The sequence below is a fragment of the Scardinius erythrophthalmus genome, assembly GCF_964197995.2.
Source record: "Scardinius erythrophthalmus genome assembly, chromosome: 17".
Taxonomy (NCBI): Eukaryota; Metazoa; Chordata; class Actinopteri; order Cypriniformes; family Leuciscidae; genus Scardinius; species Scardinius erythrophthalmus.
Window position 1 is genome coordinate 27322030 of NC_138237.1, and position 72089 is coordinate 27394118.

Below are 72089 nucleotides of genomic sequence, written 5' to 3' on the forward strand. Positions count from 1 at the left end.
CCCCAATGTCACTTCTCTGTGTTTTACGGCCCTGACGAGAACGTCGGTCTCCTCGGCTGTGAACCGCTCCTGGTGTGCGCCTGGCAAATCCGCCGTTATAATATCAATCCGCCATGGAACAAGCGCGCCTGCTCTTAAAGGGAATGTGAGATGATGCTCTGATTGGTTTATTTCACGTTACTCCCAAACCACACCTATGAGTAATGAAGCTACTCCAACACATTTTAGATTTGCGTCGGGCCCCGAGATCCGCCCAAAAAATTACTTGCGTTTCGCGATTGATACTTGCATTTCCAGCCTGATCTCACGGCAATTCGTACGAATTCTACGAGGTGGCTAATTCGTACGAATTCATATGACCTCACTCGTATGAATTAGTATGATTTTTGCTAAATCGTACATATTTTACGAATTGCCCAATTCGTATGAATTCATACGAATGACCTACTCCTGACCCCGCCCCTAAACCTACCCATCACGTGGGTTTAGACAAATCGTACAAATTCGTACGTGTGAGGTCGTACGAATTCGTACGAATTAGCCACCTTTTTATCACTCGTTCGAATTCGTACGAATTGGTCCCCAGCCAACATTTGTATGTGGGGCCCATATGGGTATGAAATAGGCTGAAAAATGGGCTCTGTATGGGATTGTCTGCGGGTTCCATAATGGCCACATGTTAATTGTCCAGATAGATTTCATGTAGGATTGCACTTGGTACTAGGTGGGGCCCAAGTGGGCAGCATGCACAAGACCCATCTCGGTCCCAGCTTAACCCCGCCGACATTTGTATATGGGGCCCATGTGGGTTTCGAAATAACCCACAAAAAATGGGCTCTGTATGGGATTGTCCGCGGGTTCCATAATGGCCCCATACCAACTGCCCAGATAGATTTCATGTAGGATTGCACTTGGTACTAGGTGGGGCCCAAGTGGGCAGCATGCACAAGACCCATCTCGGTCCCAGCTTGAGATAGTGTTGGCATTTCAGATCGTTAAAAATAGGGCCCATACTGTGAGTGATGCTGCGGAGCGAGCGGGAAAACCTGGAGCGGATTGCTTTTTCACAGTGGTGGGGGTGGGGAAGAGGGGCACCTCAGTCGATGAGGGCAGAGGGGCAGTGGCTTTAGCCACCGGGCCACCCCCCTGTGCACGGCCCTGCTTTTGTTCATGCATTTATGTAATTCTAACTGATTAGAAACTGAAGGAAAAAGATTAGGCTTCTTGTGCCTCTGTCTAGGGGACAACCTTAGTATTGCAGCCTTCATTTTGCAGCCTTTCAATTTTTTATCAATCATTTTGTCATTCTAATGGTTTATAATTTGCTGTTTGGCCACAGAGCATCAGAAATTCATTCAATTAAATTTAGGAGTTTGGACAATGCACTCTACAGGGTTATAACTATTACGGAAGTTCTGAAGTGCAAAACATAAATCACGTGAGCCAACTCACTACACATAATGACATGCAATAGATGTTTTTTAAAATACAAACCATTATTTAATTATACATCACTAGACAGGTAATGAGCATAAGCTAACATTTAATAATTTAGTCAATAAATGAAATTGATAATCCTATAATCCCCCAGCATCATTCGAAGAGAGACAATGGACTGTAAAGATTTTAATATTCTTTATTACGCATTGCCAGTGAGTGATAATATCAGAGACAAACATGAGTCAAAACTAAGTTAAAGTTAGTTATCATCAGCCCTTTTTGATCTAAATGGTTCACTTTATTATTATTATACAGCATGGAGAAAGAATCTGTGGGACAAATGCAAGAGACAAGTGTTTGGGACATGTGTATGACTCCAGTCCTAAGTCTGATTGGTGTCTTGGGGGCTCCATAAAAGGAGAGTGTATTAGGAGTCAAACAGGCTCCTGGGAAGAGAAGAAACGCTACAGTGTCAATACAGAAGAGCTGAACAACACCATCATCGTGAAAGACAGAAGATGAGTGTGGAGAAATGAGAGTTTTGGAAGTATTGCTGTAGATGTAGTTTGGAAAGTTACTGTTTCAATACAGAGACAGGTGAGTTTGCTGGGCCAAACCTCTAACCTCACAGTGTTTGTTGGACTTTGGAACTAACTACAGTAAGTTTTAGATGCATTGGTTACTTTAATATTATGTGAATGTCTTACTTTATTTCTCTTTCCCAGATCGTCTGTATTTCTTGGGCCGGATCAGGTTGGTGAGTGAGATATTCTGTCCTCAGCTAAACTTAGTCTCGACAATAGTCACTGTCATGATGGTGTACAATTACAACACAGTGAGCAGTTGGTGTGATAACTTGAAGGAACTATATATAGATTTGTGTAGTGACCACAGTGCTGACAAGAAGGTTAATATACAAAAACAAACTTGAATCGCAATTGCAAAAGCTATTACGCATAGGGCCTATGCTGATATTTACTGAAGCCCCAATGGGTGCTAAAATGAATCTTAAATGAAATATTGTTATATTGTACATCTAAATTATTATTCGTTTGTGCTTTTGGAGTTTGTTTTTGTCTCAGATCCATGAGCCCCTTCTTTTCATGTTGCCATGGGCAACTACAACGCCGCACTTACAGCTGGTAAGACATCTATTTCTTTGTTCCTTCCTTTATCTTCATTCATCTACCAAATACAAAAGAGTCCTGGTGTATTTAAGATGCATTTTGAATGTAAGATTATGGATTATGGATTTCACCAAATTGTGCTTGGTATATTTTTTGGCATTAATTTGATTTCTCTTAAAATCAGATTGTATACTGTATTTAATGTTTCTCCTTTTTATTTTATTTTCCACATTGCATCTCCTCATCACAGATATTGAAGATTTCAAGTCCATTGTGTCGACTCTAGAGAACCAGCATATTCTGTCTGAACACAACAGACTGGAGAACACACTTTCAGTTAATCATGTCAGTAAGTGATTTATTAGATATTAAATTATTGCATGAACAAGCCATGGCAATTTAGTTATTAAAAATTTTAGATTATAGGGAAACTAATCAGTATTAAGTCAACATTACACAAAGGCGTGTGTTTACCAATGACAACCAAACCTCTTGAGGTCCACATAAGATTATTTCACTCACTGTCACTCCTGGGAATGTGTAGACAGAATGTTTGTCATGTTTTGACAGACAGAGTCTGTCAGGATGTCCTTGAGTTATATTTAACTTTTCAGTGTACAACTCAGTACATTGCAATGACTTAAAGTGTACAACAGTGGTTCTCAAGCTGTTTAGAGTGGCGTACCCCCTGAGGCATTTACTGTAACATTCTTCGGCGGACCCCCTCTCTTCCACTTAGACTACATTCACACCTTTTCCTTAGTGGCATATATTTGCCCCCATAAAGTGAACCCAAAGTTTCTCTGGGGAACGCAAAGGTTTTGGGTGCAAACGCAATGTTTCTGCGAGTGAACCCAAAGTTTCTCGGGGGAATGCAAAGGTTTTGCTAGCAAGCGCAAAGCTTCTGGGGGGAAAGCAAAGATTTTGCGAGCAACGCAAAGTTTCTCTGGGGAACCCAAAGGTTTTGCGAGCGAACGCAAAGTTTCTTGGGGGAGCGCAAGGGTTTGTGAGCGAACGCAAAGTTTCTCTGGGGAACCCAAGGGTTTTGCGAGCGAACGCAAAGTTTCTCGGGGGAATGCAAAGGTTTTGCAAGTGAACGCAAAGCTTCTGGGGGGAAAGCAAAGATTTTGCGAGCAAACACAAATTTTCTCGGGGGGACGCAAAGGTTTTGCGAGCGTACGCAAAGTTTCTCGGGGGAACCCAAAGGTTTTGCGAGCTAACGCAAAGTTTCTCGGGAGAACGCAAGGGTTTTGCAAGCGAACGCAAAGTTTCTCGGAGGAACCCAAAGGTTTTGCAAGCGAACGCAAAGTTTCTCGGGGGAACGCAAGAGTTTGCAAGCGAACACAAAGTTTCTTGGGGGAACCAAAAGGTTTTGCAAGCGAACGCAAAGTTTCTCGGGGGAACCCAAAGGTTTTGCGAGCGAACGCAAAGTTTCTCTTGGGAACGCAAAGGTTTTGCAAGTGAACGCAAAGCTTCTGGGGGGAAAGCAAAGATTTTGCGAGCAAACGCAAAGTTTCTCTGGGGAACCCAAAGGTTTTGCGAGCGAACGCAAAGTTTCTTGGGGGAGCGCAAGGGTTTGTGAGCGAACGCAAAGTTTCTCTGGGGAACCCAAGGGTTTTGCGAGCGAACGCAAAGTTTCTCGGGGGAACGCAAAGGTTTTGCAAGTGAACGCAAAGCTTCTGGGGGGAAAGCAAAGATTTTGCGAGCGAACACAAAGTTTCTTGGGGGAACCCAAAGGTTTTGCGAGCAAACACAAAGTTTCTCGGGGGGACGCAAAGGTTTTGCGAGCGGACGCAAAGTTTCTCGGGGGAACCCAAAGGTTTTGCGAGCTAACGCAAAGTTTCTCGGGGGAACCCAAAGGTTTTGCGAGCTAACGCAAAGTTTCTCTGGGGAACCCAAAGGTTTTGAAAGCTAACGCAAAGTTTCTTGGGGGAACGCAAGGGTTTGCGAGCGAACGCAAAGTTTCTCGGGAGAACGCAAGGGTTTTACAAGCGAACGCAAAGTTTCTCGGGGGAAAGCAAATGTCTTGCGAGTGAACGCAAAGTTTCTCTGGGGAACCCAAAGGTTTTGCGAGCGAACGCAAAGTTTCTCGGGGGAACGCAAAGGTTTTGTGAGCGAACGGCAAGTTTCTCGGGGGAACGCAAAGGTTTTGCGTGTGAACACAAAGTTCCTTGGGGGAACGCAAAGGTTTTGCAAGCGAACGCAAAGTTTCTCGGGGGAAACCCAAAGGTTTTGCGAGCGAACGCAAAGTTTCTCGGGGGAACGCAAAGGTTCTGCAAGCGAACGCAAAGTTTCTCAGGGGAACGCAAAGGTTTTGCGAGCGAACGCAAAGTTTCTTGGGGGAACGCAAAGGTTTTGCGAGCGTACGCAAAGTTTCTCGGGAGAACGCAAGGGTTTTACAAGCGAACGCAAAGTTTCTCGGGGGAACGCAAAGGTTTTGCTAGCGAACGCAAAGTTTCTCTGGGGAACCCAAAGGTTTTGCGAGCGAACGCAAAGTTTCTCGGGGGAACGCAAAGGTTTTGTGAGCGAACGGCAAGTTTCTCGGGGGAACGCAAAGGTTTTGCGTGTGAACACAAAGTTCCTTGGGGGAACGCAAAGGTTTTGCAAGCGAACGCAAAGTTTCTCGGGGGAAACCCAAAGGTTTTGCGAGCGAACGCAAAGTTTCTCGGGGGAACGCAAAGGTTCTGCAAGCGAACGCAAAGTTTCTCAGGGGAACGCAAAGGTTTTGCGAGCGAACGCAAAGTTTCTTGGGGGAACGCAAAGGTTTTGCGAGCGTACGCAAAGTTTCTCGGGGGAACCCAAAGGTTTTGCAAGCGAACGCAAAGTTTCTCGGGGGAACCCAAAGGTTTTGCGAGCTAACGCAAAGTTTCTCGGGGGAACCCAAAGGTTTTGCGAGCTAACGCAAAGTTTCTCTGGGGAACCCAAAGGTTTTGAAAGCTAACGCAAAGTTTCTTGGGGGAACGCAAGGGTTTGCGAGCGAACGCAAATTTTCTCGGGAGAACGCAAGGGTTTTACAAGCGAACGCAAAGTTTCTCGGGGGAAAGCAAATGTCTTGCGAGTGAACGCAAAGTTTCTCGGGGGAACGCAAAGGTTTTGCTAGCAAACGCAAAGTTTCTCTGGGGAACCCAAAGGTTTTGCGAGCGAACGCAAAGTTTCTCGGGGGAACGCAAAGGTTTTGTGAGCGAACGGCAAGTTTCTCGGGGGAACGCAAAGGTTTTGCGTGTGAACACAAAGTTTCTTGGGGGAACGCAAAGGTTTTGCAAGCGAACGCAAAGTTTCTCGGGGGGAACCCAAAGGTTTTGCGAGCGAACGCAAAGTTTCTCGGGGGAACGCAAAGGTTCTGCAAGCGAACGCAAAGTTTCTCAGGGGAACGCAAAGGTTTTGCGAGCGAACGCAAAGTTTCTTGGGGGAACGCAAAGGTTTTGCGAGCGAACGCAAAGTTTCTCGGGGGAACCCAAAGGTTTTGCAAGCGAACGCAAAGTTTCTCGGGGGAACCCAAAGGTTTTGCAAGCGAACGCAAAGTTTCTCGGGGGAACCCAAAGGTTTTGCAAGCGAACGCAAAGTTTCTTGGGGGAACGCAAGAGTTTGCAAGCGAACACAAAGTTTCTTGGGGGAACCCAAAGGTTTTGCAAGCGAACGCAAAGTTTCTCGGGGGAACCCAAAGGTTTTGCGAGCGAACGCAAAGTTTCTCTTGGGAACGCAAAGGTTTTGCAAGTGAACGCAAAGCTTCTGGGGGGAAAGCAAAGATTTTACGAGCAAACGCAAAGTTTCTCGGGGGAACCCAAAGGTTTTGCGAGCGGACGCAAAGTTTCTTGGGGGAACGCAGAGTTTGCAAGCGAACACAAAGTTTCTTGGGTATGAAGGTAAAACAGTAGCAAAACTCGAAAGCTTGCTAATTTGAATGTGAGAACTTGTAAAATTAATATTTGTATTTGTAAGTTGAAATTTATACTTGCAGCTCTGATGTGAAAAGCTGCATCTATCGATTTGCACACACAGACAATACTCAGAACACCTGTGTTTTGAATTCGAAGTTGCAGATTAATAGTTACAAATGTGTAAAGTGTCATTTACATAAACAAAATGACAGGCACAATTGTGTACTACACATTTATCTTTGTGCTTTAGTTCAGTTTCGTTGTACAACCACAAGTCGGCACTCACAACCTCTCATATCTGGCAGTACAGCTTCAAATCCTAGCGCTTTGACTTTTGCTACTCTTTTTGCGATATGCCTGTAGCAAAACTCACTCGTGCACTTGTAAATGCAGACTTGAGAGAGCAGAGTCGGGGGCGGGGCTGGGGTCGGAATGAAGTCATTTTATTGGTCGATGCCTCACCAATGAACAACGCCAGCCACAATGAAAACATTTATGCTTATGTATCAGCTATTTTTTAAAACGCTTGGAAAATATTTTTATGAAATATCATTAGTTTTACTGGAATAGTTTTATAGAATATGAACGCAACGCGTTTAATTGAGACAGTGGTATTAAAAGACCAAACTCAGGAAACACCATAAAGCATACAGAAAAAAAATGAGCACAGAATATGAACGCAACGCGTTTAATTGTACGTTTTCCTCGAACCCAAGAAAACACTTAATGAGGCTTAATGGACCAACAGTTATAAAATAAAAATTAAAAACAATAAAAAAACACATAATTTGTTCCTTTATTAATAAAACACAGGCAGCGAGTTTATTTGCACTGAACACACATTTGCTTATATATATGCCAATTCCAATGAAAATGCACCTAAATTATCTGATAAGAATGTAAAATGTATACCTTGAAATGCAATGCAAGTCGCTTTGGAAAAATGTATTGTAAATGTTTTAAATATTCACCCTAGCCTAACTGTTGGACACACAAAAACAAACAAAACATAAATAAATTATATATATACGTACGTACGTGTGTGTGTCTTTTAGCCTACAGTCTATGGTATATATATATATACCAGATATGGCAAATATATATGGCATACGTCATATGTTTTACGTCATATTCTGTGCTCATCTGCTTTTCTGTAGTATGCATTATAAGCATTGTGTCTACTGAGTTTGATAATATCGTTTATTTATTTTAATATCAGTCTAATGCATTAAGCCATGTTAGTGTTTCAGTGCACGCGGGTTTCGTGACATCATCGAACTCCCATTTCATTGGCTAGGTGCCAACCAATAAAACGTCTCCTTTGACCCCCCCTCCTCCCGCCCCCCTTTCTCTCTCACCGCCTCTGAGTTTCAAGTGCACAAGTTAGTTTTGCACCTGATATATCGCGAAAAGAGTAGCAAAAGTCAAGGCGCGAAATTTGAACTTGCAGTGACAGATTTGAGAAGTTGCAAGTGCCTATTTGAGGTAGTACCGCGAATGTGAACGTAAGATTAAACGCAAAATATATATTACAAGTTTGTGCCTGTCGTTGTATTTCTGTGAATGGCATTTTACACATTTGTGTCTACTTGTCTGCAGCTTCAGATTCAGAATACAGGTTTGTGACTATTATCTGCGAGTGCAAATTTCAAAATTCAACTTCAGATTTTTATTTTACAGGTTTTCACATTGGGGCTGTGAGTGTAAATGTTCATGTACAAGTACGAATATTTATTGTACAAGTTCTCAAATTCACATTTACATGCTCTCGAGTTTTGCTACTGTTTTACCTTCATACTTGGGGGAACCCAAATGTTTTGCAAGCGAACGCAAAGTTTCTCGAGGGAACCCAAAGGTTTTGCGAGCGAACACAAAGTTTCTCTTGGGAACGCAAGAGTTTGCAAGCGAACACAAAGTTTCTCGGGGGAATGCAAAGGTTTTGCGAGCGAACGCAAAGTTTCTCGGGGGAATGCAAAGGTTTTGCGAGCGAACGCAAAGTTTCTCGGGGGAACGCAAAGGTCTTGCGAGTGAACGCAAAGTTTCTATGGGGAACGCAAAGGTTTTGCGAGCGAACGCAAAGTTTCTCTGGGGAACGCAAGGGTTTGCAAGCGAACACAAAGTTTCTCGGGGGAACGCAAAGGTTTTGCGAGCGAACGCAAAGTTTCTCTGGGGAATGCAAAGGTTTTGCGAGCGAACGCAAAGTTTCTCGGGGGGAACCCAAAGGTCTTGCGAGTGAACGCAAAGTTTCTCTGGGGAACGCAAAGGTTTTGCGAGCGAACGCAAAGTTTCTCTGGGGAACGCAAAGGTTTTGCGAGCGAACGCAAAGTTTCTCGGGGGAATGCAAAGGTTTTGCGAGCAAACGCAAAGTTTCTCAGGGGAATGCAAAGGTTTTGCGAGCGAACGCAAAGTTTCTCGGGGAAACGCAAAGGTTTTGCGAGCAAACGCAAATTTTCTCGGGGGAACGCAAAGGTTTTGTGAGCGGACGCAAAGTTTCTCTGGGGAACCCAAAGATTTTGCGAGCGAACGCAAATTTTCTCGGGGGAGCGCAAAGGTTTTGTGAGCGGACGCAAAGTTTCTCTGGGGAACCCAAAGGTTTTGCGAGCGAACGCAAAGTTTCTTGGGGGAACGCAAGGGTTTGCGAGCAAACGCAAAGTTTCTCGGGGGAACGCAAAGGTCTTGCGAGTGAATGCAAAGTTTCTCGGGGGAACGCAAAGGTTTTGCGAGCGAACGCAAAGTTTCTCGGGGGGAACCCAAAGGTCTTGCGAGTGAACGCAAAGTTTCTCTGGGGAACGCAAAGGTTTTGCGAGCGAACGCAAAGTTTCTCTGGGGAACGCAAAGGTTTTGCGAGCGAACGCAAAGTTTCTCGGGGGAATGCAAAGGTTTTGCGAGCAAACGCAAAGTTTCTCAGGGGAATGCAAAGGTTTTGCGAGCGAACGCAAAGTTTCTCGGGGAAACGCAAAGGTTTTGCGAGCAAACGCAAATTTTCTCGGGGGAACGCAAAGGTTTTGTGAGCGGACGCAAAGTTTCTCTGGGGAACCCAAAGATTTTGCGAGCGAACGCAAATTTTCTCGGGGGAGCGCAAAGGTTTTGTGAGCGGACGCAAAGTTTCTCTGGGGAACCCAAAGGTTTTGCGAGCGAACGCAAAGTTTCTTGGGGGAACGCAAGGGTTTGCGAGCAAACGCAAAGTTTCTCGGGGGAACGCAAAGGTCTTGCGAGTGAACGCAAAGTTTCTCGGGGGAACGCAAAGGTTTTGCGAGCGAACGCAAAGTTTCTCTGGGGAACCCAAAGATTTTGCGAGCGAACGCAAATTTTCTCGGGGGAACGCAAAGGTTTTGCGAGCGAACGCAAAGTTTCTCTGGGGAACCCAAAGATTTTGCGAGCGAACGCAAATTTTCTCGGGGGAACGCAAAGGTTTTGTGAGCGGACGCAAAGTTTCTCAGGGGAACGCAAGGGTTTGCGAGCGAACGCAAAGTTTCTCTGGGGAACCCAAAGGTTTTGCGAGCGAACGCAAAGTTTCTTGGGGGAACGCAAGGGTTTGCGAGCAAACGCAAAGTTTCTCGGGGGAACGCAAGGGTTTGCGAGTGAACACAAAGTTTCTCTGGGGAATGCAAAGGTTTTGCGAGCGACCGCAACGTTTCTCGGGGGAACGCAAAGGTTTTGTGAGCGAACGGCAAGTTTCTCGGGGGAACGCAAAGGTTTTGCGTGTGAACACAAAGTTTCTTGGGGGAACGCAAAGGTTTTGCGAGCGAACGCAAAGTTTCTCGGGGGAACGCAAAGGTTCTGCAAGCGAACGCAAAGTTTCTCAGGGGAACGCAAAGGTTTTGCGAGCGAACGCAAAGTTTCTTGGGGGAACGCAAAGGTTTTGCGAGCGAACGCAAAGTTTCTCGGGGGAACCCAAAGGTTTTGCAAGCGAACGCAAAGTTTCTCGGGGGAACCCAAAGGTTTTGCAAGCGAACGCAAAGTTTCTCGGGGGAACCCAAAGGTTTTGCAAGCGAACGCAAAGTTTCTTGGGGGAACGCAAGAGTTTGCAAGCGAACACAAAGTTTCTTGGGGGAACCCAAAGGTTTTGCAAGCGAACGCAAAGTTTCTCGGGGGAACCCAAAGGTTTTGCGAGCGAACGCAAAGTTTCTCTTGGGAACGCAAAGGTTTTGCAAGTGAACGCAAAGCTTCTGGGGGGAAAGCAAAGATTTTACGAGCAAACGCAAAGTTTCTCGGGGGAACCCAAAGGTTTTGCGAGCGGACGCAAAGTTTCTTGGGGGAACGCAAGAGTTTGCAAGCGAACGCAAAGTTTCTTGGGGGAACCCAAATGTTTTGCAAGCGAACGCAAAGTTTCTCGAGGGAACCCAAAGGTTTTGCGAGCGAACACAAAGTTTCTCTTGGGAACGCAAGAGTTTGCAAGCGAACACAAAGTTTCTCGGGGGAATGCAAAGGTTTTGCGAGCGAACGCAAAGTTTCTCGGGGGAATGCAAAGGTTTTGCGAGCGAACGCAAAGTTTCTCGGGGGAACGCAAAGGTCTTGCGAGTGAACGCAAAGTTTCTATGGGGAACGCAAAGGTTTTGCGAGCGAACGCAAAGTTTCTCTGGGGAACGCAAGGGTTTGCAAGCGAACACAAAGTTTCTCGGGGGAACGCAAAGGTTTTGCGAGCGAACGCAAAGTTTCTCTGGGGAATGCAAAGGTTTTGCGAGCGAACGCAAAGTTTCTCGGGGGGAACCCAAAGGTCTTGCGAGTGAACGCAAAGTTTCTCTGGGGAACGCAAAGGTTTTGCGAGCGAACGCAAAGTTTCTCTGGGGAACGCAAAGGTTTTGCGAGCGAACGCAAAGTTTCTCGGGGGAATGCAAAGGTTTTGCGAGCAAACGCAAAGTTTCTCAGGGGAATGCAAAGGTTTTGCGAGCGAACGCAAAGTTTCTCGGGGAAACGCAAAGGTTTTGCGAGCAAACGCAAATTTTCTCGGGGGAACGCAAAGGTTTTGTGAGCGGACGCAAAGTTTCTCTGGGGAACCCAAAGATTTTGCGAGCGAACGCAAATTTTCTCGGGGGAGCGCAAAGGTTTTGTGAGCGGACGCAAAGTTTCTCTGGGGAACCCAAAGGTTTTGCGAGCGAACGCAAAGTTTCTTGGGGGAACGCAAGGGTTTGCGAGCAAACGCAAAGTTTCTCGGGGGAACGCAAAGGTCTTGCGAGTGAACGCAAAGTTTCTCGGGGGAACGCAAAGGTTTTGCGAGCGAACGCAAAGGTTTTGCGAGCGAACGCAAAGTTTCTCTGGGGAACCCAAAGATTTTGCGAGCGAACGCAAATTTTCTCGGGGGAACGCAAAGGTTTTGCGAGCGAACGCAAAGTTTCTCTGGGGAACCCAAAGATTTTGCGAGCGAACGCAAATTTTCTCGGGGGAACGCAAAGGTTTTGTGAGCGGACGCAAAGTTTCTCAGGGGAACGCAAGGGTTTGCGAGCGAACGCAAAGTTTCTCTGGGGAACCCAAAGGTTTTGCGAGCGAACGCAAAGTTTCTTGGGGGAACGCAAGGGTTTGCGAGCAAACGCAAAGTTTTTTGGGGGAACGCAAGGGTTTGCGAGTGAACACAAAGTTTCTCTGGGGAATGCAAAGGTTTTGCGAGCGACCGCAACGTTTCTCGGGGGAACGCAAAGGTTTTGTTAGCGAACGCAAAGTTTCTCGGGGGAACGCAAGGGTTTGCGAGTGAACACAAAGTTTCTCTGGGGAACGCAAGGGTTTGCGAGCGAACGCAAAGTTTCTCTGGGGAATGCAAAGGTTTTGCGAGCAAACGCAAAGTTTCTTGGGGGAATGCAAAGGGTTTCCTAGAACGCAAAGTTTCTCGGGGGAACGCAAAGATCGCAAAGGTTTTGTGAGCGAACACAAAGTTTCTCCAGGGAAAGCAAAGGTTTTGCGAGCGAACACAAAGATAATTTGGGGAATGCAAAGGTTTTTCCTCCTTCCTTCTTCTAACTATTAAACCTTGTTACACTCAGAATTTATTCACATATCCCCAGGGGTACGTCCCAGTTTGGGAAACACTGGTGTACAAATAAGTGTGAATGAACACTGATAATTCCATAATTAATGTTGTGTTTTGTTTGTAGGATGAAACCATGAGATAAGATACATTTTAGAACCTAAAACTGAAGTTTTGAGAATAAAATCTCATCCTTTGTGAAGATATTGAGTGTTTTGTACTTATTAGTGTTCCCTTTGCAGGCTGTCGAGGAACAAGCAGGACAGGAAATGAATGAAGTGAATCAGGAACCAGACTTGCTGGCCCTCAAGTTTCTTTATAACACAGATGAACCCAAAGACACCAAAGTAAGTCTGCCTGAATGCTTTTTTGGGAACCCAGGGGTTCCCAAAGTTTTCTGTCAGCCAAACCCCTTAGAAGTAAAATATTTACTTGAAGTACCCCCTGGGGCCTGTGATTTAAGTTAATATTTAATTAATTTTGCAACATATTGGCATGTTCACGATTCTCTAATGTTAGTTAATGGTCACAAAACATGCAAGTAAACAAATAAAATATCTTATCTTTAGTAAGTGTTTCATTTTGATTGCCACATATGGCTGTATGCCTGTGATATGACATTCATTTCATATGAAAATTTCTCATATTGCTACTGCTGAGACATCCAGACACGGACAAAGGGCCAGATTTACTTACAGCTAAGCAACTTGCACTGGCATATCTGTTTCAAGATGCACACCAGTATTGTTTTTTTCTAAGGCACGTTTATAAAAGCTACTTAAATGTCCTTACTGAACTAAGGCATAATCCTGGTTTAAGTTACAATACAAATATTTATGTCTTAAATTCTTCACTTTCAAACATTCAAACCCTCACCCTCAAGCTTTTAAACTTTTAAAATCCTTAAGCTTTTATTTAGTTTCAAATGTGTTAAACTCTGCAGAGATGCAAAGTTTGTGAGAAGCAGCATTTACTGTGAACCGTGCCGCTCTGAAAACATGATATTATGTGTGTAAATGAACACAGTGCCACTCTTCACTCTGAAACATGTAGTTCAATCTAAATCGCAGCCTTTGATTTGATAATTGTGATGTGATAAGATATACATTTTATTTTACATTTTGATGTATTTATACATTTTTATTAATTGTGTATAGCCTCATTTGTTTATTTTAATGTTACATTCAGTTTAATTAATTAATTAATAACTTTGCGAACCCCCATTTGGGAAGCCCTGCCTTATCCTTTTCTAAAGATTTAGGAAATGTGTAGATTAAAAAAATCTTAAACTTTCAAAACTGGATTTTTTTTAGTGCTCAGTGCTCACCTTTAGGGGCCTTATTGGGTTTTTGGGGCTTCTGGCAGTGTGAGGCCCCTAGAGGACAAACTGCTCACAACTGAAATGAAATGATTAGGGTTGTCCCTTTAATTTTTTTAGGAACCTGTCAGCAACTGTACCTCTGCTCCTGCACCGGCAGTTTCCTCTTCTTCATCTTCTGGCACAACAAGCACAATCCCACTCCCTGCGTATCTCTCTGCATTATTAGCAGCTAAACCCCGACCGGCCCTTCAGGGCCCCGCCACCTTGGAGCAGATGAGAGCAGAGCTCCGAGATCTTCGAGATGAACTGAATACGCTGAGGACTCAGCAGAAGTTAGTGCAATATGATTGTATTTAAACTAACTAAAAATGTTGAGATGCCTATCCTTATATTTGTGTAAAAAAAAAATGGAATGGCATTGTGTTTCAGAAAAGAGATCAAACTGCTCATGAACGAACTTGATGAAGAAAAGAAGATGCGTTTGTCACTGCAAGTAAGCATGAAGATGAGTCAAGAGCCTCTAGATTTTAACTCTTTATTCACAATTTCACTCATTATCATAAAGTAGAACTTATTTAATTGCCTAAAATGGACCTATTATGCTTTTTCACATTTTCAACAATCTTTAGTGTGTAATGTTGCTGTTTGAGCATGAAAAAGGTCTGCAAAGTTATAAAGCACAGTCACTCCAAGGCGAGATTCTCTATATCAGTGCGCACTGTTTCTGAACTCCATGAAACGCCCCGACTGCAGTCTTGAGTTTTCTTCCGGGAAAGAACTTGTCATAATATTCCGCCTTTAAGTAATTCTAACTAAGGCATATGCAAAATAAAGGGACGAGGCCTGGTTGAGTTGTGCAAGTAGTGTGTTGAAACTCACTGTTATGTTAAAGGGTGTGACATTTCCCAAACACGCTCGAAACGATTGACCAATCACAACACACTGGTCCAGCCGACCAACCAGGGGTGCGTTTCCCGAAAGCATCGTTGGCCAACTATGGTCGCAAGTTCATCGCAATGTCCATTGAACTCTATTGGTAACGACGAACTTGCGACCATAGTTGGCCAACGATGTTTTCGGGAAACGCACCCCAGAGCACACTGCATTTTCAGAAGGAGGGACTTCATAAAGACAAGAACTAAACAGAGTGTTACTGACAGACTGGGAAGAGAGGAGCAGCAATAATATAAAATATGTGAAAAATGTTTTTTTGAATATGAAAACCTATTCTAGTAGACCCCAAAGTAAAATCAAAACTTTGGAAAAGGGCATAATAGGTCCTCTAACATGAAGATTTGTGATAATTTGACAGTATATATCACTGACCCTCTCACTTATGCTCGATTTCATTTCAGATTGAAGTAGAACACCTAAAGAAACACATGTCCAAGTGAGCCAACTCTGAGGTATCCATCACCCGATCAAACCACAAATACGCCACCGTGAGTCTCAAGAGTGGAAACGAAAAATTTTCAGAGACTAAGGAGGGACTCTTGGGAATTTGTATTAAGATTCATTGTGAAAATATATTGTGTCGCTACATGGGTAATATAAAATAAATGTTTTGGGTTACAAACTTTGGAAGATGACTGGAAAGAGACATCAGTCTATATAGTTTCAATCAAATACATTTAATGCTGGGATGTCAGATTCTGTCAGATGCAGGAGAATTCCAAAGCTTTAAGAATACTGTTCAAAGGTTTGGAGTCTGTAAGATTTTTTAAAATGTTTTTAAAAGAAGTCTCTTCTGCTCACTGAAGCTACATTTATTTGATAAAAAATACAGTATAAACATTATATCATGAAATATTATTACAATTGAAAAGTTTTTTTTCTATTTATTTTAAAATGCAATTTATTCCTGTGATTGCAAAACTGAATTTTCATCATCGTACTTCAGTGTCACATGATCCTTCATGCTGATTTGCTGCTGAATAATAATTTCTATCAATAATTATTATCAATGTTGAAAAATATTTTTGTGGAAACATGATACTTTTTTCAGGACTCTTTGATGAATAGAAAGTAAAAAAACAGGGCTTTTAGGAACAATGAAAAAAATACATGGATTTGATCAATTAAAAAAAAAAATTCAATCTTACAAAAGAAAAAAAATCTCACTGACCCCGAACATTTGAACGGTAATGTATAATGGAATGTATTAACTTTGCTATTATATTTAATTATATTGTACATTTTGTATATGTGGTGAGCAAGAAAGTCAAGGTCCTGCAAGAAAAAGAATGGGAACCACTGAACTAGATTTTAAGATAAACACAGACAACTAAAGTAATACCATACAAAAACGAGAAAAATATTTATTTACATTACATAAAAACAAACATGTGTAGCTGTACCTTCATGAAGAAAACACAACAATAATCAGTAAATTATAATTCTGAAGGGACAAACCGTGAAAGACAACATGTTGACAAGAAAAACAACTTCAGATCATTTTAGTTAAAGACTACAAATGACAGCTATGCCGAGTAACTGACTAAAAGAGGCAGGGGTCACAGTCTCGAGACAGGAATGTCCTTGCTTGGGAGAGTCTGGATCAAAAGTTCGAGTCTTCACAAGGAATCGGTCTGAACGTCACATCTTTATTTTTCTCCAGCAGAAGATCATAGCGACACAGAGGCCTGTTGAAAAGCAAAGCAACCGTTTAATGTGACATTTATTTGAATGAAACCATAAGACTATCCTTTGCTTTGTGGCTGTCAATTGTATTTCTATTCTGTTTGAGATGTGTATTGTCAAGCATGAATTTAATCTTCACGTCGAAAGATTTCATGTGAAGAAAATGAGAGTACTGCTGATTTAATTCTTATTGGCAGCGAGCGTTTGAATCTAGCCTGTGACATTTCCTAATCCCATGTTTGACGTCAGTGACGAACAATATATATAATATTATTTTATAACCTGATGCTTTTTCCAGGATTCTTTGATGAAAAAAAATTTAAATAATGAACAGCATTTATTTAAAATAGAAATCTTTTGTAACAATATACATCACCGCTCAAATGTTTGGGGTCTGTAATTTGTTTTTCTTTTTTTTGTTGCAAGAAATGAATACTTTTATTCAGCAAGGATGTGTTAAATTGATAAAAAAGTGATAGTAAAGATTTATTGTTAGAAAAGATTTCTATTTTGAATAAATGCTGTTTTTAAAAAACTTTTTATTCATCCATGAATCCTGAAAAAAGTATCACAGTTTCCAAAACAAATATTAAGCAGCACAACTGTTTCCAACATTGATAATAACTGAGTATCAAATCAGCATATTAGAATGATTTCTGAAGGATCATGTGGCACTGAAGACTGGTGTAATGATGCTGAAAATTCAGCTTTGATCACAGAAATAAATGATATTTTAGTGTATTAAAATAGAAAACCATTATTTTAAATTGTAATAATATTTCACAATATTACTGGTTTTTTTTCTGTATTTTGGATCAAATAAATGCAGCCTTGACGAGCATAAGAGACTTCTTTCAAACTTGTCCAAACTTGTCAAACTTGTGTGTATATATATATATATATATATATATATATATATATATATATATATATATATATATATATATATATATATATATATATATATATATATATATATAAAAATACAGGTGCTTCATAAATAAAAAAAAATTATTCTTGAAAATTTCGTTTGAATTATTTTAATGAAGTAAACATTAAAGTCAGTGGGGTAAAAAACCTTAAATGTGAAGAGTGTACAAACGTTTGAGAACACACCTGAGGTTGTTCTGTAGAGGAGTCAGGCGAATGTGCAGCAGCCGTAGTTTGTTACGCGGCCGGAGTCCTTTTGCTGGACAGAACTTCAGTGTGATCTCTTTAACAGGCTGGATGTCTCTGTCAAACTGAGCAAAAAGACTGGTCTCCACATACTTCTCAAACATTATGGATTTACTGGAAAAAAGGAGGAGAAACATTAGCATAAGCCCAAATAATGAATCTGGAACTACTCTTTAATAAAGACTTTCATGGACTTACTGGTTGAGTTCAACTTGTGTCTCTTCCTTTCCGTTGTGTAATTTAATTGTTAAATATCCCCAATGCAATTTCTGGTTCCACGTGACAATTTCAACCTTGTAACCGAACTCTGATGGAGTCAAAGATTAAATAATAAGAGTCTGTTTTTACAGAACAGATGAAATGCAAAACTAGAAACAGCATTTTTGTAATACTTTTAAAAACACTACACTACCAGTCAAAGGTTTCAATTAATAATTAACATTTTTTGTAGCGGCCTGATCAATCATACACACAATTCATTATATGTAATGAATAATCCAGCAAACCCCCAAGTATCGCACCTTAGACTAACTAAACAGGTTTAGTATAAGCTGTAGACCCCTTGTTAACAAGGTGAGTGATGGTTCTGTTCAGATAGTTAACTGACTATTATGTTTGTGTTATGTTTCCATAGCTTCATTACCCGGTTTCTGTTTCGGATTCAGTCACTTTCACTTTCCATTTTACCAATGTATGCATGATGGCGTGTGTTCGTGATTGAGTTAAATAAAACGTTTGTGCACATTCTTGCGAGTTTTGATTCTGGTCCCTCCTTTTAAGACAAAGTCCCTTTAGCGATGCAGAACAGCTACATGCTATGAAAGAGAGATTTTTCTGTGGTCACGAAACATTTCGTTGATAGATGATCAATACTGAGAGTTCGCTGGACAAACAATAATTGATTGTAACATTAATTCAGCTACATCAAGTTAATTCTATTAACCGATACAAATATTTATAATTAATTATTCATATTTCCCCTTGAAGCTAATTTTCTACATATAATTGTTTTTTTTTAAAGAAATCTCTCTTATACTAAGGCTGCATGTATTTAATCAGAATACAGTAAAACACAATTTTTGTTAATATAATTATAATTTAAAAGAGCCGATTACAAGATCCTTTAGGAATCAATCTTTTATGCTGATTTGTTTTTCATGATTCGTTGATGAATAAAGTTCGAAATAACTTTTTGTAACATTATGAATGTCTTTGTCACTTTTGCTCAGATTAATGCATCCTTGCTGAATAAAATTATTCATTTGTTTTTGTTGTTAATCTTACCAAAACTTTTAAATGGTAGTGTATCACTGTTTCCACAAAAATATTAAGTTATACAACCGCTTTCATTGATAATAATAATAAATGTTTCTTGAGCAGCAAATCATCATATTATAATGATTTCTGAAGTGACACTGAGTAATGATGCTGAAAAATCAACTTTGCATCACAGGAATAAAATACATTAAAATGGAAAAACAGTTATTTTAAATTGTAATGTAATTTTAAAAATAAAAATAATATTTTTACTTGATTTTTGATCAAATAAATGCAGTCTTGGTGAGCATAAGAGACTTCTTAAACCATAATTTGTTTTTAATTATTCCACATATTTGACTGGTAGTGCATATAATACTGAATGACCATATTAACAACAAGAAATAATATTAACATCGACCATATTAGACTATATTGTACTTATAAAAATGTCACAATGCACGACTAGTGAAAGCAAAAAATAAATAAATCTTATTAACAAATCTGGTCACAATTGACAGTAATAATGAATGTAACTGAAATGCAGTAAAAAGGTGCTCACTGCAGAATGGAGGAGCTTCATTTGTTTGGAAATACGTCCTTGTTTGTCCAAGCCGGACCAGTGGCTCCTTCCAGTGTACAACATCGTAACCTAGGCGATGTAATGAAATGATGAATGTCTCAGAATGGGCAATTAAACAAATTAAACTCAGAGTTTACTCAGTGTTTAGAGTTTACCAAAAACAGGACATCCATCTGGCTTAAACTTCCCACAATCCGTGCACTTCCCATCTAGGAAGTCTGTGTAGGATTCACAGGGGTAGGCGGTAATGGGACAAGAGCCGTTCACAGAACTCATGTAGAGAAACACCGACCTCTGATGGTCACACTTGAAATACTGTGATCCTGAGGAAGATAGAGAGGAATTTTGTAAAAGGGCAAAAGGCACAAAGTATTGATACAAATACTTTAGCTAAAATAATATTTCTATAAATGTCTAAGTTTATACTTTATCACTTTAGTTTATTTTGATAAAATAAATAGTTTTTCAATATACTGTCATTAAAATGTTCATTTTAAAAGCACAGAAACAAAATTATTTAAAAAGTAAAGTATTTATTCAGTTATTGAAAAACTGTCGCTTAAATTACATTGAACAAAACTGAAAATCATTAACAAGAGCTTTGTTTCAAAATATAGACATTCATTTTATTCGATTCTGATTTACTACATAAATCTACAACATTTTCAAAAACATAAGAATCCTGAGAAGAAAAAAAAATTTGTCCACAACTGTTTTCAACATTGCTAATAATAATGAATATTTTTTGAGCATCAAATCAGCATATTAGAATGATTTCTGAAGGATCATGTGACACCGAAGACTGGAGTAATGATGCTGAAAATTCAGCTTTGATCACAGGAATAAATTATATTTTAAAATATATTCAAATAGAAAATTTGAAATTGTCATAATATTTACCAATATTCATTTTTTTTTTGTTTTTTTGTAAATGCAGCTTTGATGAGCATAAGAGACTTCTTAAAAACATTAAAAATCTTACCGATCAAGATATATATTATACAATTGCCTTCCCTACCTTCAAATAAAATATTATACATTTTTATAAAGACAATTTTCTTTTTTGCTTACATTATTAAAATGATATAAAAGCTGACCTGAAAAGATGCTTTTAGGGCATCCTGGCTGGTCTGCTCCACCGTTTGCATAGTAGTCGATGTGACCCAGGAGATCGCGATAGCCCAGTGCTACAAGACAATGGCAACAATGAATTAACCAGACCTAGATTTTCTATTTTTCTACTATGCATTTGGTGTTTGCCTTTGCAAATGTCACATCTACAATGCAAGACTGCTGTGAGTGGTTGCTTCCTGAACCGAATCAAGAGCCCCACGTCGAGATAAGTCTCAATGATGTGTGAGAGAACCCGCACCATCCATGTCTGTGTGTAGAGCTTCCACAAACTGGGCATCAGAGGGGTCTAGACGTTCACTGGGAGCCCGGCCATTAAACTCTGGCCCAGCTGGATCCAGCGCTGATATCAAAAATATCATAAAGTTGATGAAAATATCATAAAGCTGATGAAAATATCATAATACTGAAACTGATAATAGCTTAAAGCAGGGGTTCTCAACACTGGCCCTTGAGGTCCACTTTCCTCCAATCCTGATCAAACTCACCTGCCTATAACTTTCAAGTGCAGCGTCCCAATTCACCAAATTATTATACTACACCCTAAAAATATGAACTTTATTTGTGAAGAAAAAGTACATACTTTTGTGCGTGTGTAGCAGAAGAGTAGACAAGCTTTAGGACATACTATCACGTCATTAAATTGTGTCTTTAATGGACACTGTCGCATATTTACGTATATCCTGTCACCGTAAACGGGCCTGTCAATCATCTTTCCACAGTTAACATCCTCCACTTTTCATTTAATATAATTTCCTAATGTATTGGAGAGAAAAAAAATAGCACGTTGATCTGCCAAATGTGGGTCTTTAATGTAAAGAACTCCCATATTTTTGCATTATGATGCATTTAAAATGGCTAAACGGATCTAAAAGTTTGCATTGTTGTTGCAGATGAAATGTAACACGGATAAGATAACAATAAATATATATTTCTTATAAAGGTTAAATGTTGATCATTTGTCACTCAAACTCTTTGACCTTTATCTAAACCTCTCTACTAAACTATCGGTCGCACACGTCCGCCATGTTTGAACACTTTTTATTCGTGTTTGTATTTCCGAAACTGAATCCTCCTCCAAAGCGCAATGGGTTGTGGGCAATATTAGCCGTTAGGGTGTGCACCATAGACAGAAAAAGAAATGGACACAGCGACCCCATTGGATTCAACGGAGATCAATTAGAAGCTCTCACTTCCTGATGGCTGAGCGTACTGCGCAGACTCAAACTGAGCTTGACGACGTAGATGTGACGTTAGCAACCTGTCTGTCTTCTAGTAGCTGTGCCAAGAGAAATCTGAATCATTCCCTTCTGAAACTTGCAGAGACGGAGAGTGTGAGTAGGAGGTGTCCATGAGCTAGGAGCAGGAGAAACTTTTGCTAAGTATTCTGATTAATAATTTTGTCATTTTGACTCCACGTCCCCCCGATTGCCTGCGAGCTTCTCCTCCTGTCCATACGGTAATCTCTCTACTGTGCGACAGATAGTTGCGTGGTTATGATGCAATCGTTAGCCTATTTTTACAAAAACTGCTTCTACGGGGCCATAACGTAAGATACAAGGTAATGGAGCCTTTTATACATTTTCGTGTTTCTTTAGAAATAAATAATGGACAAATGGAGTTTTTAAACGCCTCAGATGTAAAGTTATTCACTGTCAAAGTGACAGGGGAGTCAATGGAATGCTAACAGCAGGTGGTGGTCTGTTAATGAATGGCGGCCCCCGGGGAAGCTTCAGTTTTTTCTGAAACATTACCCCCTTGGTTTGCACAGATCCACACTTTGAAAATCTACCATAAACAGAAGACCATCCGGCGACTTTTGGGACACATTTATTCTAATCTCACATACTATTTAGGATGGATAATATGCACATAAGGACGCAGGGTACTAAGTCCGAAGACCTTGGTTAGCTTGTCCAGGTGTGTTTGATTAGGGTTGGAGCAAAACTCTTGAGGGCCAGAGTTGAGAATCCCTGCTTAAAAATTCAGTAGGTGAATGGATGATTCTCACCTGTTATCCTGCCAATTTTCCCGCTAAATTCGGCCCCAGTGAAACCTGAAATGTGGGCTCCTAGACTGACACCAATCATGTGAATGGAGCTCAGGTTGGCCCCATTGACCTGTAATGTCAACCGTGCAAACACAATAGTTAGGCAGCTATAATAATTACATAGGAAATTGAGAGGCCACACAGCATAAACAATTAAAATATTTATAAATAAGTTTTATTTTGGTTGTTTTTATTTAAAAAAAAAATTAAAATTAAAATTAAAGGAGAACTCCGGTCAATCTTAACATTGAGCTAATTTTTTTGTAAATTTGGAGTGCTGTCAGTACAGAGAACAACGACAAAAATTTGAAGTCCACAGTAGTCGATTGTCGAGTTCGGGCGCATGATCGTACGTACTAAACCTACGCGCCTGAACTCGACAATCGACTACTGTGGACTTAAACCGAAAACAGGATGTAAATACAGGTATGTGCGCTGGCTAAATAAACATAATTTTTATTCATATCTTTCACATCTACTGCAGTCAGATTCACCCGTGTTCACTCCGAAGGAATCACTCACATTAGCTGTGCACTTGTAATGACACATCAAGGATGTTAAGAGGCTAAAAGCAGGTTTAAAACTTGCGCCATTGAAGTCAACAGGGTGCAAATTTTAAAAAGAGGATAACACGGTGTAGGCAACACCGATTTTTGTCGTTGTTCTCTGTACTGACATCACTCCAAATTTACAAAAAAATGAGCTCAATGTTAAAATTGACCGGAGTTCTCCTTTAACATTAAAGGGATACTTCACCGATTAGCATTAAGCTTTGTATCAGTAGTAACCCGGTGGTATTTTTGAATGACCGTGCTTCCCTCCCTCATGTCCCCCTGAGACAAGAGATTTCTGTATTGTGTGTTTGGAAAAAAACCTCAGATGACTCAAAAATCGCCATTTTGCGTCATCAGAGGCTTTTTTGGTCAGAGGCTAGAGACTACAGCCAGTAGTAGGAGCTCGTTCCACATGAACCCGCCCATAGTGGGTGGGATCTCACGTTAAAACGGCGTCTTTTCAGTTTCGAGTCAACTAGTAGCCTAGTTGTATCATTTCTTCCGATACTGCCCTCTGTAACTGGTAGGCGTGGCTTGGGAGTGGCCTCGTAGGGCAGCGGGAGTTGTTGTCTTTCATCCACAAAAATAAATTTTCTGGCTTTTCTCAGTCTAGAAGGCACCAACTTCTAAAATAATTTCACATTTCTCCTACATAAATGACCCAATTTAAATACACATTCATCTTTCCAGCGGTGAAATATCCCTTTAAATATCCCTTTAATATCCCTTTACTACAATTTTAATCTTGTAATTTGTATTCAGTAATGGATTACGGTTTGAAAGTAATCTACCCAGCACTACATATAAACATGACTATTATGTCAACATAATGATTGCATTTAAATAGCCTGAGCAAGTTAACGATTAACGCAGGACTATAAAATGCCTGTATGCTTCACCTGTGCACATACAAACCTACTGCCAATGCGCAAGACTCCACATTATTGACCACAGAACCTTAAAGGGCTCAGATGTTTTTTTATTAACTTCTTTTCCCTGAAGAAGTTTTTTAAACTCATGTTGTTCAACAACTTTCCACAATCCCTTTTGTAAGCTCGAACATATTTGTGAATACAACACCCACATCTCAAGATCCAATCAACAACCAAAGTCCCATCATAAATGTTTTCCCACTCAATTAAAAGAAAAGATCTGTTGGTTCTAGAACTAACGCTCAAACTAAAACTGAATTAGGCTCACCCATTTATTAAAGTGATAGTTCACCCAAAAATTAAAATGATCCCATAATTTACTCATCCTCAAGCCATCCTAGTTGTAAATTACTTTCTTCTTTCAGCCAAACACAATCATAGTTATATTACAAAATATTCTGGCTCTTCCAAGCTTTATAACAGGAGTCAATAGTAACTGAAATTTTGAAGTACAAAAAAGTGCATCCATCCATCATAAAAGTAATCCATACGACTCCAAGGGGTTAATAAAGGCCTTCTGAAGCAAAGCAATGCGACTTTATAAGAAAAAGATCCATATTTGCAAAATATTATAAATTATAATCACTGGCTTCCGGTAACGGCCATACGCAAATTCACGAGAGAGTTGAGTTCTGGCGTATGACGTAAGATGCAGGAGTAGCGTAAGCTTAGGTGAGAGTAGACACCTCTCTCGGTTTAAACAAATAGGGCTGGTCAACAAACTCAAGATCCTCCCACATTTCTCTTTAAAACTTCTGGTTTTAGATGTCTAATTCGTGACCGGTGTTTTGTTTTGCTCTATCCTCTCCGCTTCTGTGTTCATCAATACATCATGCGTCGGGTCAGAGGTCACACTTCCACTGGAACTCGACTCGCGAATGGCCGTTACCAGAAGCCAATGATTATGGTTTATAAAGATATAATTATGGATATTTTTCTTACAAAGTCGCATCACTTTGCTTCAGAAGACCTTTATTACAGTTTTTCTCAAATGCTAAAACTCAAAAGCCAATCCTCTAAACCAAATGACCAGTTGTCTAAACACATTTACTAAATCTAGCCATCATTTCAATATCATAAACACATTTCACATGAAGATACAATTCACAAAACACAATCCTCCGTTCTCATAAATCTTAACACATTTTTCCTTGCTAAAACACAAGTTGCAAAAGAACACTGCTCATATTCTCAAATGAAAGCTCATGTGATGCAAAATGCTTGCCACAGTCAGCAATATTTGAACACAATGAACACACCTGGCGTCATTCATTACACACAACGACTCAAAATTGAAGACACTTGTTGCTAATGCTGTGACCACATGTATAAAAGCAAGTTCAGAGTGCAGTTTGCTGAAGATTCCAAACAAACACAATGGATGAAGGCAGAGTCAGGGGAAGAGGAATTCGAGTCAGAGGAGGGAGAAGAGCTGGCCATGGAAGAAGAGGAGCAGGCCAACGAGGAAGAGGAGTTCAAATCAGAGGAGGAAGAGGAGCAGGCCAACGAGGAAGAGGAGGAGGCCAACAAGGGAGAGGAGAAGGTCCATGAGGGAGAGCAAGACAACCTCGCACCATCATTACGGACGAGATGCGAGCAACAGTCATTGACCATGTCATTGTCCATGGCATGACAATGGCTGAAGCAGGACTAAGAGTCCGTCCAAACCTGAGTAGGTTCACCGTGGCCACCATTATCAGGGCATTCAGACAACACAACAGGTATTGTACTCTATTGCTTCCTTTGTCACAATACAATTTTACAAGCCTGTGAAAGTAGTCTATTGGTTTCAAATCAGTTGTTACTGTATTGTAAAACATGTCAATTGACAACATGTTTCTTTCTTTAGAGTTGAAAGAATGCCACATAGAGGTGGGAGGGTTGCCATATTTACAGCGGCACAAGAAACCCTCATTGTGGATATGGTTCGTGAGACCAACATCATCAGACTCCGGGAGATCAGAGACAAACTCATTGCCGATAATGTCAACTTTGAGAGCATTGATGATGTCAGCTTGGCCACAATAGACCGAGTACTCCGGCGCCAAAAGATGCGGATGAAACGGGTCTATAGGGTTCCCTTTGAGCGCAACTCTGCGTGACACAAAGACCTACGTTACGAGTATGTGCAAGTATACATCCATGTTCACAGTACAGTTAGTGGACATACTGTGTTGCTCAGTGGCCTACATTACTTCTGGACAATACTGTGCTACCTGATTGACTGTTGTTCTGAACACCTGTGCACTTTCACATTTTCACAGAGGATATTACAGTTGGACGCGATGGCCAGACCTCATGAGTACCTCTTCCTGGATGAGGCTGGCTTCAACCTGCAGAAACGAAGGCAAAGAGGCCGTAACATCATTGGCCAAAGAGCCATCATTGAGGTTCCTAGCCAACGGGGGGGTAATATTACTCTTTGTGCGGCCATGGGTTCGGAGGGGCTTGTCCACCAACATGCTGTCCTTGGGTCTTACAACACCCAACGTCTCCTCAACTTCCTAGAGGAGCTAAAAGACATCCTCCTGGACCGCCAACAACACCATCCTGGGCCCGCACATCACATTTATGTGATCATTTGGGACAATGTACGCTTCCACAGAACAAACCAAATCAGAGAGTGGTTCACCACCAACAGTAACCACTTTTTAAACGTCTGTCTGCCACCCTACTCCCCTTTCCTGAACCCTATAGAGGAGTTCTTCTCATCGTGGAGATGGAAGGTTTATGACAGACAACCATACACTAGAGAGAACCTCCTAAGGGCAATGGAGCTGGCCTGTGTTGACATCCCAGTGGAGGCCTTCTGAGGATGGATTCGCCATTCTAGGGCGTTTTTCCCGCGGTGCCTGGCAAGAGACAATATAGCCTGCGATGTGGATGGGGTGATGTGGCCCGATGCAGCTCAGCGACATGATGCCGCACAGTGATTGTGGTGTGTGTGTGGTGTGAATAAAGTAAATAAAAAAACTTCACACCCTGATCATGTTTTCAAGAGTACTGTTGTGTGCAATAGATTCTGTTTTTGCATTGAGTTGTGTTACAGTAGTGTACATGCAGAATTTACTATAGATTTATACTCTTCATATGAAACTCACAAATCTAAATGCCTAATCCTCTGCAGAGATCTAAGAAGATCCATTACTGTAAAGTTTCTCAAAATATGCATTTGCAGTTATGAAACAAAGAACCTTCTCACAAATTGAGCATTGTGTTTTCAATTGTTTTGCTGTAGTGTGTAATGATGTGTATAGTGTTTACATTTTTGAAAGCTTCGAGCTGCTCTTTTGGTGTGAAAGTTTGAGTTTTGAAGTGAGAAGGTGTGGTTGTGTTTATGTAGCTTTAGAAAAGGGTGTTGTGTTTAGACATTGGGCAACATGGAGGAAACGTTTGTGAAATGTGTTTTAGCATTTGAGAAAAACCGTAACCAACCAGAGTCGTATGGATTACTTTTATGATGGGTTTCCGTTTAGGGCAGCAAAAGTGCTGCTTGACCAACCTAAATCTGGGTGTGTCTTACCTCTGTTTTAATTTAAAGTTACTTTAGATAAGTGTACGTGGGAAACCACAGCATGGCCAACCCAAAGCTATTATAAGACAAGTAAAGTTGGTTGACTTATATCTGTAGTAGTGGCCATACCTTTACTGAAATAAACATTACTTTAATTTCAAGTGTATGCAATCACGGGGGCTATACCAAAGTATCTTTGATTGTGTAAGCGTGAATGCGACCGATCACAGGTATATAGCAATTACCTCTGTTTAGTGACCGAAGCTGGCGAGATTGTGATCGTGAGACCCACGTTAAACAAGGCGTGAGGACCTCTGAGCGACATAGCTTCCTAATATGAACGGGTAAAATATAAGTAAAGGGTTAAACAGAACTAAATCTAATGTTTTGCTAAACTACTATATAAATGACCAATAACCAATTGGCAATCTAACTTATATTCGAGGTCATGATAAAATGGAGTTAGATAAAAGCTTAAATGGAATTAAATTACTTTGCCAGACGGAAAGACAGTAACATGCAAAGACCTTCACCCGTTCTGGTGGAAACCCCCATTTGGACCGAGAAACGGGCTTACAAACTCGAATCGCGTATGGCTGTTACCGGAAGCCAATGATTATGGTTTGTAAAGTTATAAATATGGATATTTTTCTTACAAAGTCACGTCACTTTGCTTCAGAAGGCCTTTATTAACCAACCGGAGTATGGATTACTTTTATGATGGATGGATGAATGAACTTTTTTGGTCTTCAAAATCTCAGTTACTATTCACTCCCATTATAAAGCTTGGAAGAGCCAGAATATTTTTTAATAAAACTCAGATTGTGTTTGGTTGAAAGAAGAAAGTCATATACACCCAGGATGGCTTGAGGGTGAGTAAATTATGGGATAATTTTCGGGTGAACTAACCCTTTAATTTCCAATAAGCCCAGCCAGAATTTGGCTGCATCTGAAATCACATATTTACCTACTATGTCCGAATTCACACACAGTACTCATAAAAGACTCGAGTATGTAAAAAGTTCCCGGATGACCTACTACTTCCACTGAGATTATGAAGTGCGCATCCAGTGGACAATTTACTATCCCATGAGGCCACAGGAGGGTATTAGTGAATGGCAGTGAAGCAACACAACTGATGCTGGTAGGTAACATGACAATGCCATACAACACACATTCATACTACATAGAACGTACTTTTTAACGGTTGTGAAGTAATTACTTATTCAAAAGTACCACCTACTCAGAGAGTATTCACAGCCTGTGATTAAAACTGGTATTATTTATTTGAAAAATGATGTATCTGAGATTGCACTTCTTTTACCTCCATTTTCTGGATGAGATCAGTAAGATTTGCAGCCACCTTGCGCGTGTTTTTCACGACTTTCCAGTAGTTCCAATTGGTTGCACCTTGGTTCCAATCCACCACAATAGCGTTCATGTCACGGCGGTTGAGAAGGAACTCCACAAACTCGTAGAGCCACACTGGGGGTGAGCCGGTGGGCCGGTACCCGTGGATGAGGAAGGTGGTGGGAGAGCTGAGGTTGAAGTGAGGATTGCTGAAGGGCTCTTGGTGGGAGAGCAGCTGACCGCAGGCGATGTTGGCCCGTGTGTAAAGCAGCAATCTGACATCCAAAGTCGTCCCAGCAAAGGAGTTTTTAAGGTCAAGGTCTATCATCTTCTCACATTCTTGAGCTTTAGGGAGAAAGTAAATAATGTTCAGAGGCTGGTTTCTTAGGCAAAGCAACTTTAGTTGTATCTTGTACGAAATTTAATAAGACAAATCAATGCATTTGATTAAATATTAAATAATATATTTCAGAGGAGACCAAGATCCATTACTGACTTTTACATTTCTACTTTACTTTTACAACAGAACACTTCACCTTTTTTTGGACACATTTTCTTAATACTACAGCGAAGCTTCGGTTGTGGAAATCATTACTATTTTAGTAAATCAATTATTTTGCTGACACTCATTCATTTAAAAATACACAAAACATTTGTATTTCTGATCACAATCTTTCCGATACAATTTGAAAATCTTTCATATGCTAATATTCAGCCAAGTCAATGTTATTAACACAAGTTATTTGCTAAAAAGCAGTGTCATGTATCACATCAACAGTGGCGTTGGGTTGCTCAATGGTTCTCCCCTCCAGGTGGTGGCACTATAGGCAACAGCCTAATTCGCTTATCCCTAGAAATGGCCCTGCTCACAACCTTACTCTGGGTCTGAATGTCAACATGGGTGTGACTGATTTGGTTGTAGGAAACAGCACAACACTTTAATGTAGATGTAGAATACAACTTTGCCAGTTTGTCTACTTTAGCTCTTCCAATATAAACCAGTATAAAGGAGTTTCGTTCCTAAATGAGTGTTCTGTTCCTAAATGTGTTTGAATGCATTGATTGAGCAAATGATTCAATGACTCACTCATAAAAACAATCACTTGTTGCCACTTACTGGTATATTGATGTAACTTCCAGAAGGAGTCACTGAAAAATCCCTAACACTAATGCACAGACTGACAGCCTGCCTGTCGGAAATAATTCTTATATAATTGTTTTTTAAAAATAAACCAGAATCAGCTTTGTTTTTATTTGGACTGCACAAGAATTTCTATGGAAACTTGTTTCGACCATGGAATACAAAAATAAAGCAGAATTGCAGGATATAAATGCGCAAAGCTTATGTCTCACAATTCTGACTCTATAACTCGCAACTGATTTTTGAAGAGAACTGACTTCCATTAATCCAATAAAACTTGACATGTTGCTTATAAGTCATTTAAAAAAGTGGCTTAGAAAAGCTTTGTTGGAAATGCTGCTTGCTTTGATTTTTTTTTTTTTTCTGAAGCATTCACAATACATTGGTGTATAAACAAGTTCAAGAACTTTCGAGGGCCACTGGATATCAAATTACCACTGCAATCTGATACCATCTAATACGGTCCTACTTTTTTATAAGAGACAACCGAAAGGAATACAATTGTAGTCTACAAGTAGCATTCTTTTTACATTTACAATTAAAAGCAGATGACAATTAGTGGGAAAAGGTGTGCACGTATGTTTTGTTATTTACAGGAAGAGTGGGAGTAATGTTACAGTACATCTGTGGAGCCCACTCATGGAATTATTTTCAACATTTCAAGAGAACCTTTAAAGTAACACCCATCATAATGAGACAGCATTCACTGTGAGTAATATAGAAACTGTATTTTTTCTCACAGCTGACTGTCTCATGGTGTTTTAGGCCACTATGGTTAACCACACTGAAGTGTGCGCATTTGGAATAAAGTGGTAATAAAACTAAAACTGTTTGTTTCAACATTACCTCTGAAAGTGTCAAACAACATCAGCGTCACATATAAGAGCCCCCAAAAGAATGTCCTGTAGAACTGCAAAAGAGACAAATGCATGACACAAACCGCATATTTCACACAGTTTTTCACACATATTTCACACTCATCTTAGCAATGTTTTTTCTCACTTTAAAGTGGCGGAAGTGCTGCAAACTTCTTTTGCTTTCTTATTACTTGCTAGCCATATAAAACGATTTTTTATGGAAAGCCACGCATCATGTATTTTCCACATGATGAAACCATACATATCCAGTGACCCCAGCACACACTCACATTCAGTTTCAGTTTCAATTAAACTTATTATTGAGCAATATGGTCTCTAATTTTCCTTTTATTATTTTAGTATCATTGATATACTAGTTTTTGTTCATTAGATTTTATTTTTCTAATGTAATTGTACAGGTTTAGTAATTATGTTTTTATGCATTTTTTGCCATTTGTATTCACATTTTTTTATGTCTTTTAACATTTTTGTTATTTTAGTACTTCCGCTTAAACTAATGAAAATGAGACTAGTTCAAATAAAATATTTTATTTCAGTAGATGTTTATTTTATTTCAAGTAATGAAAATGATATATATATATATATATATATATATATATATATATATATATATATATATATATATATATATATATATATATATATATATTAGGGGTTTAACAATATATCATGTTATATTGCAATACAAAAATGCAATAATATGTATCGTGGATAGTGACAATATGACATTATGTATTGTGTATAGTTCACACAAAATAAAAATTACTGTGTGAAAAAATTCTAGTTTTCAGATTGTTAGTGTCAGCACTACATTAAACTACTATATATAATGTTGAATATAAAGTATAATAATGCAATGGGGGAAAATTTGTGGGTCCTGATAATGCCAAATTATGTTACCAGTAAAAAGTGGCCTTCATTATTTTAAATATATCTAGTCAGTGACAGAATACAAGCATATTTGTCTAAAATAATTCTGTATTTTCAGGTTTAGAATCATGAATATTTTATTCTGGTGTCACCATTGTCCTGTACATTGGGTTACCAGCACCAAGTCCAAGCCTATTCATTTACACCCACAATGTAATATCAAATTTAGCATTTTAATCAACAGTCTTTTTTTTTTTTTTTTTTTTTTTTACATTTATATTTTTTGTACAACACATAACATTTCAACATGCTAAATATCACTTATCTTACAACAAAAGAAGACACTATTCTGTTCAAAAGATTTTTCAATGTTTTTGAAAGAAGTCTCTTATGCTCTGCATTCGTTTGATCAAAAATACAGTAAATTGTCAAATTTGATTACAATATTAAAGGTTTTCTTTTAGAATAAACCTTTAATATTGTAATCAAATTTGACAATATACAAAACATTATTAGCTCAGCATTAAAACCATATATAAGTCAATGAAGAACCCAACCACTTAACAATAAACTAAAACAGTCTGTGTGTTTTGAAGTCATTGTGAGTGTGTGCATATTTTAGAGACTCCTACACCAAAGCTAAAAAGAAGACAGACTGGTTTTAACTGTTGTCATGGGGAGAGTTTAAGAATGTGCTTCCCAAACAAGCAGAGTAAATCACATTAACATACATTAACTGTGTTCCCAGTTAAAACAACTGTACATGAAATAATATGCAAACCAGTCTGACAAACCACTAATGTTAAACAGTCACACAAACGTATAGTAGCCATTTACTCACCAGTGGACATCAACATAGTCTATTCAAACAAAGAGCAGTTACTACTATCTGCAACAAGGAATATTTGACATGAAACGAGGAGACAACGTACCATTTTGGAGGAGTATCCAGACATTTATGTCTGACAACGTCAGGGTTGCCGATACTTCATTTAAAGACACCAGGAAATAGTAGGTGACACACTTACTGGCTGAGCTACTCCTCCTTGACTTTAACCGCTCCACCCACCATCCTACAAACAACATCCACCTACAGGTGGCACATTCCTGAAATCTGATCCTGATTCTCTGTCGCAGGACTCAACAAGAAGCTTGAAAAAAAGCTAGGATTTTACAACTGAATTAAACATGCGTGTCGAGGAGCAGATGGACTGCGTGCACATATTATTTTTTACATTGGTTGACCAACATAACTTTGGAAAACTATCTAATTAAATATATAAATCATTCATAGTTCTTAGATAGAATTAATATATAATACAATAGTAGTAAAATAAAGGGTTAGTTCACCCAAAAATGACATTTCTGTCATCACTTACTCACCCTCACGTCGTTCCAAACCTGTATGAATTTCTTCTTCTGAACAGAAAGATATTTTGAAGATAGGTAACCAAACAGTTGTGGGGCACCGATTGACTTCAACAGTATGGAAAAAAAGAGAAGACTTTGGAAGTCAATGGGGTCCACCAACTGTTTGGTTACCCATAATCTTCTAAATGTCTTATTTTGTGTTCAGCGGAAGACATAATTAACATTTTTGGGTGAACTGTCTGTCCCTTTAAGTTCACACAGGTGGCTTATTTGGAGTAACCGCAGCAGGTGTCGTTTGAAAAGTGTGCTTGTGCTATCTATACCATGCCACTTTCAAAACTGATATTTTGTTACCGTCTGCAATGACATGCCACTCATCTATATAACTGATTATTTAAATAGATCAGTGCAGATATATCCCACTTTTCGTCCAGATATTTTAGGGGCGATATCGCCATCTAGTGGCTCACGGTGGTACTGCGGTGTCGCAATCCAGTTATTCATTACGACAAACCAAACACCGTCCTTATAAAAAGAGTGCATGACTGTGTAACATCAACCGAAAAAAATATAATCTAACATTTCAAACCCTTAAAATCGCTTTAGAGAATGTTTGACAGGGACAGAGATCTCGACAAGACCATCCTCGTGGGAAACATCCACAGCTGTGTGACGGAGGAGATTCTGTTCGAGTTGTTTCTGCAGGTGAGCTCATCCAGGCCATCATCATTCACCTGTTCAGAGTCTTGAAGATTATTTATTTATATGCAGTGCTCAAATGATTCTTGTCTTCTTGACAAATCGGTTATTGCATCCCATATTTCTTGGGTACGTTTGCTAACGTTTAAAGCAGAGGTTTCAGTTTAGATGCCATGGACTCCAAAGATCATCCTCGTGTGACTGTTGATATCCTAAAATTTTAAAGGCTTCTATCTTTTATAAACACCCAATTTATACACTCATATTATAAATCTAAAATGAAGTTATTATATATAACTCTGTTAAGTTACATTATTTTCCCTACTCCCTACAGTAATATACTGTTAAATATATGATTTATTAATTAATTTATTGAATTTTTATCAGTTATATAGTGCATACACACACACACACACACACACACACACACACACACACACACACACACACACACACATATATATATACTTATAAGTATATATAACTGAATATACTTAATAGTAAACTATTTTTTTTAATTCATTTATTTATTTATTTGAATCTGATTTATTATATATATTTTATATAATTTTTTTGTAAAGTTTTTCTCTAGACTTTTCCACAGACCCCCTGTCACTCATTTCTGGAGTTTCCGGACCCCAGTTTAAAACCCCAGGTTTAGAGTATCATGTCAAGGAGCTTTTAATCATTAAATTAGACAGGCTTTATGGCTATAATTTAAGAAACAAATTGATCTAAAATCTTATCAATAAACTTTTAAAGAATGATATCTGTTTGAGACATTAGAACATTCATTAATTTAAATGGTCATTTATTGTTGTTGTTATGGTTATTTATTTGATTATAATTATTATGATTAATATTAGAATTGTAACGTATTATGATTGTTGGTCATTTGTTTATTTGTATTTATTTATTTTAAGAAAAAAACATTCATGCACTTTTTTGTTTTTTCTTCATATATGATTCACTTACCAGGCTGGGCCGGTAAACAAGGTGCATATATTCCAAGATGGACAGCAGGCTCCTTATGGATGTGTTTATTATAAGCATGCTGAAGCTGTTCCGTATGCAGTTGAACTTCTCAATGGAATCTGGCTCTACGGGCAGCCAATCAAGTTACAGTGTAAAATTGGTGGGTAACTAAAATCACTCTTGAGTTAAAGGCAGACGTGTTATCTTAACAGAATTCTTGTGCTTTGTTATTTTTAGGTGGCCATTATCACAGAAATCACATGCTTGCATACCACATGGAGAATGGACTGATAGCAAACAGGTGTGTCAGATTACAAAAAAAGGTACAGTTTCATGCACTTTTGTGAGTGTTGTTGTTTATGGCTGAGTTTGGCATTATGGGTATTAAAAAAGGGCTGCTTTTTTGTGGGTTGCTAATCACTGGACCACAGAGGTATTTCAGGCAACGAGGTTAAACTATAGACTACAAGTATGTGCTTCATTGGAGATGGGCGGTGTTTGGGAAAGTTACTTAGCTTAAAAGTAATACTCCTTAAGTTAAAAAGGATATATAGAACTAATTGTGTTACTTTTCATGGAGAGTAATGCGTTACATTACTTTTGCATTACTTTTCCTCACCTGGGCTGGGCTTGCTTGTTTGTTTTTTAATAACAAAAAAGATCTATTTTTGGCACATGTAAAGGCCCTTTCACACCAAAAGTGAAATGAATAAACCTCAGGCTGAAATAAATGTAAATTCACATGACACGTCTGTTGAAGAAGAAAGTTCAACAATTTGGCTTTGTCCGAAATCGCATACTCTTCTTTTGAACTTTCTGTTCATCAAAGAATCCTCCACAAAAATATTAAGCAGCATTTTCTGACTGGAGTAATGATGCTGAAAATGCAGCTTTACCATCACAGGAATACATTACATTTTATAATATATATTCTAAAAGAAAACCTTTAATATTGTAATCAAATTTGACAATTTACTGTATTTTTGATCAAACGAATGCAGAGCATAAGAGACTTCTTTCAAAAACATTGAAAAATCTTTTGAACAAAATAGTGTCTTCTTTTGTTGTAAGATAAGTGATATTTAGCATGTTGAAATGTTATGTGTTGTGTTTTAATTTGTATTTAAAGGTGATGATACACAGGGCAACTTTTTGAGCAATGTTGCTGGGCAATGTTGCTGTCAACGGGCAACCAGATAAAACGCAGGGCCCACGACCGATCTAAATTATCTAGATAGAAATGTATTGCCCATTTTCAATGGGAAAGTGCCTAAGCAACAATCGCTCGGCAAGATTGCCCAGCAACATTGCTCAAAAAATTGCCCTGTGTATCATCAACTTTAACTGTGTGACATTTATTGCAATTTCGCATACTCTTGTTATTTCCCTTCAACGTTTTCCATACAGTGCTGATGCTGTGCACCAGGACAATATGGTTTTGAATTTAAATGGCAGTCCAGGTGTGGAGAACCGTTCTAATGAAGCATGTGGCTGGAGTGACATGGTAACATACACAAAGAGAAAAATATAATCATCATGTTTCTTCCTTAAAGGTAGGGTAGGCAATTTTCGGAGAGGCTAGCAATAGCAAGCTAGCTTTGAAAGCATAAGATCCCACCCTCCCTTCAGAGCGTCTCCAAAGCTACGCCTCCTTCAAAACACATGAACGCGTACAGCAGCGTCAGCAAAGCGTCACAAGACGAGAGACGGCATTTAACTACCTCATTTCTCGAAGCAGAAAACGTTACAATAATAATGAACATAAACAACTTAAAGAGCTCTGACCTGTACCACCTGACTGCTGCAGATTAATTTCGTCGTTGATAGTGTTGCCATTGAATCGAGATTCGAGATATAACGTCATGGGTTTCCTTCTCTTCCAAATTACAGTAGTTATGGCGTGAAAACAGCATAAGCTTGTTGTTTTGGTTCAGGAGGAACTGTAGAAGGTGGCTGCTGTTCCTCTGCATAAAATGAAACGCGCGGATGACGTGTTATGTCTGCGCGAGCAGGTGCGCGGAGGTATGGAAATACGCTGACAGGCAGTTCGAATTCAATGATTGGACAAACATTGTATGGTCCAACGCCTTCCACAGACGATATATATAGTATACATATAAATACATTTAGACCACTTAAAGTGATAGTCCACCCAAAGTTATATTAAAAAATGTCCTGGCTCTTCCAAGCTTTATAATGGCTGTGAATGGCCGGCTTCTGTTTTGAAGTCCATAAAAGTGCATCTATCGATCATAAAAGTGCTCCACACAGCTCCGGGGGGTTAATAAAGGCCTTCTGAAGCAAAACCATGCGTTTATGTAAGAAAAATATCCATATTCAAAACTTTAAACTTATTTACTTTAACTTTATTAAAAAAAAATTAATAACTAGCTTCCAACAGACGTTCGTACACATAAGAGTAACATTTGACCTGGCCCATGACGCACTGTAGCGCAGAGGATAGAGCAAAACAAAACACCGGTCACGAATTAGACGTCTAAAACTAGAATTTTAAAAGCTACACTGTGTAGGATTTTCTCCCATCTAGCGGTGAAATTGTTTATGACTACCAACTGAATATTACTTTCTAGCCCCTCCCATTCCGAGGGCGTTTTAACTCCTACGGTGGCCGTATTATTTCAAATCTGCCGACAGTCGCGAGTAATCTCCCCCTCGACATTCGTCACGGTGCCACTGAGTGTAAAAACGCAAAGGCGAAGCTTGAATTTCCAGGTATGTCCCTCTTTGGCTAATGTATTTTCAAGATGGAGGCTCAACATGGCTGCCGCCATTCAAGCGACTCGCTCGTATGTATTCTAAACGGCAGATTCTACGCTTACGAGAGTACTTGATTAGTTGGTAGAAGTGATTACACATTAATGAGCACATATCATTTTGAAAGAACAAAGTGTTTTTTGCTAAGAATCAACTTAAAAAATTACACACCATATATATTGCCCAGCCCTATTTGTTTGAACCGTGAGAGGCGTCAAAGCTTACTCAACTCCTACATCCTACGTCATACATCAAGTGTTACTCTTTTGGCGTAAGTCGACTTGCATAGGCCGTCTGGCGGAAGCTAGTTATTTTAGCCGATAAAGTTTTAAATGTGGATATTTTTCTTATAAGAACGCAACGCTTCACTTCAGAATGCCTTTATTAACCCCCCAGAGCCATGTGGAGCACTTTTATGATGGATAGATGCTCTTTGATGGACTTCAAAACAGAAACCGGCCATTCACTGCCATTATAAAGCTTGGAAGAGCCAGGAAATGTTTTAATATAACTCTGATTGTATTCGTCTGAAAGAAGAAGTCATATACACCTAGGATGGCTTAAGGGTGAGTAAATCATGGGCTAATTATAATTTTTGGGTGAACTATCCCTTTAATTAGTGATTGCTATCAGGATGCAAAGAGACTTTGCAGCATAACCAAAAATGTTTCTGGAACAAATCACCTACCCTGCCTTTAAATCTACAAATAGAGCTTACAAGAGCACACTTGAGAAGAAAATATGAAAATACCTCCGGGTGTTGTATTCTTTGTGTCTTAGGTATACAGCAGCAGGCCTCTGGATGTGTGTCCTCCAGTCGTGTGGTACTGTCCACCCCTCCAGCAGTGGATGAACTCTGGATACCCTCCTTGGACGTCTTGTCTGGATGAGAATCTGTTGCTCTATAGGTCAGCCAGCACCAGAGAAGGTTGTGCAAATGTAAGTTTAGAGGGTAAAAATGCTATAAAATTCAAACCTAACAGCAAAAACGAGTGTAAATCTTATTTTACAGGCTGAGTTTAAATGTAAAATCCAGATAAACGTTTCATTTTCAGAGACAACAATACAGTGGACGCTGTACAAGCATCCTGACACCTCTTGCACACAAAAATACACCATATATTCCAGTGAGTGCTTTTGGTAGCACTGATTCAGACTGTAAGCTGTAAATCATGGATATCTGAGTGTGAATGCTCTAATAAAGCCATCTAAATGCACCTTACTGTTTCTTGAAAAATTGAAACACAAATCTGATGATCTGAAATGTTTGTTTTTGTGACTTGCTGATAAACTTCATTTCATGTTCAACTCCAGTAGGACTTTGCATCTCGTGCAGTTGCAAAATCAATAGCATAATGATTGATTGGTCAATTAGCATTTTTACAATGACATATTTAGTGGCGGGGATAAAATATTAACGTGATGTAAAATGTAATATATTATATTGGATGATAATTTATGGCCATTTCTAAGGGCATTCAATCGTTCACTCTTATTACCTTGAATAGTTTGTTGTGGGTTAGACAGTGAAAGCCTCTCCTTCTCTTGAATTGAACTGGTATGATAAGATGCAATAACTATTAACTTTAGACTTTAGACTTAAGGAGATTTTTATTCACCAAGTACAAGAATACAATGTATTTCAGTTGGTTCTGGTGTTGGAATTAATTAAGAAGAAATGTACAAACATAACAAAAACCTTGAGATATGTGTGAATAATTAAGACTTCTGATCAGCAATTATGCTGTATACTGATTAAAACATTGAAATGTTGCAAAAGATTTCCATTTCCAATAAAAGCTTTCAATTAATCAAAGAATCCTGAAAGAAAATTCCTTGAAAGATTTATATAATATTAATTTTACAACAATGTTAATAATTATAAATGTTTCTTGACTTGAGTTATGATGCTGAAAATAAATTACATTTTAAAATGCGTTCAAATAGAAAGTGGTTATATTAAATTTTATTTATAATTCACAATATTACAATTTTACTGTATTTAAAAAAATTGTGTCAGAAACATTAAAACAAATTACAGACCCCAAACTTCTGAATGCTAGTGTTCATTTTTCTTACAATAAAATAATGATTAATATTAATCAATATATATATATTTTTTTCTTGTACTGTGTATATACACATTATTTTAAAAGTCAAAAACAGTAATATTGTCAATTATTATTATTACTGTTTAAAATAGTACTGTTTGAAATCATATATATATATATATCAAACAGTAATAATAATTGACAATATTACTGTTTTTGACTTTAAATAATGAAACCTTTTTCTTAATACATAATAAAATGTTATTATAGCATTATGATAAATAATAATAAAGTTCTTAATAAATCGATCAAATAATTATTAATAAAATATTATGTATATTTAAAGCTCAGGTATTTTAAATGTAAAAAAATAAATTCAAACTTGCTATTTCAAATGTAATACTTTTTCAAATAGTAAGAATAATGGACAATATTACTGTTTCTGACTGTATTTTTTAATATAAAAATGGTGGTGCTTTGTTTATCCCATTTGAAATCTTGCTCTTTCTGTTGACGACTTAACCATGTGTTTGTCAAGGAGAAGGTGGTAGGGATTCTTCCTGAAGGTTAACATGGAAAGGACAGGTGAGTTTTCACAGCACATGCTGATTCTTCCCACTGGAATATATTAGGATTGTGGAAATCTAGAGGTATGATTTGACAGTTTTTGTGAATGATAGAAAAGGTCAAAGTATTTGAACATTATTTTTTTTGCTTCCAACTTCCGTTCATTTCCGTATTTTCCTGTTTTCTGGAAATGCTGATAAAATGGTACTCAGTTATTGTTCAATAAAAATTTATTGCTAGTTTATATAACAGTGACAAGAGCAAGAAGGTGGGATATTAGAAGCTCTGGAAGCCAGTGTCACCTCTGACTTTCCAGTGACATGCTGGAGGTTTATCATCTGAGGAAAAGTGTTTAAGTCTTCGTAAGTCAGTCACTTGTCTAGAAAATGTCTAGAAAAGGTTGTCGTTTGTCGTCCACGGAGGTTCTGCTCACAACACTGTTTGTTGTGCTGTTTGTGGTTTGCGTGGGACTAAGTGTCGTGACTTGGCTCGCACTGGACAACAAAGGTATGACGCTATTACCTCCATTTCAGATTAATAATACTGAATACTTACGATGTTCTGTAGTGACTGACCCCTGTTTCATTTTTGTGATTTTTTTTTTTTTTTTTTTTTTTTTTTTTTTGCTATAGATGGTGAAGGAGAGGAAACCGGCTCAGAGTTCACTGGGAGACTTGTCATCTCTAATGGGACGGTTTTCACAGAGGAGCTCCTGAACAAAAACAGTGCACAGTTTAAAGCTCTGGCATATGACACTGAGCAGAAGGTGAATTAGCCATTTATTTCATAGTTATTATTCCTGGAAGGTTTAAAAAAAACTGTTAAAATACAAATTACTCAGCCTCATGTCAGTCCAAACCCGTATGACTTACTTTCAGATGTTAGGCAGAATAACAGTCTCACCATTTACTGTCCACGCAGTGACAGTGAGACATTAATTCTGCCTAACATCTGCTTTTCTGTTCCGCAGAAGAAAAAGTCATACAGTTTTCAAATGACATGAGTGTGAGTAAATGGTGACAGTATTTTCATTTTTGGGTTTCATACATATATTAGTGCTTGGTTTGTGTATATGTGCATACAATATATGTGTGTACTGTGTATAATTTTACATACACACACACACACACACACACACACATATATATATATATATATATATATTAAAAAAATATTTGCATGTATATACTGTATATATATTTATACATAATTTATATTATATATAAATATGAATATTTTTTATATTGATAACACATTTTTCTTAAATATATACATGCATGTGTGTGTATTTATATATACAAAATAATTATACACAGTACACACACATATATTATGCAAACACAAACTTTTATTTTGGATGCGATTAATCATTGCTACCATATATATTATTTATATTATTGCTGGGCAACGATTAATCACATCCAAAATAAAAGTTTGTGTTTACATAATATATATATATATATATATATATATATATATATATATATATATATATATACATATATATATATATATATATATATATACATATATATATATATATATATATATATATATATATATATATATATATATATATATATATATACATATATATATATATATATACATATATATATATATATATACATATATATATATATATATATATATATATATATATATATATATATACATATATATATATATATATACATTTTACAACGTACATTTACAAATGTACAAACATTTTTGTACAATGAATGTGAAATGGATATTGTGAAATGTGAAATTACCATACATTTATTTACAAATCATGGTTCATGTGTCGTATTTGTTGTAAAACCTTTATGACTGATTTTAATGAATTGTTTACAGTAGAAATTGCCTGATAAAATTAATAAGGGAAATCATCGATAAAAAATAAAGGGAATGGCAAAAACTCCTCAACTGTAAAACAACTGGATTACGTAAATTAGACTTCATTTTTGTCACGAAAATGCCACAATGTAAATATAAATATGTTAATAGTTAGTAAAAATAAGCTTAATCATGTAAAATATCATTTTAAATGTGAGCATATTTTCATGATAAATCATTGTAATGGTTACAAAAAGCTATATTATGATTTTTTAACACATCTATGTTATGTGAATCTAAATGCAAATCAAACTTCATTTTCAACAGCTGTGACTAACATTTGTATATAGTGTGTTATGTTACATACCATTTCATTCTGTAAGTTATTGGCTTACAAATATGTTTTATCTCAGTATTTTAGTGTGATAAAGCAGATTTTGTGTTCTCCATGTATTGCTGCCTGCAGATCAATGAAGCCTACAGTCTTACTTCCCTTAAAGAGCAGTTAAGAAGTTTGAAGGTCAATGAATTCAGGTGAGACTTTATATATATTAAAGCCCCTAAGCTATAAAGACAGCAATAAAGTTCATAATCTATAGTAAAATGTGTATGTATTTAGATTCTAGAGACCCCTATGGTGAATGTGATTTCACCAAGTGCAACATGTTCCAGGATCAACATCTACATGATTCCAATCAACCAATCAGATTTGAGGGACAAATTTACAGTGTCAAGTTGAGGCTTAAAACCAGGGTTAGGTGCTTCTACATCAGTGTTATTCGCCTATCATTTCCCTCTGATTGTCTGGAGAAGTTGAGGGTAGGGTTGGGTTTGTTGTTCCAGGATCAGACAAATATGTTGATCCAGGAACATGTCTTACATGGCAAAATCACGTTGACCAGACGTCTAGAGATGGGGTTTGAAATTAGTAATATGAATGGTTCAAATAATAGACAGCTTTTGAGGTTATGAAATACCTGCAAACATTTTATAGGCTAGTCCGTCTATAACATGTCCGCCTATTATTCCTAAAATAGATATCTGCATTTGGCGTCCCACTTGGTCTAAAATAGTCAGAAATTCTGAATAAAACATTAATCATAGGCATACAGTACTGTAGTGATTCAGGATAAGACAAAAACATGGTTTGGAAGATGGATTCATTGTGTACTCGCTCTTCATATACATTTTGTCAATTTTGAATGAAAAAAAGTTACATGGTGTGTATATAAAAATATATAATATATCCCTTTAAGGATATATTCTCTAAAAATATCTTATTTTATATAGTTGAGCTTCTCAAGTATAGTGTCAATGTCTGTCACCAGTTTTATGTCTGTTTTTTTCCTGTTGTTCTCAGCGAAGGCAGTGTGGTCGTGCACTTTGACGTCCTCTTCCGAGGTGTTGTAGACTCTGAGACGGCGCAGGAGCAGTTAGTAGATGGTTTACAGCGGGGTGAAGGTGGAAATGATGGACTCGTGATTGACATCAGCAGTGTGCAGGTCTCAGGTAATATAACAAGACATTTCTACAGTTTCTTAGTCATCTGAAGATCTCCATCTGACCATATATTCTTCATTTAATTAGTTCATTTTAATATAGGCAATTCGTTTGAACTATTGTTCAGTTGATTGTTTAACAGTTCAGTTGATTGTATACAATTCCTAATATATACCCTCAGATAAATCAGTTTCAACCCAGAGACCATCTACAACAAAACCAGGTGGGTTATGTTTTATATTTTATTGCTGTGTGTGTTATTGCAGTGTGTGCTGTGAGGTCATCATGACATGGTAACAGTGACAGACATCAATTCTGGTTGTTACAATTGTATTTAATTCATGTTATGAAAAGCAAAAAAAAAGTGTATATAAAATGTAATATAAAAGTTACTTTAAAAGATTATTATTTTTTTTATCAACACCAAAATGTTTGGTTAAAATACTTTGTATGAATGTATAAGGGAATGTAGGAATCTTTAAATTTTCACAATTGTTAATCATCTTTGTGCCATTTTAAATGAATTTTACGAATTCAAATGTGACGAATTCCATTTAATCTCTTAATTATTTTGATTATCATAATTAAATAATTATGGAAGCTTGTTTCCTCCATTGAATAAAATAAAAATAAAAAAAGGTAATTGCGGCTTTACAACTCACAATTCTAACTTTTCTTTTTGCAATTGTTAGATATAAGCTAGCAATTGCGAGTTATAAAGATCTTTTTCCTCAGAATTAGACTTTATAACTTGCCATTGCGAGTTCATATCTCACAATTTTTAGAAAGAATAGTGAGGTATAAACTCGCAATTGCAACAAATAAAGTCATTCACAATTCTGACTATTTCTCGCAATCGCGATTTTATATCCAGCAATTTTGACATTATCAATTGCAATTGCGGGTTTATAACAAGTCAGAATTGTGAGATTAAAAGTCACAATTATCTTGTACATTTTTTTTATTCCATGGCGAAACATGTCACACAAAGTATTTCATGTCAGTGTATATATTCTGTTCAAAAGTAATATTTGAAATTTAATAAAATACTTTTATTTAGCATTAAATTGATCCAAAGTGACAGTAAGAATCCCAGAAATGTTTTTATCATGGATTGCTCAAAATGATGTACTGTTTTCAACATTAATAATTGGAAATGTTTCTTGAGCATCAAATCTGCATATTAGAATGATTTCAGAAGGATCATGTGACACTGAAGACTGGAGTAATGATGCTGAAAATCATCCAACATAGGAATAAATTACATTACATAAATTACAAAAATGCATTAAAACAGAAAATAGTTATTTTTTAATGTTATTCATATTGCATATTTGTGAAAGATAACAGATTTTCTGTTGATTTTCTAACAGATCATCCATCAGTCACTCCAGTGAATTGTCCAGATGGACAGAAGGCATGTGCTGATGATTCATCATGTATTTCTCAATCTGACTTCTGTGATGGAATACAAAACTGTTCTGATGGCTCAGATGAGAATCAGAGTGTCTGTGGTATGTATTTATGACCCTTTTATTATGTTTTATTTAAATATTAGTATTTACTTTGAAAATATGCACTCAGGGCTTGACATTAACGTTTTTGCTCACCAGCCACTGTGGCTAGTGGTTTTCCAAAGTTACTTGTCACTCAGCATTTTCACTGGACACAATTTTGACATCGATACTAGGGCTGGGTATCAGCAAGTGGCTCATAATTCGATACATATCAGGATACGTGTGTCACGATACGATATCTCACGATATATTGCAATACGATACATATTGCGATATATTGCAATACTTTAAAGAAAAAAAGAAAAATGTAAAAAATAATAGTTGAAAAAACAACTTGCTGTGTGGTATGTGTATCACATTATATTGATAACTCATCAGAAAAATAAAAACTTCCATTCCAGTTTATTAGCAAAGCTATTTGTATATTGTGTCACTGAACACTTTTAACTAAAAATGAAGATCCCACAAAATGTATAAAACTGAAATTTCTCCTGTTGAAAATAAAAGTTATTTTGATGAATGTGTATTCAAACAGTTGCAGTCCCCTGTGACTTTCATAGAATATATTTTCATACTATGGAAGTCAATGGGGAACAGCAACTGTCTGGTTAGCCACATTCTTCAAAATATCTTCTTTTGTGTTTAGCACAAGAAAAGAAATTAATACAGGTTTGGAACAACATTAGAGAGTACTAAATAACAGAATTTTCATTTTTGGTTGAATTATCCCTTTAAGGACAAGCGGCAGCATGTTTACTATTAGGGTACTGTCACTTTAAGACCGGCACGCGACACATCTAATATACAGGCATATGATGCATACCCAATTTCCTCTCAAACATTTGCTTTCACCAGAGAATGTCTAATAAGGCAAGAAGTTTCACTCTTCCGGCTTCTGAAATGGTTGCAGTTCCACTCTGATTCCACATGAGGGCGCTCACTGGACGAGTGCAGAATGAATGGAGGTCTATGGCACTATACCCATCAAAATCCACTTTTCTCAGGATATAGTTTTTTGTCTAGTAATTTGAATATTGTATTCGAAAGGAGATGCAAAGAACATTGCTGGGTGTTAGATTTTTTAGAGTCACTTATTTGCTTTAAAAAGTCTTTTAAAGTGTCAGTGACGTCATACACATCGTACGATCCTTCAGTCACTTTGGTGCTTTCGCGCTCTGCACTTTTTTTTCTCTCGAGGCATCGACAACACAGCTGACACAGGTAAATACACATGCTAGAAGAGTTTTTGTTTTGTTTGTTTGTGGTCCCACTTCGGATGCCACGATGCCATCAAGCGGTATCTCTGGTCGTAATCAGTGAAGGACTGATTCATTAGCAGAATGCTAGCGTGTTATGGGCAACAACAACTCAACCTGTAAGAAATCGAAAGGACATAAGTACTCGTTCATTCAACTTTCGATCTATAACCCATGTTGAACTTGCAAAACCTACATTTAGATCTGAGATTTCTCAACGGCAATCGGGTGAAAGAGACAAATTTAGCCGTCTAGCCCCATAGACTCCCATTCACTCTGCACTCATGGGCGATCGCCCCCAGTGGAACTCTGGTGGAACTACAACCACAATTCGGTACAATATGACTTAATAGGGAGTGGGCAGACTCAATAAGACTCAAATATAACAGAATCTAGATGCTGTTTGACAGGCTTTTAGTGCCTGTGAGCTTTGCGTGTGCATGCTCAGAAAAGCGCATGTTAAAACAGGGCATCAGCACGCAAATTAAATGTTTAATCAGCAAGGCTTTAAAGCACATGCAAATAATGACATTTTGTGAATTGCAGTGTCCCGTGAGTGTAAGTCCATCTCTGCGTTAACATGTGATGTGAATGTGCGTCGCATTGTTGAGACAGAGGCGCCAGAACTGCAACTGATAGAATGCACTGTAACACGGTACTACGATATTTCTTCAAAGGCACATCGTGGAGACATTTTAATCGTCCATGATCAAAAATCTTGACGTCGCACACCCCTAAACCAAAGTGCACACACACGTCGGCTCTGCAAGCTCATGTTTTCCGCCATGCTCTCCTGCTTGGCCGTATGAATGTATATGATGTACAACTGTTCTCTTTGTAGACAGCGAGTCAGCGATCTGGAACTGAGGAGATCATTTGACACAGAGGGATTTGATGACGTTAACGTCATTTTAAACCCGTTAAAAAAAAAAAAATCTTTTTTTCTTAAAGTATCGATAGTAGAGGATAGTGTATCGATATTCCAACCAGCCCTAATCGATACCAAGAGGAAAAACTGCCATATAGATATTTTTTATATTATCTCATAATTTGGCAGCAGGTGTATTAGGCTGCTGTCACTTTAAGACCTGACACTCGAATCCATTATACTGTTACACATGCGTTTTTCTTTCTCAGCTGTTTACGTTCAGTTGAAACATAACTTAGTGTTTACGTGAATACTTTTTTGACATTTGGTCACCATTTTGACATTACCATGTGTGTATTTGACTGTTTAAGCGCAATAAGCAGCGAAAAAGAACTCAATTTAGTACTGAGAGGAGGCTTTATGTGCGTACACTTTGGGTGTGAGCACAAAATCTGCAGGAATGAGTAAAATTATGCGCAATACATGAAATCCCACACCGCAATTCAAGCCCTGTAACAGAAACAATATTCATCCGGAGCAAATGAAAGGAGTGAGTGAGGGGAGGCGGGTTTGTGTGTAACTCTCTGTCGGAGAGAAAGCACAGCTGGTATCGTGAATCTGTTCTGTGGAAAATGAGTAATGGAAGCATTTCAGATATTTCAGTATCGATATGTATCGAAAAATCTATATTTTTGTTTAGTTTATTATTTCAGATGTCTTTTTAAAAGACTACAATTGAAAAAATGTATATATTATGTAGTAATATTCAACCCGCTAAAGTGGCTAGTAGGACTGACTGCTTTACACGCCACTGCGGAAATAGATACAGTTATTGTGATAGATACAGTATTGTGTGTCTTTTATACTCCATAGCAACAACGTGTGATGGCCAGTTTCTCCTGCTTGGTTCGACTGGATCCTTCCACTCTAAAAACTTCCCAGAGGTCTATGACAGTCCCACCGCCTGCCTCTGGATTATACGGTAATACAATAATCAGATACATCTAGACATACTTTGAGATTTCACCAACTCATAGTCTTTTATTTCACCCCCAGAGTGACTGAAGGCATGGCCATAAAAATAGTCTTTCACACTTTCCATACGGAACAAGATATTGACGTTCTGGAGCTATATGAGGGCACCGGCCCTATGAAAACATTGACATGTGAGTTTCGACAAACAGTGTTACATTAAGATTTCTGACTTCTTAAGTAGTGTCTTGACATCAGATTGTGTCTTTCAGACTCTCTCTCAGGAACGTCACCAGGGGACGTCTGGCTGTTGTCTCATGAAGCCACTGTTGAATTTAACGCAGACTACATCATTAACTTTCAAGGCTTCAATGCTACTTACACGGCAGAGAACATCAGTGAGCTCTCTAGTGGGTATTGATTTCCTGAAAATACCATAAATGCCATTGAATCAATGTTATTTGAACATGTATGGAATGTTCGACATAATAATGGTGTGGAAATACCTTATTCAGAGGCATACAGAGTAGTGTTGTACCGATATTGGAATTTCCAACTTTGATACGATATCTTGAAAAATACTGATATTCGATATTCGATCTCATACTTTTTTGATAATTTGGGTAATTTTGTTGCAATAGCTTACAGGGAGGCTTTATTTGAATTGCTTGAACTACATAAGTAAAGAATCAGTAATAAAATAAGAACAAATAAACAAATTGCAAACGATAGCACAAATATACAATAGCATAAAGAGACAAATTAAGTAAACATGGCTTTAAGTTTTTCAGGTGGGTCTAACAGTAGTATTCAGGTAAGAAATACTGCTGAAATTAAAGTAATCAAATGTAAAAAGTTAAATGCAGATTAATGCTTAATTAAAGTTACAAAAGTTACTCAATCAAGAGCAGAGAGTGATTTTCTCTTTGTCTTTTGTTCTTTGATTAACATGACAGACAGCAGCAGGTTTATTAGCCCGCTGTCACTTTAAGAGCTTATGCACAGATCCAATATACTGTTACACAACATGCAATACTTTTTTTAAAAACTATTTACGTTCCAAAACTGACTGCATTTACCTGAATACTCAGAAAGACGGACATTATGACATAATTTTGTATGTATTTGACCGTTTAAGCGCAATAAGCCACGAAAAAGAAGTCAATTTCGTTCTCGCAAGCTGTTTGCACTATATATCAGTGGTGTGCGCGCTTTTGGTGTGAGCTCAAAACCTGCAGGGATGACTAAAATTATGCACAATACAAGCACTATTCAACCGTTGCGAATGTGACGAGTGAGTAAGAGGATGCGGATGTGTGTCGATTCGCTGTCGGAGAGAAGAGAGAGTGAGAACGCGCAGTTTGGTATCAGCCTATCGATACTGCAGAAAAGGAGTATTGGAACCGTTTCAGATATTTCAGTATCAATACATACTGAAATATCGATATTTTTGACAACACATATCGAGTGCTAGCCTGGTAATACCAGACTCTGCTACTTCGCTTTGCTTCGTAGAGAGAGTCTGGAGTTCCGTAATAGAAAAACGTTTTCTTTACCACCTGGGGGCGCTAGTCTGAAGCTTAAAATCATTGGTTACCCGTAAGCCAATCACATAACTTTTGGTTATGGCGTGTGTTATGCACATGCTCAGCCGCATCTAACTTCCACTGTAAACACATGTATGATGCGAAAACAAAACCATCGAGCGAAATACCGGAGTGAACATGGCTGTGAACGACTTTTGCAGATTATGTGAAGTAAATCTATGCATCCACGGTACAATCAGCGTCTACGTCACGGCTCTCAGCCCGCCCTCTGTTCGTTGATTGGCCGGCTGTTTTGAGGCCGGAGGAAAACGGAAAGCTATGACGCGGTCTCAGACTGAGTACAGAAGCGAAATGAAATTGAGCGGAAGTACGAAGTCTGACGTAGTCAGGCTAATCGAGTGCTGCAGTGATGACGTATTTTTGTTGTCAGCATCACCCTGGTTCTCTCGACAAAAACCCCATAGGATTCTTCCATTTGGCTTTTGGATTATTGCAAAAAATAAGTTGTGACCAAGAAAAGATTTTGATTCTTACACATTCTGTTCCTCGAGATAAATTTCCCAAATGAACACTACTGAATTTTAAAGTCTAAATACGATCGGCAGAAGTAAAAGCTAAAACTACACCACTGTCGCATGGCTTCAACATGACCATTGCTAAGCTTCCTAAGTGCAAAAATGCTAACTTTTAATAAGTTAAAAAAAATCATATTGAAGTTGTATTGAACTCTATGGTCTTTGTTAGATGAAGACAAGATAAACTGTTCGTTTGAAGAGGACTTGTGTCTCTGGAGGCAAGAATTTGATGACAATGGCGACTGGATTCGAGCACAAGGCGCTACTTCTCCACCAGACACTGGCCCGAGCTTTGATCACACAATGGGCAACAACCAATCAGGTGCCATTTCATACACTATGCTATGAAATACTATACATAGAATTGATCTGCTGTTAGCAAATACTTGAAAATGTATGCTGTCTAATGTTTTATAATACTTAGATTTCTGATTGATGATATTTTTATCTCATAGGGTACTACATTGTGACCCCTCGGACTCCTGGAAGTTGGGATAAAAAATTCCGTATCTACAGTCTTCCTCTGACTCCTGCAAAGGAATCAATGTGTCTGCAATTCTGGTTAGTTTTTTATCAGGGGTAACGTTTAGAAACATTCAGCTTATACATGCACATTTTTCTAAAAATGTGTCTTATAAATGCAAATTAAAATGGGCTAAGATGATGCAATGGTAGAGGTAGTAGTCAAGTATGTTTCCACCTCTTGTGAAAAAGAAGTGTGCTTAATTGTATTGAATGTGCACTTGTAGTGTGCTTCAGATTTTAAAAGTTTATTTTTAAAACTGTACTTGCAGATATTATAATGTTAATGAAATAAAAGTCCATTTAAGGAATAGTTCGGCCAAAAATGATATTTAACCCATGATTTACTCACCCTCAAGCCGTTCGAGATGCATATGTCAATCATTTTTCAGACAAACACATTTTCAGTTATTTTAGAAAATGTCTTCGATCTTTCAGTGGTTATAATGTGAAGTTATGGGGTCCACTCCTTCAAGTCCCAAAAATGTGCATGCATCCTTCACAAAAGTAATCCATCCGGCTCCAGGGGGATAAACGAAGGCCTTCTGAGGGTAATCCGTACGTGTCATAAAAATATACATATTTAAAACTTTATAAACGAAAATAACTGGCTTCCGGTAGCGGTCGACGCGCGTTCACGGAGATGGATGCTGGCGTATGACGTAGGACGTAGTGTAGGAAGCGTCGTGACGTAGAACGAACGTGACAGCGCAGCCAGAGAGCAGAGCAAAACAAATCTCTACGTTCGTTCTACGTCACGACGCTTCCTGCGCTCCTCCTACGTCATACGCCAGCATCCATCTCCGTGAACGCGCGTCGACCGCTATTTTTATGACACGTACGGATTACCCTCAGAAGGCCTTCGTTTATCCCCCTGGAGCCGGATGGATTACTTTTGTGAAGGATGCATGCTCATTTTTGGGACTTGAAGGAGTGGACCCCATTACTTCACATTATAACCACTGAAAGATCCAAGACATTTTCTAAAATAACTGAAAATGTGTTCGTCTGAAAAATGATTGACAAATGCATCTCGAACGGCTTGAGGGTGAGTAAATCATGGGTTTAATATCATGTTTGGCCGAACTATCCCTTTAAGTGTACTTAAATGCCAAATTAAACATTTTCAATCATTTTAAATAATTTTTTTAATAATCTTTTGGTGTCCTTTCCCTCCTAATTCATTAAAAACTGCATACACCTTTTGCATTCCAGGGTCTGTTTGGACCCGGTGGAATGTTAGCTTATAAAAGTCACATTTATTTAAATAGCGCTTTTTACAATACAGATTGTTTAAAAGCAGCTTTACAGAGATAACAGAAAAAAACAATAACAATCATAACTTAATATTTTTCAACTAAAACCATATTGTATCTAATCAGTAACTTCTCATTAATGAGTGAATGCACAAAAGGTTTGACATTTTGAACGTTACCATGTTTTTTTTTGTTTTTTTTTTACCATGCTATTCAATTCTTTGAATTTTTTTTTTTTTCAAGAAATAAAGCAAAAAACAGAAAATATATTTTAATCAGTATTTATGAGAAATTTTATTTGACTATATCATTAGATTACATTTATAAGTAACATCATAAAGAATTACCAGTATGACCTCCATTAACTGAAATAGTTCATACTGGTAATTCTCATATTTGTTACTTATAAATTGAAACTTATAACTCGTGACTGCTCAAAACTGTTTTCAAACAAAATATATTAATTTTACTTGCATGACATTTTACTTTCATATGAAAAAATGATGATAAACAGCTTGAATCTCCTTTTCATGCTGCAATGGTTTATCAATAGGTGGCAGCAAAGTGAAATGTGAACTCCTCCCCCCCCCCATCCCTCTTTCCTTTTTCAAATTTAGACTATTTGGTCTATGAACTTTTGCTCTACAAACACATTAAGACATTAATTTGTTTTTGTCATTTTATTTTAAAAGTGTAACAATTTAGTTGGTTATATCTCTTAATATTTTTTTTGTTAAAAAAATCTGAAAAAAGTGTATTTTGACAATCTCAACAAACGTACAAAATTGATCTTCATACTAAAAACTATGGATTAAAAAAAGAATAATTATGTTCCTCTTGCATGTCAAAACAGACCCGAATACAATAGAAGTACACTTCTTTTTATTAAACCACATTTTCGCCTTAAAACTGCAGTGAACCAAAGACAGTTACCTTGTAACCAATCATGTCGACGTGTGATCAACCAGTGGATCTCTGAGCTGGTGTGAGTGAGTGGAGGCAGGGATCATTTGCATATTCATAGAACCGCGTATATTAAATGAGGCAAGGGTGTAGAGTTACATTCAAGCTATTTTAAGGAATAAATAAAAACATTTTCAAGGAAAAAAAAAACATTTAAATGTAATTTTGGTGATCAAAGATGAGTTTTAAGGGATACAATCATTGACTACAAGGGACTTTAAATACACGACATGCAAGTTTCGATAGAAATTACATTAAATTGTATTTTAGTTTAGCATTTTCATCATTCTTTTAGCGATTAGCACTTAAGTATTTTCTTTTAATGTATATTATTTCATACTTAAAAGTATGCTGAGGTGTACTTCTTTTTCACATTGAACTCCCTTGTAAGCATTTGATGAATGTACCTGTGCTCTTTGAGGTACCATATGTTCGGGGAGGAGGTGTGGCGTCTGACGGTCACAACAGAGGAACGCTCATCCGTCACGGTCCTCTTCCAGAAAGAAGGGAACTATGGTGACAACTGGAACTATGCTCAAGCCACACTAAACATCACTGCAGATGCTGTGGTCAGTTCATGTACAAATCAACTTAGTTCGTAACATTAAACGGTTAAAAAGTCATTAAGTACATTTGCCTGTTTCTTGTCTGTCTCAGGTGGTTTTTGAAGCGCAGAAGAGGGCGGGATTTCTGAATGATATCGCCCTGGATGACATCAGCATAGTGCCTGGTTCCTGCGGACCGGCCCCCCCTGACCCAACCCCTGTCCCGCCTCCCACCACCCCCCCTCCCATACCAGGTAAGGCAAGATCTGTGAATAGACCCTTTTCACAATGGTGCCAGTTTGTTGTCATGCAAATGCTATGTTAATTAGCACAAAATTGTAAAGGAGTTACATTTATGTAATTTAATTCTAATAGTGGATTGTGGGGGACCCTTTGATCTGTATGAGTCAAACTCAACATTCAGTTCTCCAAACTACCCCAATGGCTATGGACACAACGCTTTGTGTAAGTACAACTGTAGATAGATTTATTTAACTTTCAGCCATGATCATAAAGAATGCAGAATACTTCATGGAAGATTCTTATAAAAAATGGACAATTACACCCCTATCTTAATAATGTTTTGAGTATTATGGTTTATCTTGGTTAGGTATGTGGACTTTACATGCTAAGGAAGGACAGAATATACAATTACATTTTCAAGACGTTGCTTTAGAGATGGATCATGACATTTTGGAAATTCGGGATGGAGTGGAGCCGTATTCAGAGTTGCTAGGTAATTCTTTTAGGAAGACATGAATCTTTGAAAGAAAAAAATAAATAAATATATATATATACACACCATTTATATTATAGGTAATGGGGATTTCAATAGATTTTTCAGTTAAAAGAAAATATATTCTACTTTTCAAAAGTTTGGGATCGGTAAGATTTTCAAAATGTTTTGAAAGAAGTCTCATATATTTAAAATTGTAAAATATTTGATCAATCATTTAATCAGTTTTCTGTTTTAATATACAGTATTTTCAAATGTAATTTATTCATGTGGTCAAAGCTGAATTTTCAGCATCATTACTCCAGTCTTCAGAGTCACATAATCCTTCAGAAATCATTCTAATATGCAGATTTGCTGCTCAGAAAACATTTCTTATTATTTTTGATCCTGAAAACAGTTGTGCTGCTTAATATTTTTGTGGAAACCATGATAAATATTTTCTTCAATGAATAGAAAGTTCAAAAAATGTTTTGTAACAATGTATAAGTCTTTACTGACACTTTTGATCAGCTGAATGCATCATTGCTTTTATATATTTAAAAAAAAAAAAAATCTTGCTGACTCCAAACTTTTGATATGTATATTTTGATAGTTGTAATATTTCATTGACCATTTATACGAAAGTCTGATAATATGCTATGATAATCAATCAACATTACTTTTGCATTATGTCAATGTTTATTTGCACATTATGCACAGAAAATAAATGGATCTTTATGTAGTAATGTTTGTTTCGTCACTGAAGGTGTCCTAACTGGTGATCGTTCCTTCCCGGATCTCTTTTCCACAACCTCTCGGGTGACCATCATGCTTTCCACAGACTCCTCTGGGAATGACAGAGGCTTTCTAGCCAACTTTAGCGCAGGCCTTAACATTGGCCAACCAGGTTAGTTTTCTTCTTCGTACAGTATGCGAATGGTAAAATAACATGGAGATGACCTAAAAAACTGCAAAAACTCTCATGAATATGCAGATCCCTGTCCCACTGGACAGTTTCAATGCGGCACAGGAGTGTGTGTGTCCAATGCCAGTGTGTGTGACGGTGTAGAAAACTGCTCAGATGGCTCCGATGAAGGCGACTGTGGTAAATCGACAAGTCAAACTACAACAAAACCTCACTAATCAAATCACACTGTTTATGCTACTGATCACAGGCTGTTGTATTTTAGTGCATTTAATGAAAGCTAATGTCACTGGAACTGAACGACTGAGACTTCAGGTCCAGAATGATCTTTACACGGTATGTGTTGAAGACTGGACCTCTCAGCTATCTGACTTCTTCTGCCGCTACTTGGGCTACAGGTAAACACTTAACCATTGAATATGTTAAGCATATTATAATATTAACCATGTGAAGACAGACATATGAAAGAAAAATCAAATTTGTGAAACCTTGAGTAATAAAAAAAATTGCATATGTTTTTCGAGTATCGTATTTGATACATCAGGCTTTTATGGCTCATATAGTATGATATAAGAGAATAAGGAACTTATTCTCGAGTATGAAAAAACAGCAACATTTTATTCAGATGGCCAAACTGACCAAAAATATGCAATTTTTTGCAGTGGCTAATGTTTATATGAAATTCTAATGTAAATGAATGAGATCAGCATAGCAGACTACATACAATAAATATAAAAATCAGTTAATCTCCCAATAATATGTCTTACTAAGATCATATTAAATTACTGGGCAACGATTACTCGTATCCGAAATAAAAGTTTGTGTTCACATAATATATGTGTACTGTGTATAATTATTTTGTATATATAAATACACACACACTTGCATGTATATATTTAAGAAATATTTGCATGTATATACTGTATATATATTTATAAATCTATATTATATATAAATATTTTATATAAAAATAACATTTTTCTTAAATATATAATATATTGGATTATAATTTAAATGCTTAGTTTTATGATCAAAGCTCTGTAGTTTTTATTGTGGGGGCAAAACATATAATGCAGTGCAATGATGATTGAGAAATTATCAAATAAACTCTCCTCAAAAGCCTATACATCAGATTTTTCTAAAGAAAAAATATGTATAATTAAGTAAACCTAAGTGTTTAACTTGGAATATTACTAGCAATATTACTATCAATATGGTTATTCTTGTTTCCTTTATAAAAATCAGTAAAGATTTCCCAGCAAAAAGACACATGTACCACAACCTAAAGGTGGACATTTTTTAATTATACATGATAAAACGGTATAACCTATAAATCATAGGATAGAAGGCATGTGGAAGATTGTGTACAACAGCAAAGTTTCTTTAATATCTTAGAAATTTGTGTATCAAATATGTTACAGGCTTTATAGGGTTAAGCATACAATAGTTTATCGAATAATACCTATTGTGAAAAAAAGAAAAAACAGTATAACATGTTTGTTGATGTGCCTAGGTCAGGAAATGCCTCATTCTCCATCACTATGGATGGAGATAGTCCGTTTACTACTGTAAGTGTGAATGCTAATGGCTCACTGGATCTGAAACCCAGGTAAACGATTAAAACTTTTCTGAACCCCCCTCCTTTTATTGGCCCATAAAATCTCATTTCAAATTCTTTTGTCTTTTTAAAGTGACGCATGTCTCAGTGAGAAGATCGTGTCTCTGCATTGTAACAATCAACGTAAGTTTGAAACCCGCAGCTTGTACAGTATCATTCGCTCTTATGCTGCTAATCAATACAAATTCAACCTCTCTTGTTGTGTACTCTGTGTTTTAGCATGTGGCGTTCGTAAAGTACCTTCAAAACGTGAGACCAATGTGGAAATGGACAGAGACCAATCAGGCAGAGTTGTGGGCGGACAGGATTCCCAGGAAGGGTCGTGGCCTTGGATAGTATCTCTGAACTGGCTCGGCCGCCATGTTTGCGGGGCCAGTTTGATTGACAGGGAATGGTTGATAACAGCGGCACACTGTGTTCATGGGTAAGCGCTTCTCAGCATTCATGGCTGTAGTTGAAGCTGTAAAAAAAAAAAACATGCACTGAGAGACTAATTATATTATATATAATTATATTTTGATCCCGTAGAAAAAATGTTCACCTGTCAAACTGGGCAGCTGTGTTGGGTCTTCACTCTCAGTTTGGGACGGATAACCCTAACAAACAAGTCCATTTAATAGATCGGATTATCATGCACAAGCGCTATAACAGGATAACAAAGGAGTCTGACTTTGCCCTAATGCACTTACAGACACCTGTCAACTACACAGGTACGTAGACAAAACGCTTTGTTTTTCTACAAATGTTGAGGTTTTACTCAGTTTTTTATAGGCTAAATATGCTAAAGAGATTTATAGCTACAAAAGATTTCTATTCAAATAAATATTGTTCTTTTAAACTTTGGATTTTTCAAAGAATCCTGAAAAGTATTATCACAGTTTCCACAAAAATATGAAGCAGCAATAATAAAAATAATAAGAAATGTTTCTTGAGCATCAAATCATCATATTAGAATGATTTCTGAAGGATCATGTGACACTAAAGACTGGGTAATGATTTGATCACAGGAATAAATTACATTTTAAAATATGTTAAAATAGAAGATATTATTTTAAATTGTAATACTATTTCACAATATTACTGTTTTGTCTGTATTTGATCAAATAAAAGCAGCCTTGGTGACATTTGAAATTGTCTGATAATCAGTGTTGGGGAAAGTAATGCGTTACAATATTGCGTTACTCCCTTAAAAAGTAACTAATTGTGTTACTTGGTTACTTTTTTAGAAAAGTAATGCATTACGTTACTTTTTTTCCACCTGGGCTGGGCTTGTTTTTTTAATAACAAAAAAGGGCATATGTATTTTTATATTTTTGGGCAAATGTAAAGACCTTTTCTCACCAAAAGTGAAATAATAATCCTCAGGCTGAAGGAAATGTAGATTCACGTGTGTACAGTAGAGGAACAGCTCAAACAAACCTATCATTTTTTGAATCATCGAAGGTCAGAAGCAAGTACATTGGTCAATAAAGTGAGATTAAATGCATAAAAAAAATATGTTTTATTTAACTTAGTTATTGGAGGTTTGCATATTATTCTGATTCTGTGTTTCACTGATTTGATTTATTTTTATGAAATATTGAATCTTTTTTTGTGTGCAAGTGAGATGAGTAAATGCACACTCACGTTTAGTCTAGAACCATCATGTTTACACACACACACACACACACACACACACACACAACACCTCTGCACTTCGATTTGTCTCAACATGAGGACAGGAGAGCTGTCAGTCAATAAATGGGAAGACAAAGTAACTTGCGTTACTTATTTGAAAAAGTAACTCAGATATTTTGTTGTAAATTTTAAAAGTAATGCGTTACTTGAAAAAGTAATCTGATTACGTAACTCAAGTTACTTGTAATGAGTTACCCACAACACTGCTGATAATTGGATTGTCATATGATCTCAACTTGGTGGCCATAATGAGGGGGAACATGTTTGTCAGAAATATATTGTTAAAGTTTTATTTCACCCAAAAAATCAAACGCAAAATAAAATGATAAATTACATTTTGCTAAATAAAAACAAATAAAATGTAGCCTTTTTTTTTTTTTTTACTGACATTTTAAACACTTTTTTTCATTGGCTTTTGCAGTTGTTTGCTGCACCACTACTTACAGAGATATATATCAGAACAATGTAAAATGATTTGTACATATTTTGTTGTCAGATTTGCCAAGGATTAAAAAGATTTTTCTTCCAGATTACATTCAGCCCATCTGCCTCCCGGATCCTGGAGCACAGATTGAAGAAGGGAGAAAGTGTTTTATTGCTGGTTGGGGATTGCTGTCTGAAAATGGTCAGATATACACATTTGTGCATTCTATTCCAGGTTTTTTTTTGTTTTTTTTTTTCAGATTTGAGTTGTTAATCTTTTGGATGGTCGTGTATAAGCTGTTTGTTTTTGATCTCCAGGCGACGTAGCTAATGTGTTACAGGAAGCTGTTGTGCCCCTTTTAAGCAACACACAGTGTCAGGAATGGCTGCCTGAGTACAACATTACAGACCGCATGCTGTGTGCTGGGTATGCCGTGGGTGGGGTGGACTCCTGTAAGGTGTGGACATTTTTAATTTTTATATAGTATACGTTTTCATATTACTTTTTTTATTTTTTTATTTAATTAGATCAAGAATAGTGAACAATTTTTCACATGCCTCATATAAACTCACAATTCTGACTTTTTTTCTCTCAATTGCGAGTTTGCTGTGAGAAATAAAGTTAGAATTGTGAAATATATAAAGTCAGATTTATATATACTATACATAGAACGTCCTTTTTTAGTTCAAAGTCAGATGTAGTACCTACTTTTGGAGGCAGCGAATCATCCATACATATTTATGCATACATTATTTTTTTTTATGTATTGGCATATTTTGTGGGCTCTTGACAGGGGGATTCTGGAGGTCCGCTGATGTGTGAAGAGGCTGGCCATTGGGTTCTTGTGGGGGCGACATCTTTTGGTGTCGGCTGTGGGCGACCCCAGCGGCCTGGAGCTTATGCTCGCGTCAGTCAGTTTGTTGACTGGGTTGTAGAGAACCGACGGCTCTATTCAGACTGGAAGGGGTTATAATAATTTAGTACGCATTGATGTTATGTCTTAAATAGTTTGTTTTCTTGATTTCCATGAGCTTCTGGACATTGTAATCACCATCTAGTGATTTGTGCACTTTATTGTCATTGCTAAAAAAATGTACATGTGAATAATGGAGGAAAATGTATTTGCTAGTAACCAGTCAGTAATATTCAGCCTACCCAAATGTGATATTATAAACCGTTTTGAAGTATAAATAACTGTAATGTTGATTTGGGATTAAATTGTGTTTTTAAGATTAATTATTTACTGAAATATTTTTAATGTATTTTGCTACAGTTGTTTCACAGTGTATCATAAATAAAGACTTTATTTCTTGTAATGTTTTGTAATGGTTTTTAATTTTGTGATAGCTCTGAGTGAAATTACCTTGATAATCAATGAAGACAGACAGATGAACAGAGGTGGGTAGAGTATCCAAAAACTGTACTCAAGTAAAAGTACAAGTACTTATAGAAATATTTACTCAAAGTAAAAGTACTAATCTTAATAGTTACTTGAGTAAGAGTAAAAAAGTATCCAATGCAAAAACTACTCAAGTAGCGAGTAACTTACTTCGGATCATATAGGCCTATATATGTATATATGAAGACTTCATGATGCAAAAGCCTCTGAGTGCCATCTGAAATTTTCTTCTAAAACAAGCATTTTTATCAAGCTTGTATATTTAAGTTCAGTAATTTCACTTTATTGACAATTAATAGGTAGGCTACTTTTCATTGTTATTTAAATCATTCTAATATGATATATGAATAATGGTCAAAAAGCATTCATTGTTATTATCAATGTTAAAAACAGTTATTTAGGCTACATTTTTTGGGATTCTTTGATGAATAGAAAGATCTTTTTATTTTTTTGTAGAAAGCCATTCTTTAAAGTCCAACTGAAATCAAAATTGACCCTATTTACTTTGTTAGCGCATATTACTAGTCTTGTGGTGAAAAATGAATCTGTGCAAGTTAATACACAGAAAAAAATAGTTTGCCGTGGTAATCTTTAATCAAAATCTGAAAAGTTACTTCCGGTCTGGAATGGCGTTCCTTCTCTGATGATGTAGGTTTGATGGCTTGGGTTGGGAAACGCTTAACCACTCCCCTCAAACCGTTAGTCTGCTATGAGCAGAGATGAGAGGAGGAGCGCTAAAGTAAAACCCTGCCCTCTGTTCAATATTCCGTTTCACTGGGAAATACGTCACAACACTGGAGAAAAGTCGTTTTCAACTTCCGGTTCACGCGGACTTTAAAGTGAATTTCGTTTTGTATAATTGTATCTAAATTTTAATCAATGTTTCATCAACCAGTTGCCTGGATTTAATCAATTAGAGGGCAAATATAGAAGATAATCTAATCATGGAGGCGCCGGCGCGATTGCATTGCTTGTGAACTGAATAACTGAAGCTCGTCTCGACGTGCAGATTCTAAATATTTTAAATGATTGAATGGTTTTATTGTGTTTTAATGTTATATGAAATGTTACCAATAGTTATTTTCTCATTTTATGCCATTATCATGAAAAAAATAAAAAAAAAATAAAGAAAGATTAGAATTCAGGCTGTTTATAGAACGTGCTCGGCGGGCGACTGAGACTCCATGCGGGCTAGCAGGTGCCCGCGGGCACCCACCATGTTGGAGACCACTGGTGTTGTACAGTATAAATTTCTTGGACTATTTAAATAAACTAAAAATAAACTAAAATAAAAAAATCATCGAGCTATGATGGCAGCAAACTCAATCCAGATCTGCCGACCCATCTAGCGATCAATGGGGAGACGGCAGCATGACCGCTCTCAACAACTAATACTAAGAGCGCGCGGCGGCTATTTATATGGTAGACTCGACCTGTCTTTCTCTTCGACGGTAACTGGAAATAATTCAAGCTTTGATTTTTCATGTTTTAATATACTCGCGCGATCAAATATAGATGTGTTAAACACGATAAGAACACAAATTCTACGTTTATTCGTTAAAACAGTCGGTATTTCCCACAATGCTTCTGCTTTGCAGCTGCTATTGGCGCACGTCACGATTTCTAAGCGCTGCTATTGGCGTACGTAATGTTTAGGTCACGATTATTAAGTATGTAAGGCGAACGGAACGGAACAGTTAAATTAACAATAAATTAACATTGTGAGTTACATTTTATAAACAATATTGTCAATATTGTTTGTTTTCCCTCTATTTTGCTGACGAGAATTTCAAAATAAAGCCATACCAGAGTCTCAATGCAACAGACAGCGATTGAACCGAACCGTGAATTTTCTGAACCGTCGCATGATCCTATATAATTACTCAGTTGTTATAATATTTCACATCATTGCTATTGGTTGCTGTATTTTTCAAAACTTGAAACTTATGTGTGTGTGTGTGTGTGTGTGTGTGTGTGTGTTGGATTTTTAAATGTTTTTGAAATAAGTCCCTTTTGCTCACCCCACCCAGCCTGCATTTATTTGATTAAAATATATAGCATAGGCTATAAACAACAGTAATAGGCCTACTGTGATATATTATTACAATTTTAAATAACAGTTTCTATTTGGACATATATTAAAAGTATTTTTATTTTATTTTTCCTGATTTCTAATTTTAACGATCTCATAGCTTTATTTATGCAATTGTAAATGCAGTGAAAATATATTAATGCCAGATCTGATGCCACTTCTGTGTCACCTATATATATGCACTGCAAAGATGGATTTTCATTTAATGATTTAATTTGACTGGTAACAGTGGTATTGTGTAATTATTCTAATAGAATTGAGTCTTTTCTCTCTGTTTTGCATGCGTCATCATAATCATTAGTGTTGTTATTTATTTATTTATTTATTTATTTATTTATTTATTTATTTATTTATTTATTTAATTTTTGGCCTCTGTCACAGTGTATTCTTAACCTGAATTAGCACTGTTCATAGAGGTACGGTAGGCAACAACAATAGGTATCATGTAACACAAAATAAACATATTTTTTCTTCATGGATACATCAGGGCATAATCTTAGTTTGGTTTTTATTTTGTTACCATTAGATCTGCGGACATCACTGGGTTTTAATTTGAGGCATAAAAACCTGACGATACCACATATTGAAACATACAAATTCATATAACATAAATTGCCTGTCATTTTCTTAATTTCTAAGTCAATAAAGTGTATGTTAAATGAATAAATGTAGTGTAATGAAACAAACTATACCATTCAAAAGTATGGGGTCAGTAGTTTTTCAAAACAAATTAATACTTTCATTCAACAAGGAAGCATTAAATTGATCAAAACTGACAGTAAAGACTTTAACATTGTAACAACAACAACAACAACAACAAAAATCTATTTAAAAAATGTATATGAATATGAACTTTCTGTTCAAAGAATCCTTTAAAAAATGATCACAGTTTCCCCAAAAATATGAAGCAGCACAACTGATTTCAACATTGATCATAATAATAATAATAATGATTGTTTCTTGAGCAGCAAGTCAGCATATAAAGAATGATTTCTAAGGATCACGTGACACTGAAGATTGGAGTAATGATGCTGAAAATGCATCTTTGCATCACAGGAAAAAAAAAAAAAAAAAAAAAAAAAACTTTTATGTCCAAATAGAAACTGTTATTTAAAATTGTAATAATACATAACAATACTGTTGTTTATACTATATTTTAATCAAATAAATGCAGGCTGGGTAAGCATAAGAGACTTATTTCATAAAACATTTAAAAAATCCAACTGACCGCAGGGTAATAACGCGGTCAAGATCTACGGGTAATAACGGAGAAATTTGGATGCTTCTCACTAGATCTCGCAGCGAAGTTACTATTTCTGTGGCGAATTCACATGCTTTCTTTAGCCTATATCTTTGTGTAGTAACAGAGTGTCGCTTGATCAAGATCGGCTCGCGCTGCACTGACGTTGGTCCAAACTGATAAACTGTCAGTGAAGCAGAAGCGCAAATGATTATCGCATGCATGATTGAGTTTGCCATTTGATGTTGGGCAGCGTTGTTGTGTTGTGACTGCTATCTAAACTTTGGTCGGCAGGACCGAGCCGAAAGCCAACAACGGTTCAACACGAATATAGAATTATAATTTATTTCTGTGATCAAAGCTGAATTTTCAGCATCATTAGTCCAGTCTTCAGTGCCACGCGATCCTTCAGAAATCATTCTAATATGATATATGAATAATGGTCAAAAAGCATTCGTTGTTATTATCAATGTTGAAAACAGTTATTTACATTTTTTAGGATTCTTTGATGAATAGAAAGATCTTTTTATTTATTTTTTGTAGAAAGCCATTCTTTACAGTGAATTTCGTTTTGTATAAATTGTATCTTAATTTTAATCAGTGTTTCATCAACCAGTTGCCTGGATTGAATAAATTAGAAGGCAAATATAGCAGATAATCTAATCATGGAGGCGCCGGCGCGATTGCATTGCTTGTGAACTGAAGAACTGAAGCTCGTGCACTGAAGCTCGCGTCTCGACGTGCAGATTCTAAATAGTTTAAATGATTGAGTGGTTTTATTGTGTTTTAATGTTATATGAAATGTTAGCAATAGTTATTTTCTCATTTTATGTCATTATCATGAAAAAAACCAAAAAAAATAAAAATAAATGAAAGATTAGAATTCAGGCTGTTTATAGAACGTGCTCGGCGGGCGACTGAGACTCGATGCGGGCTAGCAGGTGCCCGCGCGCACCCACCATGTTGGAGACCACTGGTGTTGTACAGTATAAATTTCTTGGACTATTTAAATAAACTAAAAATAAACTAAACTAAAATAGTCATCGAGCTACAATGGCAGCACACTCAACCCAGATCTGCCGATCCATCTAGCAATCAATGGGGAGACGCCAGCCTGCCCGCTCTCAACGACAAATATTGATAGCGCACGGCGGCTATTTATATGGTAGACTCGACCTGTCTTTCTCTTCGACGGTAACTGGAGATAATTCAAGCTGCGATTTTTCACGTTTTAATATACTCGCGCGATCAAATATAGATGTGTTAAACACGATAAGAACACAAATTCTACGTTTATTCGTTAAAACAGTCGGTATTTCCCACAATGCTTCTGCTTTGCAGCTGCTATTGGCGCACGTCACGATTTCTAAGCGCTGCTATTGGCGTACGTAATGTTTAGGTCACGATTATTAAGTATGTAAGGCGAACGGAACGGAACAGTTAAATTAACAATAAATTAACATTGTGAGTTACATTTTATAAACAATATTGTCAATATTGTTTGTTTTCCCTCTATTTTGCTGACGAGAATTTCAAAATAAAGCCATACCAGAGTCTCAATGCAACAGACAGCGATTGAACCGAACCGTGAATTTTCTGAACCGTCGCATGATCCTATATAATTACTCAGTTGTTATAATATTTCACATCATTGCTATTGGTTGCTGTATTTTTCAAAACTTGAAACTTATGTGTGTGTGTGTGTGTGTGTGTGTGTGTGTGTGTGTGTGTGTGTGTGTGTGTGTGTGTGTGTGTGTGTGTGTTGGATTTTTAAATGTTTTTGAAATAAGTCCCTTTTGCTCACCCCACCCAGCCTGCATTTATTTGATTAAAATATATAGCATAGGCTATAAACAACAGTAATAGGCCTACTGTGATATATTATTACAATTTTAAATAACAGTTTCTATTTGGACATATATTAAACGTATTTTTATTTTATTTTTCCTGATTTCTAATTTTAACGATCTCATAGCTTTATTTATGCAATTGTAAATGCAGTGAAAATAAATTAATGCCAGATCTGATGCCACTTCTGTGTCACCTATATATATGCACTGCAAAGATGGATTTTCATTTAATGATTTAATTTGACTGGTAACAGTGGTATTGTGTAATTATTCTAATAGAATTGAGTCTTTTCTCTCTGTTTTGCATGCGTCATCATAATCATTAGTGTTGTTATTTATTTATTTATTTATTTATTTATTTATTTATTTATTTATTTATTTATTTATTTAATTTTTGGCCTCTGTCACAGTGTATTCTTAACCTGAATTAGCACTGTTCATAGAGGTACGGTAGGCAACAACAATAGGTATCATGTAACACAAAATAAACATATTTTTTCTTCATGGATACATCAGGGCATAATCTTAGTTTGGTTTTTATTTTGTTACCATTAGATCTGCGGACATCACTGGGTTTTAATTTGAGGCATAAAAACCTGACGATACCACATATTGAAACATACAAATTCATATAACATAAATTGCCTGTCATTTTCTTAATTTCTAAGTCAATAAAGTGTATGTTAAATGAATAAATGTAGTGTAATGAAACAAACTATACCATTCAAAAGTATGGGGTCAGTAGTTTTTCAAAACAAATTAATACTTTCATTCAACAAGGAAGCATTAAATTGATCAAAACTGACAGTAAAGACTTTAACATTGTAACAACAACAACAACAACAACAAAAATCTATTTAAAAAATGTATATGAATATGAACTTTCTGTTCAAAGAATCCTTTAAAAAATGATCACAGTTTCCCCAAAAATATGAAGCAGCACAACTGATTTCAACATTGATCCTAATAATAATAATAATGATTGTTTCTTGAGCAGCAAGTCAGCATATAAAGAATGATTTCTAAGGATCACGTGACACTGAAGATTGGAGTAATGATGCTGAAAATGCATCTTTGCATCACAGGAAAAAAAAAAAAAAAAAAAAACTTTTATGTCCAAATAGAAACTGTTATTTAAAATTGTAATAATGCATAACAATACTGTTGTTTATACTATATTTTAATCAAATAAATGCAGGCTGGGTAAGCATAAGAGACTTATTTCAAAAAACATTTAAAAAATCCAACTGACCGCAGGGTAATAACGCGGTCAAGATCTACGGGTAATAACGGAGAAATTTGGATGCTTCTCACTAGATCTCGCAGCGAAGTTACTATTTCTGTGGCGAATTCACATGCTTTCTTTAGCCTATATCTTTGTGTAGTAACAGAGTGTCGCTTGATCAAGATCGGCTCGCGCTGCACTGACGTTGGTCCAAACTGATAAACTGTCAGTGAAGCAGAAGCGCAAATGATTATCGCATGCATGATTGAGTTTGCCATTTGATGTTGGGCAGCGTTGTTGTGTTGTGACTGCTATCTAAACTTTGGTCGGCAGGACCGAGCCGAAAGCCAACAACGGTTCAACACGAATATAGAATTCTAATTTATTTCTGTGATCAAAGCTGAATTTTCAGCATCATTAGTCCAGTCTTCAGTGCCACGCGATCCTTCAGAAATCATTCTAATATGATATATGAATAATGGTCAAAAAGCATTCGTTGTTATTATCAATGTTGAAAACAGTTATTTACATTTTTTAGGATTCTTTGATGAATAGAAAGATCTTTTTATTTATTTTTTGTAGAAAGCCATTCTTTACAGTGAATTTCGTTTTGTATAAATTGTATCTTTATTTTAATCAGTGTTTCATCAACCAGTTGCCTGGATTGAATAAATTAGAAGGCAAATATAGCAGATAATCTAATCATGGAGGCGCCGGCGCGATTGCATTGCTTGTGAACTGAAGAACTGAAGCTCGTGCACTGAAGCTCGCGTCTCGACGTGCAGATTCTAAATAGTTTAAATGATTGAGTGGTTTTATTGTGTTTTAATGTTATATGAAATGTTAGCAATAGTTATTTTCTCATTTTATGTCATTATCATGAAAAAAACCAAAAAAAAAAAAAAAAAAATGAAAGATTAGAATTCAGGCTGTTTATAGAACGTGCTCGGGGGGCGACTGAGACTCGATGCGGGCTAGCAGGTGCCCGCGCGCACCCACCATGTTGGAGACCACTGGTGTTGTACAGTATAAATTTCTTGGACTATTTAAATAAACTAAAAATAAACTAAACTAAAACAGTCATCGAGCTACGATGGCAGCACACTAAACCCAGATCTGCCGATCCATCTAGCGATCAATGGGGAGACGCCAGCCTGCCCGCTCTCAACGACAAATATTGATAGCGCACGGCGGCTATTTATATGGTAGACTCGACCTGTCTTTCTCTTCGACGGTAACTGGAGATAATTCAAGCTGCGATTTTTCACGTTTTAATATACTCGCGCGATCAAATATAGATGTGTTAAACACGATAAGAACACAAATTCTACGTTTATTCGTTAAAACAGTCGGTATTTCCCACAATGCTTCTGCTTTGCAGCTGCTATTGGCGCACGTCACGATTTCTAAGCGCTGCTATTGGCGTACGTAATGTTTAGGTCACGATTATTAAGTATGTAAGGCGAACGGAACGGAACAGTTAAATTAACAATAAATTAACATTGTGAGTTACATTTTATAAACAATATTGTCAATATTGTTTGTTTTCCCTCTATTTTGCTGACGAGAATTTCAAAATAAAGCCATACCAGAGTCTCAATGCAACAGACAGCGATTGAACCGAACCGTGAATTTTCTGAACCGTCGCATGATCCTATAATTACTCAGTTGTTATAATATTTCACATCATTGCTATTGGTTGCTGTATAGGCTTCTAATTTTAACGATCTCATAGCTTTATTTATGCAATTGTAAATGCAGTGAAAATAAATTAATGCCAGATCTGATGCCACTTCTGTGTCACCTATATATATGCACTGCAAAGATGGATTTTCATTTAATGATTTAATTTGACTGGTAACAGTGGTATTGTGTAATTATTCTAATAGAATTGAGTCTTTTCTCTCTGTTTTGCATGCGTCATCATAATCATTAGTGTTGTTATTTATTTATTTATTTATTTATTTATTTATTTATTTATTTATTTATTTATTTATTTAATTTTTGGCCTCTGTCACAGTGTATTCTTAACCTGAATTAGCACTGTTCATAGAGGTACGGTAGGCAACAACAATAGGTATCATGTAACACAAAATAAACATATTTTTTCTTCATGGATACATCAGGGCATAATCTTAGTTTGGTTTTTATTTTGTTACCATTAGATCTGCGGACATCACTGGGTTTTAATTTGAGGCATAAAAACCTGACGATACCACATATTGAAACATACAAATTCATATAACATAAATTGCCTGTCATTAAGTCCCTTTTGCTCACCCCACCCAGCCTGCATTTATTTGATTAAAATATATAGCATAGGCTATAAACAACAGTAATAGGCCTACTGTGATATATTATTACAATTTTAAATAACAGTTTCTATTTGGACATATATTAAACGTATTTTTATTTTATTTTTCCTGATTTCTAATTTTAACGATCTCATAGCTTTATTTATGCAATTGTAAATGCAGTGAAAATAAATTAATGCCAGATCTGATGCCACTTCTGTGTCACCTATATATATGCACTGCAAAGATGGATTTTCATTTAATGATTTAATTTGACTGGTAACAGTGGTATTGTGTAATTATTCTAATAGAATTGAGTCTTTTCTCTCTGTTTTGCATGCGTCATCATAATCATTAGTGTTGTTATTTATTTATTTATTTATTTATTTATTTATTTATTTATTTATTTATTTATTTAATTTTTGGCCTCTGTCACAGTGTATTCTTAACCTGAATTAGCACTGTTCATAGAGGTACGGTAGGCAACAACAATAGGTATCATGTAACACAAAATAAACATATTTTTTCTTCATGGATACATCAGGGCATAATCTTAGTTTGGTTTTTATTTTGTTACCATTAGATCTGCGGACATCACTGGGTTTTAATTTGAGGCATAAAAACCTGACGATACCACATATTGAAACATACAAATTCATATAACATAAATTGCCTGTCATTTTCTTAATTTCTAAGTCAATAAAGTGTAGGGCTGCACGTTTTCAAGTTTTTCATTAACCGTTAACCGAGGCCCTTAGCGGTTAATACTCGGTTAACCACAGTGTGCGCGCCGCAACCCCGAGATAGGCAAAATTTGCGGGTGGGAATGTCCCCAGCACCACTATTTTCTAAGGTCGATATTGTCCCCACCACTTTTGAAACATCTCGCGGGATGAATAACGTTACCAATACAAATAAAAAAACACATCTCCAGTTAACTAGCAGAGCATTCATTTCGTTCGTTTTTTTTAGGCGATCTAGCGCTGAAATATTTTGTTTTTTAAGTGATCAAAGTGCTCGTTACCGCTGCGATCGAGAAGGGTCTTGTAAAACGTGCTGAGGTAATATTAATTCGTGGCCACGAAACAATTCACCTGAATATTCACCAATTCACACACACACGAAAAAAAAAGGAATAAAAAGATGTACGAGAATAGTCGGCCTTCACTGAAGAGCTATTTTCACTAGTGAGAAAAACAGTTTAATAATTATTAATTCGTGGCCACGAAATAATTCACCTGAATATTCACCAATTCACAAAAAATAGGTCTTTAGCATTCACTAATTAATAATATCAAAGTCTGTTTTTTGGCCACGTTGTAATTCGTTTAATCAAAATGAGGGAGGGAATTAGTTCAACGTGTCCACGATTTATTAAAACGAGGGAACAAATAAGTCGTCGTAACAACTAATTATTAAGATCAGCGGACAGGGCGCATAAGAACAAGCAGTGAGAGAGCCCAGGCCGCGCGCGCGCGCACTCTCACCGCCCTCAAACAACACGAGCGCTGTATTGCTCTCTCTCCCTCGCGCATATCAACACAATAGTCAAAGGTCGGAAGACCGATTGTGTTTTATTGATTAGTAGTTTGTTCATATAAAGTGTTTGATTAGCAAGTACATGTTTAGGAAATGCATAATACAAAATGTATGGGTTAATGTAACGGTAAACGCATGCGCGGGTAACTGCTGGGGTAAAGCTGTGGCTCTGCAGACAGATATTATTGTGCTGCGATCAGTAGCGCGGATACTATGTTTGTTTCTGGCTCGCGCACAGCCTTCACTCTCGGACGCGCGCTTTCTTTCTTTCTTTTGCTTCATATTAGAAAACTGGTCTAGCGGTCTCTGGTGGTGCAAAAATGTATTACAACTAAATTAACCGAGCAAAATGTTTCACTCGGTTACGCAATTTTTAACGGTTAATCGGTTAACCGGTTAACCATGGACACCCCTAATAAAGTGTATGTTAAATGAATAAATGTAGTGTAATGAAACAAACTATACCATTCAAAAGTATGGGGTCAGTAGTTTTTCAAAACAAATTAATACTTTCATTCAACAAGGAAGCATTAAATTGATCAAAACTGACAGTAAAGACTTTAACATTGTAACAACAACAACAACAACAACAAAAATCTATTTAAAAAATGTATATGAATATGAACTTTCTGTTCAAAGAATCCTTTAAAAAATGATCACAGTTTCCCCAAAAATATGAAGCAGCACAACTGATTTCAACATTGATCCTAATAATAATAATAATGATTGTTTCTTGAGCAGCAAGTCAGCATATAAAGAATGATTTCTAAGGATCACGTGACACTGAAGATTGGAGTAATGATGCTGAAAATGCATCTTTGCATCACAGGAAAAAAAAAAAAAAAAAAAACTTTTATGTCCAAATAGAAACTGTTATTTAAAATTGTAATAATGCATAACAATACTGTTGTTTATACTATATTTTAATCAAATAAATGCAGGCTGGGTAAGCATAAGAGACTTATTTCAAAAAACATTTAAAAAATCCAACTGACCGCAGGGTAATAACGCGGTCAAGATCTACGGGTAATAACGGAGAAATTTGGATGCTTCTCACTAGATCTCGCAGCGAAGTTACTATTTCTGTGGCGAATTCACATGCTTTCTTTAGCCTATATCTTTGTGTAGTAACAGAGTGTCGCTTGATCAAGATCGGCTCGCGCTGCACTGACGTTGGTCCAAACTGATAAACTGTCAGTGAAGCAGAAGCGCAAATGATTATCGCATGCATGATTGAGTTTGCCATTTGATGTTGGGCAGCGTTGTTGTGTTGTGACTGCTATCTAAACTTTGGTCGGCAGGACCGAGCCGAAAGCCAACAACGGTTCAATACGAATATAGAATTATAATTTATTTCTGTGATCAAAGCTGAATTTCAGGCTGTTTATAGAACGTGCTCGGCGGGCGACTGAGACTCGATGCGGGCTAGCAGGTGCCCGCGCGCACCCACCATGTTGGAGACCACTGGTGTTGTACAGTATAAATTTCTTGG

General features: G+C 37.1%; 3 protein-coding genes across 12 annotated transcripts; 2 read left to right on the forward strand and 1 right to left on the reverse strand.

Annotated features, from left to right (window-relative positions):
- The first annotated feature begins 1834 nt into the window (after positions 1 to 1834).
- Positions 1835 to 16026, forward strand: LOC308705369 (SH3 domain-containing kinase-binding protein 1). 5 transcript variants are annotated; one of them, XM_081390343.1, is made up of 8 exons: positions 1835 to 2037; positions 2166 to 2197; positions 2507 to 2582; positions 2818 to 2916; positions 12647 to 12751; positions 13843 to 14057; positions 14155 to 14218; positions 15081 to 16026. In XM_081390343.1, exons 4-8 carry the CDS (start codon positions 2911 to 2913, stop codon positions 15117 to 15119), a joined length of 429 nt encoding a protein of 142 aa, XP_081246469.1. In that variant the 5' UTR covers positions 1835 to 2037; positions 2166 to 2197; positions 2507 to 2582; positions 2818 to 2910; the 3' UTR covers positions 15120 to 16026. The 5 variants fall into 5 exon arrangements, with proteins under 5 accessions (XP_081246469.1, XP_081246470.1, XP_081246466.1 ...); XM_081390344.1 differs by having other exon boundaries at positions 1852 to 2037; positions 2166 to 2193; positions 15081 to 15805; XM_081390340.1 differs by having other exon boundaries at positions 1861 to 2037; positions 2818 to 2912; positions 15081 to 15215.
- lipia (lipase, member Ia) lies at positions 16019 to 35151 on the reverse strand. Of its 6 annotated transcripts, none has more exons than XM_081390327.1 (12): positions 33185 to 33362; positions 32830 to 32891; positions 30900 to 30963; positions 28887 to 29257; positions 22524 to 22632; positions 20754 to 20855; positions 20479 to 20568; positions 19537 to 19704; positions 19361 to 19450; positions 17740 to 17848; positions 17482 to 17655; positions 16019 to 16367 (listed from the first exon to the last, which is right to left on the reverse strand). In XM_081390327.1, the coding sequence occupies exons 3-12, from the start codon at positions 30919 to 30921 to the stop codon at positions 16283 to 16285; spliced, it is 1320 nt and encodes a 439-aa protein (XP_081246453.1). In that variant the 5' UTR covers positions 30922 to 30963; positions 32830 to 32891; positions 33185 to 33362; the 3' UTR covers positions 16019 to 16282. The 6 variants fall into 6 exon arrangements, with proteins under 6 accessions (XP_081246453.1, XP_081246451.1, XP_081246454.1 ...); XM_081390325.1 differs by having other exon boundaries at positions 32734 to 32891; positions 33185 to 33222; XM_081390328.1 differs by lacking the exon at positions 33185 to 33362 and having other exon boundaries at positions 32830 to 32995.
- tmprss15 (transmembrane serine protease 15) lies at positions 33639 to 59931 on the forward strand (the record flags this gene model as incomplete). The annotated part of the gene is given in 29 exon segments (XM_081391491.1): positions 33639 to 33877; positions 34850 to 35006; positions 35084 to 35147; positions 36254 to 36350; positions 38402 to 38560; positions 40872 to 40952; positions 40956 to 41005; positions 43439 to 43587; positions 43760 to 43801; positions 44964 to 45092; positions 48093 to 48201; positions 48276 to 48385; positions 48464 to 48601; positions 50483 to 50635; positions 50769 to 50874; positions 53476 to 53623; positions 53712 to 53853; positions 53975 to 54064; positions 54210 to 54335; positions 55081 to 55221; positions 55309 to 55419; positions 55505 to 55637; positions 56753 to 56848; positions 56931 to 56980; positions 57077 to 57281; positions 57386 to 57567; positions 59064 to 59159; positions 59276 to 59415; positions 59752 to 59931. Coding segments are annotated over 29 exon segments (3480 nt in total). The 5' UTR covers positions 33639 to 33781.
- Positions 59932 to 72089: the final 12158 nt, after the last annotated feature.

Coding starts and splice junctions, on each gene's coding strand:
- LOC308705369 (XM_081390340.1), top strand. CDS start 2,552: ATGGGCAACTACAACGCCGCACTTACAGCTG. Junction 2,583..2,817: donor CAACGCCGCACTTACAGCTG/GTAAGACATCTA, acceptor TCCTCATCACAG/ATATTGAAGATTTCAAGTCC. Junction 2,913..12,646: donor ACACACTTTCAGTTAATCAT/GTCAGTAAGTGA, acceptor TTCCCTTTGCAG/GCTGTCGAGGAACAAGCAGG.
- lipia (XM_081390325.1), bottom strand. CDS start 32,757: ATGTCTGGATACTCCTCCAAAATG. Junction 30,964..32,733: donor CTGGATACTCCTCCAAAATG/GTACGTTGTCTC, acceptor TCTCTTTTGCAG/TTCTACAGGACATTCTTTTG. Junction 29,258..30,899: donor GTTGTTTGACACTTTCAGAG/GTAATGTTGAAA, acceptor TTCTCCCTAAAG/CTCAAGAATGTGAGAAGATG.